This window comes from Silurus aristotelis (assembly GCF_946808225.1).
Source record: "Silurus aristotelis genome assembly, chromosome: 16".
NCBI lineage: Eukaryota > Metazoa > Chordata > Actinopteri > Siluriformes > Siluridae > Silurus > Silurus aristotelis.
Window position 1 is genome coordinate 11790978 of NC_139589.1, and position 72089 is coordinate 11863066.

General features: G+C 38.7%; 4 protein-coding genes across 8 annotated transcripts in view; 3 read left to right on the forward strand and 1 right to left on the reverse strand.

Moving 5' to 3' along the window:
• The window catches only part of helq (helicase, POLQ like), a 13386-nt gene extending 8460 nt beyond the window's left edge, over positions 1-4926 (forward strand). The window contains exons 13-18 of the mRNA XM_083565055.1: positions 80-237; positions 1219-1317; positions 1487-1660; positions 1831-1944; positions 2276-2410; positions 4667-4926. Of these exons, the coding sequence (XP_083421181.1) occupies positions 80-237; positions 1219-1317; positions 1487-1660; positions 1831-1944; positions 2276-2410; positions 4667-4765 (779 nt within the window). The 3' untranslated portion in view covers positions 4766-4926. The remainder of the gene's footprint in view (positions 1-79; positions 238-1218; positions 1318-1486; positions 1661-1830; positions 1945-2275; positions 2411-4666) is intronic.
• Positions 4927-6473: 1547 nt separating this feature from the next.
• On the forward strand, positions 6474-24204 carry hpse (heparanase). Of its 2 annotated transcripts, XM_083565174.1 has the most exons (12): positions 6474-6889; positions 8292-8437; positions 9533-9661; positions 10393-10566; positions 11413-11584; positions 12711-12758; positions 13524-13617; positions 17747-17853; positions 19269-19383; positions 21620-21744; positions 21952-22104; positions 23630-24204. In XM_083565174.1, exons 1-12 carry the CDS (start codon positions 6663-6665, stop codon positions 23784-23786), a joined length of 1647 nt encoding a protein of 548 aa, XP_083421300.1. In that variant the 5' UTR covers positions 6474-6662; the 3' UTR covers positions 23787-24204. The 2 variants fall into 2 exon arrangements, with proteins under 2 accessions (XP_083421300.1, XP_083421299.1); XM_083565173.1 differs by lacking the exon at positions 12711-12758 and having other exon boundaries at positions 6513-6889.
• A 1012-nt stretch (positions 24205-25216) lies between these two features.
• On the reverse strand, positions 25217-42130 carry LOC310739372 (myosin light chain 5-like). Of its 3 annotated transcripts, XM_083565295.1 has the most exons (7): positions 29847-29871; positions 29618-29725; positions 26900-26975; positions 26688-26792; positions 25956-26034; positions 25782-25830; positions 25217-25687 (listed from the first exon to the last, which is right to left on the reverse strand). In XM_083565295.1, the coding sequence occupies exons 1-7, from the start codon at positions 29847-29849 to the stop codon at positions 25586-25588; spliced, it is 522 nt and encodes a 173-aa protein (XP_083421421.1). In that variant the 5' UTR covers positions 29850-29871; the 3' UTR covers positions 25217-25585. The 3 variants fall into 3 exon arrangements, with proteins under 3 accessions (XP_083421421.1, XP_083421422.1, XP_083421420.1); XM_083565296.1 differs by lacking the exon at positions 29847-29871 and adding an exon at positions 42109-42130 and having other exon boundaries at positions 25217-25830; XM_083565294.1 differs by having other exon boundaries at positions 25217-25830.
• Positions 42131-42912: 782 nt separating this feature from the next.
• Positions 42913-55312, forward strand: btc (betacellulin, epidermal growth factor family member). 2 transcript variants are annotated; one of them, XM_083565297.1, is made up of 6 exons: positions 42913-43285; positions 45533-45634; positions 47399-47516; positions 47714-47860; positions 49959-50086; positions 54390-55312. In XM_083565297.1, exons 1-5 carry the CDS (start codon positions 43246-43248, stop codon positions 50083-50085), a joined length of 534 nt encoding a protein of 177 aa, XP_083421423.1. In that variant the 5' UTR covers positions 42913-43245; the 3' UTR covers position 50086; positions 54390-55312. The 2 variants fall into 2 exon arrangements, with proteins under 2 accessions (XP_083421423.1, XP_083421424.1); XM_083565298.1 differs by having other exon boundaries at positions 42914-43285; positions 49962-50086.
• Positions 55313-72089: the final 16777 nt, after the last annotated feature.

Consider the following 72089-nt stretch of genomic DNA (forward strand, 5'->3'; position numbering starts at 1 on the left):
CTATAATAGTTGGATTCTATGTGCATTAATTTGCATTGCTTCTGTCTCACTTGCATTTTCTGCTTTGACCTTTGCTCAGGCTCAGTAGACCTGAGATACTCTGATGTCCTCTACAAAGACCTGTCTAAGGGTCTGGAGGGTCTGCTGCTGAACAGTTTCCTGCATTTAGTGTATCTGGTCACTCCATATGACCTTTTGTCCCAAATCAAACCAGACTGGATGATCTACTTCAGCCAGGTAAAACTTTACAAATCCATTTGGAGAAGCATTTCATTGCAAAACATCATGGAAATCTGCCATAATTATACACCCTGAAACAAAGTAAGGACAAACAAATCTGTTATTTACTGTATCATGGTCATTTTTAGGCAGACAGTTTTGTAATTACAGATAACAGGAGTTTGACAAAATGTGTGTTTTTAATAAAAGCTCCAGCGCAAGTGGCACAAACAAAATTGTGTGACAAAGAAGTCGAAAAAGATACAGAAGGATATGTATGCATTAACAAAAGAGTTCATGAAGACTCGGCTAAAGGATTCTAGGAATTAGAATACCCAGAGATTAATTAGGTAATACACAAACCAGGCATATTCCATTACATTAAACGAAGAGTACGTCTCTTAAAAAAAAAAGAAGATTTTAAAGAAACAAAAATGCCAGGAATGTAAAATTGTCTAATCAGAACTGATAATTAGATGAATTGCCTAGACAGATTAAATTGAAGTGAGCTGTTCTCTTTCCAGTAGGAGTCAAGTGAAATGCTATGTTGCTAAATGCTAAGTATTTTTATATTGTTCTGTATTTAAAAGTTCATTGTTTCTTACTGTTTAGACCAGTTTTTGCCCTGTTTTGTGGTAGTTTAGCGCTGCATGGTTTTTTATTTATTTATTTATTTTGTTTTATTATTATTAATTAAATTTTTTTTCTGCTACCATCCTGTAGCATATAAATGAATGTGTATATGATTTCTTTGAATTGCCTATTTTAATTTTTTTTACTTACCCTAATGCCTGGAGATGGAAATTTCAGGCAATTTTTCAATGGAATCCTTATGATGCGAAGATATAAAATTACAAATCTAACTATTTAAGATTGCATCATTCATTTTATAAGGAGTTTATTGTTTTTTGTTTTTTTTTTTACTGTAGATTCCATAATGCTAATTAGCTTCTTGCAAATGTATTTTATGATTTATTTATTTCTACTTTTTTAAATTAGTTAACAAAGTTGTCTGTGGCTGAACAGAAGATGGCGGCCGCTATTGGAGTGCCCGAGAGCTTCCTAGTTCGGAAGGCAGCTGGGCAGAGTGTTCGGAAGGTGGGACTATTTTAAGATTTGGTGCAGCCGTTTTGTGGGGAATGAACATTCCAATTCACCTAGCTCAAAAAAAAAAAAAGATGTAGCAGCTAACATATATGGGAAGTACTTTTTGGTTTTATGGATTGACCTAATTTGTGTTAACAGTATTTATGTGTGGGTGCGTTAGAGTGTGGACTCTGCAGTGGTGAACAGACTGTACCTGGCTCTGGTGCTCTATTCTCTCCTGAATGAGACAAACATATGGAACGTTTCTGACAGATTCCAATTGGCCCGAGGCCTCATTCAGACCCTCGTCAGTTCCGCCTCAGCATTCTGCTCCTGCGTGCTGCATTTCACTGAGGTCAGTTTAAGGACAACCATTATAATGGTTGTTGGCCAGGCTTGATGTGTAATTTAAGGATTATGGCTATGGCTATGGAGTATAATTAGTGCTATTATTATTATCATTATTATTATTATTATTATATACACACATTCACATGCGTACATTTTGTTCCTGTGGTCTTCTAGGAGTTGGAGGAGTTTTGGGCCTATAAAGCTCTCCTCACTGAGCTGACCCGCAGACTGACCTACTGTGTACAGGCCGAGCTCATTCCGCTAATGGAGGTCGCTGGAGTCATGGAGGTGTGTGTTTTGTTTTTGTTTAATTTCAATAAGTGTCAATCATTTTGAAAATATTTTCTTGTTTGTGATTGCTGTTTTACCAGGGTAGAGATATGAAGTGACACACAAGCTAAATTCATTTGGGCATTTATCAAATTCACTAACATGAGCAGGATTAGAGTGATGGAAGCATCATTGTGTTGTTTTATAATGTATTTAAAATGAATAAGGAAATAAAGTACGGACCCATAGCAGGATATTGGGAGCACAAAGTAACTATTACTTAATACAATGACCATATCCAAGTTTGTTCATCTCAGTAGCATTCCTTTCTATTTCTTCTACTTCTCAGTTCCGAGCTAAACAGCTGTACAACGCTGGCTATAAAACGCTGGCTCATCTAGCCAATGCTGACTCGAGCATGCTGGTGAAAACTGTGGAGAATCTTAATAAAAGACAGGCTAATCTGATTGTGGCCTCAGCAAAAGTTAGTGCATTTTAAATTTCTTCTCTGCATGCTTGCTTTTTTTTTTGGTTTTGCTTCCCTTCAAAAGATTTTGGAGTATAGGTGTTAAAAATGGCTACTTATGCCTTCTTTGTTACAGAATAATAATTCCTGTGCTAAAGATTTTTTCTGTATATCATAGTACTTTGAACAGTTGGCTTGTCACAGCATTTTCTCCAAGGTTACACTATCTGTATACGTTTCAGTGCTTCGTAATTATTGTATTTTTTGTAGGTTTGATTAATATATCCACAATTTAGCTTTAGCTTGTGGTCTAATGAGTCACAGATTCTGTCAAATCACAGTGATTTTTTCATTTTTGTAACCAAGACATGCTACTTTGTTTACTCCTTATGCTGTTAATAAATTCCTTTTTTTTATTTATTTTTTTTTTTTTCTCTTCTCTCAATGTCATGAACTTAACCTTTGGTTAAGGAGCCTTTCCTGAGTTTAGGGGGAATGTCCTTTGTTTTCATGATCTATAACTTCCACAGTTTGGGTATAGTTGTAAGGACACCAAGGCAGTACATAATTGAGAAATAATGACTTTAGTAGTTCAAGTTTATTTCTATAGCACTTTTCACAATGGACATTGTCTTAAAGCAGCTTCATAGAACTTAAGAATTAAAGTGAATTATGTGTATTTATCCCTGATGAGCAGCCTGGGGCAACTGTGGCAAGGAAAAACTCCCTAGATGTTCTAAGGAAGACCTTAAGAGGAACCAGACTCAAAAGGGGAACCCGTCCTCATTTGGGTGATATCAAGAGTGTGTTTATGAAACTTAAAACAATACAAAACACTGGAGAGTGAGAACTACCATAAGTACCGGAGTGTAAGATTTTGAGTAATGTCCTTTTTACAGTCTTATACAGTCAGTTGACATTGTGGAACCAGGAGCTACTAGGTAAGTAGCAATAGTTTGTAGTCGATTTGAAACTTAACAGATAGCCAGTGTAGGGATGATAAAATTGGGGTTATATGGTCATATTTTCTCGACCTTGTGAGAACTCTAGCTGCTGCATTCTGGACTAACTGTAGCTTGTTTATTAATAAAGCAGGACAACCCACTAGTAATGCATTACAATGTTTCAGTCTGGAGGGCAGGAATGCATGGTGATTGGTGGAATGCTAACCAAATCATCTTGCTAGATGCAGTAGGTTCAGCTAGCATTAGCGCTATCTAGTAGCCTGTATTAGCTCCAGGGTACTGTGATGGTCACAGTTTCATTTTATCTATTTTGCTTTGTTTTTATCCTACATTCACATCATTAAACAGATACTTAAAAACAAAAAAGAAATTTACAAAAGTAGAAAAAGGAAGTGTCCATTAATAAATACATCCTGACACTTGTTCACAGACTAGGTATACCATCAGTTGGAAAACTTTGCTGGGAAAGTAATATAAGAATCTGAACGCAGATACCACTATGTCAGGTTTATCCAGAAGGAAATGTAAATAGCCAAAATTCCCCTGCAAGTGTGCCACTTGTTCCTCGGTTATACTGGGATTTTTTTTTTTCATCAAAAATAGCAAATGGGTCATGCTTAGTTTCGGTTCCACCAGAAGTTTTGTTTTCCTTTTAACTCCATCTTTTTTGTGGTTCCTACCATTCATTGTTGCTCTCAGGACATTATTTCAAAAATATTTTACATGACTATAATTTCTTAAGTGAAAAGGTGTATAAGGTGTATATGTATCAATAGAAAAGCTAGTTATTTTAACAAAATTATTTCTTGCAGTATAATATATGAATAATGATTGGTCATTGTATCCATATACACTGGTATGGATTTGATTACATTGTGTAAATATAGTTATATATAAGAGTGTTATTATTCACAGAATGCTTATTGACTGATTTGGTAGTTGGGCAAAAGAAAGAAAAGCCTGTGTTGAAAGTTTCTTTATTGAGTTCATTTTCATAAATATATATATATATATATATATATATATATAAAATTTACCCCAAATAATGCCTAGGGATATAAAAATAAATGTTGATTAAAGCACTATCTGGCTTTAATATAATTTTATCCCAATCTATATATATTAATATATCGTTGTAAGTTCTTTATTTGAAATTCTGTAAAGCCGTTTTTGATAATGCCCATTGTGAAAGTACTGTATAAATGAAATTGAATTGGGACAGTCCACACAGTTGTCTTGACAGAATCTTGACAGAGTGATTTGCCTGTTTATGAAAACTCTTACAACTTGTATGTTGATGCTGTTGTAGATGCTGTTACAGGAGAAAGCAGAAGCTCTGCAGGAGGAGGTTGATGAGCTGCTTATGTTCCCTGCTGACCTGCCTGAATCTGTATATAATGCAATTTAATTTAACATATACTGTTACATATGTATTTATATTTATTTGTAAATGTTATTGCATGTGTTTAAATGATAAGAAATATACACTGTGAATTTCTCAGTTTGTAAATGCTTTTTTCTGTCGATCATGAAAGCCATCTGTTCAATAAATGAATACCAAATATAATAAAACTATTTCTTGTTATCTCTGGTCATCTGTACAATCCTTTATAGCATGTAAAGCTTAAATCCCATTTAAAGGACAAATATTGGGCAGAGTGAACTATACAAGTCTTTATTATATAACCCCAGTTCCAAAAATGTTGAAGTAAATGTGCCATTTTAAGGAAAAGTAAATGAAAGTAACTTTTGGCAATATAGTGTATGTGTACAATAAGTACAGCATGGGACTCAGAACACAACCCTGAGGAGCTCCAGTGCTGAGGGTGAGGGGGGATGAGGTGTGTTTGCTCACCCATACAGCTTGTGGTCTGTCAAGAAGTTGGCGATCCAATGACACAGGGGCTGGCTGAGTCCCAGAACTTAGAGGTGACTGTAGAGGGAATTATGGTGTTGAATGTTGAGCTATAGTCCACAAACAGTATTTTCATTACCATTTCTTAAGTCCAGGTAGCTCATTTTTGTGTGGAGAAGATGTTTAACGGCATCCTCAGTAGACCGGTTTTGTCGGTAAGTGAACTGTACTGTGGATCCAGAGTGATCCAGTAGTGAAGCATTTGTCTTCAGCAAAAAGTTGTAATTATAAAAGACCAATAGAGCGGTCGGTCTGAGATAATTATTTCAAAACTAAGACCTACTAAGAAATAAGTATTAGTCAAGATTAAGGCTTATATAGTCAAGTTTATTTCCAAAGCGCTTTTCACAACAGACATTGTCTCAAAGCAGCTTTACAGAAATCAACAGTTAAGGTGAATGGTGTGTATTTATCCCTGATGAGCAGCCATGGCGACTGTGGCAAGGAAAAACTCCCTTAGATGTTATGAGGAAGAAACCTTGAGAGGAACCAGACTCAAAACGGGAACCCATCCTCATTTGGGTGACATCAAGAGTTTGAACATAAATCTTTCAACAATATAGGGTGTAATCTGAGTTCGATCAAGACAAATGTTTTAAGACTGTCAAAAGCAAAATGAGCTAGGTGGCAAGTTTAAGTCAAAATAAACTTAAGACAATATTAAACAGCGAGGCAAGTTTTAATCAAGAGAGAAATAGGAAGCTGGGTCAATATCAAGATAAAGTGTCAAAACTGTGTGTGTGCTCAGTCTATATCAAAAAGTAAGAACAAGTACACAAGAAGAGGAAGGTAGGTCTGTTAAGACCTACAGGAAATCAAGTATGAGTCAAAACCATTACCGACAGGAAATCTTGTCAGACCTAGGCAAAACAGAGATCAACAGGGGGTGACGTCAAGACCACCAGGGACGAATTGAAGTTGATGCAAAATCGTATCAAAGATGACAAGAATGGCAAAAAAAAAAGGGAAAAAACGCATCTCAAATTTACACCATCTCAGTAGAGCAGGAACGACTAAACATGTAGAACAATTTAAACATCAGTACTTCAATAAAAGCAGAGACATCACTCTATAGGAGACATCAGAAGGACTGCAGGAAAGGAAGGAAAGCCTCATGGAGTTCATCACTGCCCTCTGAAACACTGTGCTCATGGGCGTGGCTTTCACAAAGATTCTGTCCAATCGGTTGTTACTTGAATATGATTAGGCCACACCCACAGGACCCAATCACGCCTTGTTTGTTTGTAGTAGCCAGTCGTTCTGAGCAGGAAATAGTGTCCGAGTGCTTCCGAGCTGCTCAATAATTTCCTTCAAACTTGTTACGGTTGAATATATATTTTATTGTATGATCAGTGTTAAATATACATGATTATATAGGGTAGTTTAGATAATGATTATGGGACATCCAGGGTCCGGGAACCGATGCGCCTTAGTTGCGCGTTTCTTTACTTTTTCTCTTTTACTTTGTAAAACATTTCTCATCTCGGCGCTGAATTTCAATTCAGTTAATGTAGATGTGGATCTCTTTCGTGTGGCCCGAAAAGTGGACAAAAGGTTTTTGTCTGTGACTATAGATGCGAGTTTGATGGCGGAGGAGAAGTTCATGTATCTTCTGGGGTGAGTGTCAGTTAAAGCGCATGATTCAAAGCCATGCTGCTGTTAATGAGGAATAATTCTTACACATCTGTGTGTCCAGTCTCACCTAAAACACAGATTTTTAGGAGATCCATCAACCATTTTTTACCAGATCTTTCAGGATTCCTTGCTTTTCGTTGTCCAATTTGTTTACTATTGCTTCAGAATATGCCTTCTGTCTGGTTCAGATGCGAGATGTGATTATTTCTTTAATCCAGTTGAATAAAATTTGGTTGATGTGGAAGAATTGTCACAAAAACAACTGGATTTTATTTTGGGGTTCATCAGAATAGTTAAATTGAACACGAGATTTATGTGATTAGTTCATTCTGTGCACAGGCAATGATTACTGCAAAAAATACTTATTATTGCAATGTATACAATTCATTTTTTACATTATATATACATGATGTAAAGTTCTGACATTCTGGGTTTTAAAAAGCATTTAATATTTTACCATATGTTCAGTTCAGTCAGTGCATTATATGTGCTTTCACACTGCACAAGTTAAACATTGAACACACCTTTCCTTCCTTGTGTGGTTTTTACCTTTACTGCTGAAGGAATAAAGGAATAAAGGAAATACAGCAACACAAAGAAAGTAAACACATCTTAAATCTTTCAGTGTAAAAGTGAATATATTGTGTTTTGTGTGGAGATTTTCTTCAGCTTTTTAACCTGCTGCTTAACTCAGGTGAACATCGCACTTTTAATGGTGCAGGTTATACGGATTATGAAAATAGCTCAGAAAAGCAACAGAGTCTCTCAGCTCCTACACCTTTTCCATAAACGACAACTCAGCATACGTGATCTATATACACAAAAGTATTGGGACACTTGACCTTTTTTCTGGCTATGTGGTTCTAATCCAAACTGGTGCTACAAAATTGTAGGTCCACAGTTGTATAGGGTGTTTTTGGATGTAGTAACATTATATTAAACTAGGAGACCCAAACCCTTTCTACCATGACAATACTGCTGTGCACAAAGTGAGCTCCAGGAAGATATGGTTTACACGGGTTGGAGTGGAAGATCTTTAGTGGCCTGCTATAGATCTATGACTTCAATCTGGAATGAATTGGAACACTTATTGCATCCCAGACCTCCTCACCGTACATCAGTACCTGACTTCCCCCCAGCACACTCCAAAATCGAATCCTTCCGAAAAGAGTGCCGGTTATTACAATGGAAAATGGGGACTAAATGTGGAAAGTACATACGAATGTTATGGTCAGGTGTCCACAAACGTTTTTCCATATAGTGTATCTAACATTAAGGTTGTTGTTAATGTAATCTCTAGGCTTATGTGCTATAACATTCTCATTTTATTTTATTTATTTATTTGTGATCTTTAAACAACACACTAACATATCTGATGTTTCAGGTCTCCAAAACTGAGGACCCTTGCCAATGCTTTGACTCCTGCATTTTTACGCTTTGGAGGAACTCAACAAGATTTTATGAAGTTTATACCACCGAGTGAATTTTATATACCAAAAAGCTACAGTGGAGATTCTCGTTCTCATTCAGGTACTCATCACATTTTTGGCATAGTTTCAGATTGCTCGATAGTCATGTGATCTCTTCCGCATGACTCTAACTTTGTTTAGTTAGCAAACAAAAAGGGGAGATTTGAACAGTAACTCATGTACACTGAGTACAACTGAAGTAGACAGAGTACAACTCTCTTTTTTTTCTTTGTTTTGTCAATGCAATTCTGTGCATTGGCCATGTTTTTTACTGTGTGTGTGTGTGTGTGTGTGTGTGTGTGTGTGTGTGTGTGTGTGTGTGTGTGTGTGTGTGTGTGTGTGTGTGTGTGTGTGTAGGGATATTAAGCTGAGGTGCAATGTAATCAAGCCAGACTAGTTTCTTAGTGGATTTAAGTATATTTAGCATTGCTTTAATTTCATTACTCTTTTTCCAAACAGATCTGTCACACATAGTCACATACTTGCTTTTTTTTCCTTTTTTTTTCCAGGCATCTACAGATAGTTAAATACAATTCAAAATGTGACAAAAGAAATGTGTTCATTCTTTTAAGGTTTCTGCATTTTACTTTTGATTGGCTTTTTGTACACTAATTTGCATATGCAGTGTCTATTATCAATATTAGTTTAGAATGATTCATTTAATTTTGAATTAACAGACGGTGGTCTTGTGTGTGTGTGTGTGTGTGTGTGTGTATATAAACACATACATGAATTAAACAGAAGGGATGGATAGATATGTATGACATATATATTCCAGTCCAGAGTTAGATCGGCTCGGTCCAGGAAAAAATCACTAGTGCAAGTAATGCAAATAATAGTGAATAATTCAGAATGATTGTAAATAATAGTTGTGCAGTGAAGAAAGCGAAATAGATTATATATATATATATATATATATATATATATATATGTATATACAGTATATTGTAACTTTAGTTTGATGCAGTTGTAGATTTTTGGTTAAGACATTGAATTGCTGACCATAAATCCCATGGGGTCATTTCTTCTATTGCAATGCACTCACTTGCATAAAAGTGATAAATAAAACCATAAAATTATTAAACTGACAGTGAATAGGTTTAGTTGCTTCATTGCAGAAATCTTGGACATGCCTATTTTGGGATTCTTTTTGTAGGAACTGCTTGTAGAAAATTTGAGCTGCCACCAGTGCTGGAGGAAAAGCTGAAGCGAGACTGGGCGTTACAGGCATTATTCTTACGCCAGGAGGATGTGCAGAGAAAATACAAGCAAGTAAAGTTTTCTGGTAAGCAGGTCAACCCTCTGCATTCTGCCACCACATGAGTTTCTATAAAATTTTAAAGGTATAGCCACAATCTACAATGGCACTATGACTGCTGTATATACTAATAAAAATATAAATGTGAATGCTAAGAAAATGTCTTTCATAAAATATAAATAAAGATTGTGCATTCTGGGTTTAAGACATGGACCTGAAAAGGAACAGACAATTGTTAAATTTCCATACCTTTTTTTTTTTTTTTTTAACCATTTCTGTTATTTCTAACTTGTTAAAAAATATTTTGTAAAATTATTCGAAATGATCATCCAAGCACTGGAGCTCATTCTAATTCAGTGTTTGTTGCTCATATTTCAAAATTCAAACAGATATACAGCAGTATTGAGTTATGTTTTAGTCAGCTTTTTTCAGGAGAAAAGAAACTGCAGAAGCTTCATTTTAGCTGAAATAATAAAATATTTCTTACACATCACACACTTTAACAAGGACATGTGGGTGTCTGAAGCACAGCACTGTCATCATTTTTACCCACAAGTAGAGCCATGCAATTTTTGCAGTTGGTCAAAGAGACATCTTTTACACACTCTGGCAGGGGAGCGTTCTAAAGTTTGGCGTTTTTAATTTTGTTGATGTAAAAATGTTACGGTGATGAGAAGATTTAGCTGGATTTAGAATAAAGGAGAAGAGAACTGTGTATATTTCATTGTTGCGTGTTGACTTACTTTTCATTTTTACAGGACATGCAGTGGATCTGCTTTACTCGTTTGTAAATTGCTCGGGGTTGGAGTTGATCTTCGGATTAAATGCGCTACTACGAACTCCTGACAATGTCTGGGAGAGTCAGAATGCTGAGCTGCTGCTGAATTACTGCGAGCGACGACAGTATATCATGTCCTGGGAGCTGGGCAATGGTGAGACCAAGTATTTTTATTTTTGCTCAGAAAATTTACTTATTGCATTTTAAAGTGTTAGTAAAAGTTCTTAGCAGTACTACTTAAAGTATAAGTTCTTGTTGCCACACCAAAGTTAATTATTTTCCTCTAACAACTGCACTGAAATGTTGTATTCCTCTTATATAATAGTGTTTTTTTTTTTTTTCTACACGTTATAAGTTTATCTGTTTATAGGTGCATTTAATGTGGTTAGTCTTTGAGACAAATTCCTGTTATTATGTAGGTTACAGCATCTGTAAACTGTTTATTTTTTTTTTACTTTTTTAAAGTTAAAAAGAAAAGAAAAACACTTGAAAAGCTTGTAATGTTACAAGGATATTGCAAACCCCACTGTCAGGAAGATTTTCCCATGTTGGAAAACTTAAATTGACCTAAAATCCTACAGTTGAAAGGCACTGAAAGGAAAATGATAAGTTTTAGCATGTTTTTTAATCAGTTTGTTTGGTGCATCAACATATAAGTCCATATGAATGAGCTATTAGTATAGAAATAATAATATGTTAGTGTCAGACCTCAGCCTTTTAAGATTTCAGTTCCCAGCAGCCAACACAGCCTCTAAATATGGATGCCTTTGACTCAAACCCAACCACAGACACACTTACTCACCTTCAGTCTCCCTGCTATTGACAGACTACAGGAATCCACAATTACATGGTCAAACACACACACATAAAAAGGATACTCTCAAAAATGATGTGTGCACTCATTGTGAATTTTGTTCCTTGACTTTAACAAGCATAAAATGCTTCATTTTTATTTATAGGAACAAATTCAAACTTATTGTTCTGTTGGTTACACTTTTAGAACCCAACAGTTACGAGAAGAAAGCTGCGATCAGGCTAACCGGTTCCCAGTTGGGAGAGGATTTCCTCCATCTGCGTAACATCCTGCAGAAATCAGCACTGTACAATTCCTCGGGTCTGTACGGCCCAGATGTCAGTCAGCCACGAGACCATCGCAAAGACCTCCTTAATGGGTCAGACACCTGTGCTTTATTTAACTTGTTTATGGAGTGTAGCCTTATAATAAAATATGATTTAATATATGTAGAATAAAACAAACCTTCAAGACAAGAACAATTTTCCTAGAGCTGCCAACCATAGTTTGAACCTAAACCATTGGTTAGGAGCTCTTCTATTTTACATTTTATTATTTAAAGTTTTTAAAGTATTGAGTCTTTTTAATCTGAATGCAAATATGGAAAGTTTGACAGTTGTGTAGCTTTTCTTTTTAGGTTACTGATGTTACTGTTGCCAGCTGTGAAATGTATATAAATTAGAGTCTATCAATATGTCTGACCCAAAAAATGTCGGGTGTTGAGATATCATAATATACTGTTTTAGAGGGGCACAAAAAAAAGACTCTAAATATATGATGAAATAGGCCTATAAACTTTTCAAATAATTTCAATGAGATTTGGTAAGTGAATTAAAAAGCTATTTGCTATTCTGCGACAGTGACTGTAAACACATTTAACAGTCAAAGCATGTCAAAGCTAGAATCTGGAGTGTTCATGAATTCAAATGATAAAAAGACAGATGACGGTGCATTGTGATTACTGTAAAAGCCCATAAACTGTGCAGGATCTAAATTCCCATTTTCACAAGCAGAATTTAATTATTAAGTTCTGCAGTACAGAATTACCATATTTATTCAGAAAAGTCTGAGTGAAAGAATACCAGAACAAACTAGCAGGTGAGATTGAATCTAATAAAACAGCAAGTGAAAGATAGTATAATGTCTGAAAACTATTAAAGGGAAGCTAACCTAGTTATTGAAAGCTAGACTTACAAGCAAAATGTTTGCCGTGGCATCGGATTCAGGGTCTCAGAAAGAGTGCTGTCATTCAAGCAGGCTCAATAGAATATTCCACTTCACCCTTATGCTCATTGTGATCAGTAATTTTAGCTGCTCTTTGAAAATCTTAAGATTTTTAATACAACACTTAAATAATAAGTTTGATTGTGTACAATCAATGATGTAATATTTTTATGCATCATTTTAATCTTATGTAATACAATTTTACAATTATATAGTCTAAACATAAAGACTGATGTATGTTGCACACACCTTCCTTTAATGATTCTGTATATTTTTTGTAGATTTTTGGAGAGTGGAGCTAAGGCCATTGATGCATGTACCTGGCACCAGTACGTATCATGCACACTTAATCATGCATACGAGTTGGAATCAAAAGTACTTAATTTATCTACCTGTACACACCGTCACCTTCAAAATAGTCTTTTTGCACAACAATACAGCGTCTGGATCTAAGTGGTGGTGTCAAAACAGTAACCTTTTGAGCTGGACCTTCATCTTCAGTAGAAGGGTGAAGTCCTCAAGAGCCAAATCTGGCGAGTAGGGTGGGTGTGGAAGTGATATGATCTGGATTGCTCTCAGACGATCATCATGCACAAGTTGCTGAACGGTTTCAACATTTTTGTGGGTTGAGCTCGTTGAAGGTCTTTCTGTGTTCTGAGTGGCACATGCCCAGTTTCATGCAGAATTTCACGTGTGCTCTTTGTTCTAACTTACTGTCCGTGATTAAAATACAGATGTAGCAATGCACATGGTTAGAATAGTTAGCAGCGAAACCTTTTATACCACCTCGTACACACGCTCCTTTGTCTATACTTGTAAGGACATTCCGTTGATATAATTATTAATACCGATAATTACTGCTTTGCTACACCAAAATTAACCAGAATTTTTATTTTTGTTTATAAAAGCATTAGTTGTTTCCTCAAAAAATGTGGGGATCACATATATCCATATTTTTGGTTGTTTGTTTTTTATTCAAAGTATCAAAACATGCTTGCTTGTGCAGGTGTGCAAATGCAGGTTTGTACAGACCTGTTCTCCAATTTTGCTCCCATGCTAATTGTACTTGCATGTCTTTTTGTATTTGTTGTTAGCTATTATGTCAATGGCAGAGATGCATCTTTGGATGATTTTCTCGATCCCAAAGTGCTCGATATGCTGGCTGTTAAAACAGACAAGGTCCTCAAGGTAACACTGCTGACTTTATCCTGGTTATCCACATGATTGATGTGGTTAGTGATAACAGAGCTGCAAATCAAATATATTATGCTTGTAAATGTAGTTACGGAGCATCCACACCGCACTGATATTAGCAAAAAATATATTGTTGTGTTTCAAAAGCTTTTCTTGAAGTCTGCTGGGATTTCATTTAGCTGGCAGAATGACAATTGACTCTGTGTAAACAAATGAATTATGTAAGTCTGCAGTCTATAAGATTAGTCAGGACACTGTGGGGTTTCTGTGTTTAGAGTACTGTGACTCAGTTTAGCTGCCGGTGAACAGAACAATAGGAAAAGCAGGGGTTTGAGCCCCCTGCTATGAAATTCAACAACAATTTTAATCTTTTCACAAAAAAATTGGTACTGAGCTACTGCAACAAGCTTTTTTGATAGTAGTTTTAAAACAAACAAACAAAAACAAACTCTCAATAGATTTCTTCCATTTAAACATAGTAGGCTTAAAGAAATAAAATAATTTTATAAATGTTGTAATAATACTGTAATTTTAAAGCTTTGAATACTTTTTTGATATGAGAGAGCCATTAACCACTGCTTTGTAGTGTAACATCACAAATAACTAATTGTGGAAAACAGCATCCCAAAACAAGTAAAAATTCCATATTTTATTATTACATACAATACAATTTAATATCATACCTGTACATGGTTGTGCTAATCGGTTATCAATAATGGATTTAGTACTGGATTCATCTTTACTGGGAACTATGGCTTTGTCTTTCATTTAAAATGGCGTGGAGGCAAAAGAGCAAAATAGTTTACTGTCATAGAGAGGCATGTTATTGTAGCGAATTTAGGTCGCAAAAAGGAAAATATTTATAAGTAAGTATAACAGGTTATGTTTAACCATAAATATTTAAATGAAGTTTTAGAATTAACAATAATGGAATTAATTATACCAGTTATTTGGTCTGTTCATCCACCAAACAGACTGTATAATCTTTTATTAATTCTACAGAAGGGTTATCTCCCCGGCTATGAAAGACACGACCGCCCCTTTACTTTATACCGTACAAGTAATTTAGCATGAAGCAAGATCAAAATATTGCAGTGACTTTGAAATGTGAGCAGCACTAAGAGACAATCACTTAAAAATGCGGCGTTTAATGAATGAGACCACGCAACATAGAACTAAACTACACAAACATACATAAAAAGAAATGAAGAATATGTAGAGGGAGGAAGAGAAGGAAAAAGAAGAAAGAGAGAGAAAAGAAAGGAAGAAAAGGAATGGCAATTTTAATTTTTAATTGAACACAACCTAAATGAGAATCATCAAGAAATTCAAATTCACCTTATTAAAGGGGCTTGAGCTTAATCATGCACTTAAATAGTTGGTAAAACGGTTACTTTCATTGGCTTTGTTGCTAAAAACAGAGTCTGGATGTGGTAGACAAAAGGAGATTCTTGAAGAGTATGTTAGGATGGAGTTAGATGTTATGCCAAGTTCTCCTTAGGACAGAGTAGGAGAAGTTCTTGGAGGTAAAGCTTTCAAGAAGATCTGTCTCAAAGGGTTTGAGTCCCGTCTTGAGCGAGTTCTTGAGCAACTATTAGTGGGGGTTCGGGACATTTAAAGGTTCCCTAGCCACACCCATCTTTGGTGGAATGGCCAATGCCAGGTATGAACGTTTAGAGGGAGAAACTTTCTTTGTCTTCGTTTTGTGGCCTGTTTGCAGTTTTATGGTTGGTTTAGAGAACATATGAAGTTTTACTTAAAGTGTATTAAAAACAGTACGGTACACCTCATGGTCATATACAGTGGGTACGGAAAGTATTCAGACCCCCTTAAATTTTTCACTCTTTTTTATCTTGCAGCCATTTGCTAAAATCATTTAGGTTCATTTCTTTTCCTCATTAATGTACACATAGCACCCTATATTGACAGAAAAACACAGAATTGTTGACACTGTTGCAGATTTATTAAAAAAGAAAAACTAAAATATCACATGGTCCTAAGTATTCAGACCCTTTGCTCAGTATTTAGTAGAAGCCCCCTTTTGATCTAATACAGCCAGGAGTCTTTTTGGGAAGGATGCAACAAGTTTTTCACACCTGGATTCAGGGATCCTCTGCCATTCCTCCTTGCAGATCCTCTCCAGTTCTGTCAGGTTGGACGGTAAACGTTGGTGGACAGCTATTTTTAGGTCTCTCCAGAGATGCTCAATTGGGTTTAAGTCATTGCTCTGGCTGGGCCATTCAAGAACAGTCACAGAGTTGTTGTGAAGCCACTCCATCGTTATTTTAGCTGTGTGCTTAGGGTCATTGTCTTGTTGGAAGGTAAACCTTCAGCCCAGTCTGAGGTCCAAAGCACTGTGTAGAAGGTTTTCGTCCAGGATATCCCTGTGCTTGGCCGCATTCATCTTTCCCTTGATTGCAACCAGTCGTCCTGTCCCTGCAGGTGAAAAACACCCCCACAGCATGATGCTGCCACCACCATGCTTCATTGTTGAGACTGTACTGGACAGGTGATGAGCAGTGCCTGGTTTTCTCCACACATACCGCTTAGAATTAAGGCCAAAAAGTTCTATCTTGGTCTCATCAGACCAGAGAATCTTATTTCTCACCATCTTGGAGAACTCCATGCGGGTTTTCATGTGTCCTGCACTGAGGAGAGGCTTCCGTCGGGCCACTCTGCTATAAAGCCCCACTGGTGAAGGGCTGCAGTAATGGTTGACTTTCTACAACTTTCTCCCATCTCCTGACTGCATCTCTGGAGCTCAGCCACAGTGATCTTTGGGTTCTTCTTTACCTCTCTCACCAAGGCTCTTCTCCCCCGATAGCTCAGTTTGGCCGGTCGGCCAGCTCTAGGAATTGTTCTGGTCGTCCCAAACGTCTTCCATTTGAGGATTATGGAGGCCACTGTGCTCTTAGGAACCTTAAGTGCAGCAAAAAATTTTTTGGAACCTTGGCCAGATCTGTGCCTTGCCACAATTCTGTCTCTGAGCTCTTTAGGCAGTTCCTTTGACCTTAATGATTCTCATTTGCTCTGACATGCATTGTGATCTGTAAGGTCTTATATAAACAGGTGTGTGGCTTTCCTAATCAAGTCCAATCAGTATAATCAAAAATTTCTGGACTCAAATGAAGGTGTAGAACCATCTCAAGGATGATCAGAAGAAATGGAGAGCACCTGAGTTAAATATATGAGTGTCACAGCAAAGGGTCTGAATACTTAGGACCATGTGATATTTCAGTTTTTCTTTTTTAATAAATCTGCAAAAAGGTCAACAATTCTGTGTTTTTCTGTCAGTATGGGGAGCTGTGTGTACATTCATGAGGAAAAGAAATGAACATAAATGATTTTAGCAAATGGCTGCAATATAACAAAGAGTGAAAAATTTAAGGGGGTCTGAATACTTTCCGTACCCACTGTAACATGCACCATAATTTGAGGAATAGAGAGCAGATCATTTTGATATTAGGCATGAAAGAAAGAGACGGCATTAAAGCAGAGATACATTAATATATCAGGACATAAGCTTTTAAAGTGTAACTTGTGTTAATACAGAGTTATATTCTGGCATATAATATGCACCCTTGTTTGGAAAATAAAGAGCAGATCATTTTGCATGCAAAGATAAGACAGCATCACAGAAGAGATACATTAATAAACCTTTAAAGTGTAATTACTGTTGATACAGAGTTAAATGCAAGAATATAATAACCCCAATATAAGTGTAAACCGTGGGGCCCATTCTGTGATTGATATGCAGATGTAAAAGGCTAAAAGGAATGCCTGGGACAGGTAATCTAGCCGATACACAAAATTATCCTACCCAGATGTTACATTATACTCTCTGTTCCATTTTCTGATTTTGGTGTGTATAACTTGCGTAATATTTATGCAGTCAGAGTCAGGTCATGAATGCCTTGTGTTGAGTTTAATGTAAAGGTTATGTTGTTTAAACAGTGTGTGTCAGAGTAGCTGAAAAAAGCACACAATGGCCCACATTTAACGCAAAGCGGATGACAGTTATTTGGTGTAATCTGTTATTAGTGTGACAGGTTAAACCAAAGTTATATCACATAATATTATATAGTATAGAATTTTATATTGCTTTACATTTGTCTTTATGTAGATTGTTCATTCTCTGTCTCCTGGGAAAAAAGTGTGGCTTGGAGAAACAAGCTCAGCATATGGTGGAGGTGCAGCTGGTCTCTCTGACTCTTTTGTTGCTGGTTTTATGTGAGTATATGCATGTGTTTTGCTAAAATTTGTCTGTGTGGAAACTTTGTTAATACACTATATGGGACACCAGACAAATGTGTTTTTTCCCCTAAACTATCACCACAAACTTGAATTAGGAGACCCAAATTTGTTCCAGCATGGCAATGCTCCTGTGCACAAAGTAAGGTTTTAGGTTGGGAGATTTTAGCTTTCCTGCTTAAAGGCCTGTCCTCAACCCTATTGAAAACCTTCTCTTGAAAGCCTCCTCACCATAAATCACGATTTTGTGTCTAAATGAGCATACATCTCCACAAGCACACTAGTGGAACATCTTCACAGAAGTGTAGAGGTTATTATAACAGCAAATAGAGCTAAATGTTGAATGTTCAACAGGCACATACAAATCTTATAGTCAGCTGTCCATAAACTTTTGTCCATACAGTGTAGGTCAATAGTGAGGGAACAATTCGTTGTTTATTTTTTTCCCTCAAATATTTAATTAGGTTTTATGTATTACATTATAAACAAAGCTAAAAACAAGGATTTAGTGTAATGTGGTGTCTTTAAACAAGATCAGGCCATATCCAGGTCACATTTCAAGCTCATTTTACAGCTTACAAACACTTATTAAAAAATGAACACTGTTTACAGTTGAATTGACTGAGAAATCTATATTGGAAATACAAGGTTTGTGTTATGATTAATTTACAATAGTATATTTCTTTTAAAAAAAATTAAAATTCTTTTAAAGAAAATTAAGAATATACTAAGAAAATAAAAATGATAAAATTTAAAATAACTTTTTTTCTTTTTTTTTTTTTTTTTTTTTTTGTTTGTTTTTTTTTTTTTGTAAAGTTAGGTGAATAAAATATAAAATAGGATTATATAATTGGGAAGCTACTACCTAGTAGTAATTAAAGGCCTCCAACTGTTTTCTTTTCTTTGTTTTTTTTTTTTTATTATGTGGCCACAAAATCCCAGAGGCATTATGTACAAATAGTAAAAGTTTAAAGAAAGCATGTATGGTTTAGCAAAATTTGCAAACACTTGCACTCTACTGGATTTAGTAGATATATTCTACAAAGCATTTACAAAATAAAAATTTGTAATATATCTATATGCTGTTCAGTACTACTAAGTACTACTAACACTAAAAGTTGCATTGTGATTGGGGAGATTTGTGTTTATTAAGTCACAAGAGCAGTCAGTGATATCAGGCAACACATTTAGTGTTCCAGTTTTAAATGTGTTCAGTGGCATTGAGGTCGGAGATGGACAATTAAAAGTTTTCCCACACCAACCTTCAATTATATACAACTGTGTTCTTTTAATTTAATTGTAACAGTTCAGGGAAGATCTACATGTTGGTTGAATATGTTTATATTTGTTATAAATGTATACTTAATAAATCCTTGTGTGTTTGGTTCATAAAGGTGGTTGGATAAACTCGGTCTCTCAGCTAAGCTGGGGTTGGACGTGGTCATGAGACAGGTGTTAATTGGCTCTGGGACGTACCACCTTGTGGATAATAATCTTGATCCACTTCCGGTAGGTTACTTGCTGCTCAGGCCACATAAACATTAATTACCATATTGTTTGGATTATTAATTTATACGAATTTACACTGAAGCATGAGGTGATTTTTTTTATATGTAAAATGCAGCTTTATTATTTATAAAAAAAATTATTTATTTATTTATAATACTGTATAATACAATCTGCATGTAAATTAATGTCAGCATCCCCAAGTGGTGTGATTTATTTTAGTGTGTTCTGTTAGTGCTGGTAGTTCAGCGATATTTAACACTAAAGCATAATTAGCTTCTGTTTGGATACTGACATGCATTTTTTAAGATTTAGTATAACTGTTATATAAAGTTATTATAGTAACAGTATTGATGATAATAATAATAATAATAATAATAATAATAATAATAATAATAATAATAATAATAACACTAATTCCTGGTGTTATTATGCCATTCCAGAATTGATGACCCATGGAGAATTTTTAAAGATTGTATACCCTAAGGATAAAATGAAAATGAAGAGACCAACAATTATTTTTATAGATTTTTTTTATATTTAATTATATTATATATAATTATATATTAATTATATATAATTCTAAAATAATGTCATCTTTACTGCTCAACAGTTGAAGGAGTTTTTGCCCTGTCTATACCATGCTACCAGAACACCTTTTCCACAAAATAACTAAGGCATTTAAAAACAAAAAACATTATTTTGCAGAAAAAACACTGAGCAAAATTAGAGAACAACAATGACTGTAGCATGGAAAAAGATTACAACAAAATTTTCTGAAGGTTACAACAGTCAGCAATTAGTAGGAAGTGTACAGGCCTCTGCTCTGAATGACTTCAGCACATCTGCGGCCACAGGACAGCACTAGTCTCTCACACTGCTCTGGTGTGATTTTGGTCCACTCTTCTTCCAGTCTCCTCCACAGTTCGGTGACTGTAGTGTGTTTCTTGGCCATAACTTTGTCGCCAAGGATTTTCCAGAGGTTCTCTATTGGGTTGAGATCAGGACTCTGGGCAGGCCATGTCATTATTTCAGTGTTTTCAGTTTCAAGGAACTGCTTTACCCGTTTTGCTGTGTGACATGGAGCGTTGTCCTGCATGAACACTGCGGGCTGATTGGGTGATGAACGCAGGAAAGGAACAATATGCTGTTGAAGAAGGTTCTGATAAACATTTGCATTTACCATGTAGCTGTATAAGAGTCCCAACTCCTGCTGCAGAAAACATGCCTTAAACCATCACACTTCCTTCTCCACTTTTCACTGACTTCTTTACACACTTTGGGTTCAGTCTTTCTCCAGTTTGTCACCGAACATAATGTTTCTCATCGGACCCAAATAAATTAAACTTGCTTTCATCACTGAAGTGAACTTTGGACCAGTTCTTCTCTGTCCACACAACATGCTACTTAGCAAAGCTTAGTCTAGCCTTTTGATTCTTTCTGCTAATGAGAGGTTTGGTCACTGCAGAGTGGGTTTTCAGTCCAAATGCTCTTAAACGTCGGGACACTGTATGACGAGACAGATCCTTACCCTGTTCAGCGCTGAAATGGTGAGCAATTCCAGCTGCAGTGTGGAAACGATTGCCCATTGAGATTCTTCACAGTATCCTGTCCTCTCTTGTATTTGTCTTCCGTGGACGACCAGCCTTCTTGGCAGACTTGAATGAGTTTGTGATGTAAAGATTCAATATTCTTGAAATCACAAATTTGGAACGACCAACTTGTCTTGCTATGGCTGATAGGGTCATCCCTTTGGCCTTCATCTGGACAACCTGCTGCCGGAGGCTTTCAGTCACTTTAGAACGGCCCACCATCTTGCAAAGTCAGTGAAACTGAAAGTTAGGCTGCCAGTTAAATAGGGGTTGACAGATAATCAAGGAAATTAGCACCAGGTACCAGATTAACACCAATAACTGGGAGGTATCTGAAAGTGTTCTCTAATTTTGATCAGTGTGTTTTCTGCAAAATAATGGTTGTTTTTTTTATCCCTTAGTTAATTTGTGGAAAAGGTGTTCTGGTAGCATGGTATAGACAGGACAAAAACTCCTTCAACTGTTGAGCAGTGAAGATGACATTATTTCAGAATTGTTCAATTGTTTATAAATTGTTCTCTAATTTTGATCGCCAGTGTACATTATAATTTGCCACATCATAGACTCATTTACTATGAGTTTACAATGTCATGCAGTATGACGTCTGAATCAGGGCTTTTAACTGAATGACTGTGTGTTTGTGGCAGGATTATTGGCTTTCGCTTTTGTATAAAAGACTCGTAGGACCTGAAGTGCTGAAAATACAGGTTCTGCCAAGTTCAACAAATAAGCAACTCTTACGGGTGTATCTTCATTGCACCAACAAAGAAAGGTACAACATTCTGAGCCTCCACTATGAACTTTCTGTTGAGCTGTACACACACCAGGCTGTCCAAGAATTAAGGATTAAAAACATGACTGGGTGGTTTATACATTTTTTGTATTTATTTTACAAAAGGTTTACACCTTCTTACACCTTCTTACTTCTTCTAACCAATCCAAAATTAAAATAAAATAAGGAATGTTCTGTTCTCCTCAGTTCTAGTTACAGAAAAGGTGCGGTCACTTTGTTCGCCTTAAATCTGAGCAAAAAGCAAATGGTTATCCAGCTGCCGGCACTAATCTTCAACAGCACAGTGGAAGTATTTGTGCTTCAGTCAGCTGAGGCAGGCATAGATGGCCTCCGCTCCAGGTGATGTTCCAGACACTAGTGCATTTCTCATTTTGTGTGTGTTCATGATTGATCTCTGTTCTGTCATTTCAATTCCACAACCCAAAATGTGGGTGACCTAGCAACAAGGAAGAATAAAAAGACTTTCATTTGGTTTACAGACACAGTGATGGCATGCCAGTTGACTTTACATTTTAATCTTTTAATTTAATACTAAAATAAGTCAGGGAACAGACACTTTTTGTGTCAAATGAGCAAATATATAAAAATCACACTGTTTTTAATATGAACATTTGTTTGGCATTGTCAGCTACATCAGTATTGACTGGCTGCTCACCCAATTACCAAAATACACGGTAGTTATCTTTCTGTAGGTCTATTGCCTGTTCCAATATTCTGGCTTATATCTGCTAAATACTTTGTATTATTTTTATTTTAAATAGCATTAATTTGTCTTTTATTAATTTATTACTATGAGTAACCAGAAAAAAACTGAATTTACCTGATTTAAGTGTAAAAGTGTGGGATGTAATTAATCTTTTTGGAATTTATTGCTTACTTAATGCTTCTTCTTCTTCTTTCGGCTGCTCCCATTAGTGGTTGCCACATTGGATCATCCGTCTCCATACTACTCTGTCCTCTACATCCTTTTTCAAACAAACTACCTGCATGTCTTCCTTCACTACATCCTTAAACCTCCTTCTTGGTCTTCCTCTTTTCCTCCTTCCTGGTGTCTTCATCCTCATGGCTCCATCCTCATCCTCATGGGGTACTGATATAACCCATGTCCCTCCTCTGCACATGTCCAAACCATCTCAATTGCGCCTCGCACACCTTGTCTCCAAAACGTCCTACATGCACCGCCCCTGTAATAAACTAATTTCTAATGCTGTCCATCCTCGTCACTCCCAACGAAAACCTCAACATCTTCAGCTCTGCTACCTCCAGCTCCACCTCCTGTTTTTTAGTCAATGCCACTGTCTCTAAACCATACAACATCGCAGGTCTCACCACAGTCCTATAAACTTTCCCTTTCACTCTTGCAGATACCCTACTATCACAAATCACTCCTGCCACTCTTCTCCACCCACTCCACCCTGCCTGCACTCTTTTCTTCACTTCTCTAACACACTCTCCATTACTCTGCACTGTTGACCCCAGGTACCTAAACTCATCCACATTCACCACCTCCTTTCTCCCACTGACTTGCATTCTCCTTCTCTCCAGCACATACCTCCATTTCTTCAGGCTCCTTTTAACCTGCTCCCTTACTTAATGCATAAGTAAAAAATAAAAAATAAACAATATCAGTTAGTGTTCTAGTTCATTTCAAAGGTGTGCAGTGGGGTTGAGATCAGTGCTCTAATCAGGGCTTGACATTGACAAACCATGTCTTCATAGAGCTCACAAAGACGTTTTAGACACATAGTATGTTCATCTTCTGTGCATGCATGACTTACAGGTCAGGAGGTATGAACTTGGTTTTTATTTGCCTTTGGCACGTTTAGTAATTGTTCTTTTTGGATTAAACCATTTTAATCTGCAGGTCTGTCAGGATGAACGGTGATGTGCTGAAGATGGTAGATGAGAGAACTCTTCCACCACTGCAGGGAGTTGAACTTCCTCCTGTGGAACATCTCAACCTTCCAGCTCTATCCTTTGCATTTTACGTGCTGAAACAAGCTGCTTCTCCTGTGTGCTGAGGATTTTATTCTGAAAGTTTACTGAAAATTTTGACTTGAATCTAAAAATTGCACTGGGAATATTTATTTATTTTGATTTATATGTTACCTTGATATATATACAAACAAGGTAGCATCAGCAGAATACAGAACATCATGCAAGTTCTGCTAATACTCAAATATCAGATTGGAGGAAAACGTGACCTAAGTGACTGTTGACTGTGGCATTTTTTTCACGCACTGCTAATTCTTTGTTACACCTCAAATAATTATTTTTGATACAAGTGAAAGTGAAGCTGCTTTTTTGCTCTGTCTTGTGCAATATTAATAATTTTTTTTTAATTGTGTTGATGTCAAAACGAGACCAGATGGAATTCTATTTTACTTACCAAATTACAAGGATTTATTATACTATTAAATGAAATATTTTGCATCAAAATCAATTTGGTATTATTAATTGTAATTATGTATGTTTTCTTTGGCTACCTGTTCATTTAACTGTTTTTAGAAAGTAGCGTTTTAGCCTTTTTTTTTTTAGTATTTTTTTCTATCACGGAGGTCAAATAATGCTAGATTCTGAAAAGTGCCATACAGGATCTGGTTATTCTACAATATCTAATTTCAGCAACAATTTTAGTATATCTTCTCAAGGGACAATACTATATAAATGAAAGTTGGATATATTTTAGAGTTTATACAGCGGTACAGATTTACTGTTATCTGAAAAAATAACTAAACATAGTCATTATTGTTAAAATAACTGCCAACAAACGTGAATACACCCTGGGGAAACCTGTCAAAAATATGTCCGAAGTGTCGATATTTTGTGTGAGCACCAGTGTTATCCCACACTGCCTTAATCCTCCTGGGCATGGAATTAACCAGAGCTGCACAGGTTGTTGCTGGGTTCCTCTTCCACTCCTCCATAATGACATCATGGCGCTGCTGAATGTTAGACACATGGAACTTTTCCACCTTCTGCTTGAAGATCCCCACAGGTGCTCAATAGGGTTCAGGTCTGGAGACATACTTGGCCACTCAATCAGCTTCAGCTTCCTCAGCAAGGCAGTTGTCATCATGGCGGTGTGTTCAGTGTCGTTATTATTTTGGAAAACTGCCTTTTGGCCCAGTTCCTGAAGGGAGGGGCATCAGGTTCTGCTTCAGAATTTCACAGTACATGTTGGAATCCATGTTTCCCTCAATGAACCGCAGCTCCTCAGTATCAGCAGCACTCATGCAGCCCCAGACTACGATGCTACCACCACCATGCTTGACTGTAGACGAGACACAATTTTCTTGGTACTCCTCCCCAAGCCGTCTTCACACATGCTGAACACCATCTGAGCTAAACACATTTATCTCATCAGACCACAGAACATTGTCAACTGTTTGTGGGCTTTCTTGTGGGTCAACTTCAGAAGAGGCTTCCTTCTGGGATGACACAAACCAACTTTTTTTTTTTTTTACTTCAAAAGCTTGTGCAAATTAGGCTATAGGTGTTGTGGCAAGTTAGAGTTTCATTTAGAAAAACACAACATTCAATTTATTTTTAAAGAGATAAATAATAACAATTAAAGGGGTGAACAATACTCAGTAAATAGACTTTATGCACTTATTTTCTTTTATACATCATGAATTCCATTTTTTTTTGTATTGTTGTAATCTGAACTAGTAATTCAGTGATGTTCACAAAGAACAAGCATTTAGTTCAGTAAGAACTTTTTATTTTATAACTGATAAATGCAAAAGTGTTTTTTTTTTTATTAGCAGATGGTATACAAAGTAAACAGCAGCAGGAATAACACATGGATGTAGTTTCTTCACTCTTCCTGCTGCTCTCCGTGTGTAATGATGTAACAGAGCGATTTGTAATCCAGGTTTCCTGCTGTGTCGATGTTAGAAGACTGGAACATCTGACGGACCTTTCATTAAAGCACAGCATAATATGTGTGTGTAGAAATGTCCCCAAAGCAAGAGTTTTTTAAGATTTTGCAGATGATCAGTATGATGCCTTACCTCCTCTGCACTGAACTTGTCTGCTTGTGTCATAAGCATGTGTTGTAATCTGGAAATGTAGGGTAAAATTTTATAAAAAAAAAAAAAAAAGTAATACACTTGAATGCTTGATTCTCATTGATCATAAGATGTAGATTATTTCTCTATAATAGCAGTTGCATAATGCTAACTTACTCAGCTGTGTGTATGTATCCCTTTGATTCAGGATCAAACATCTTAAAAGCATTAAGTATGGTGTCCTCAGGGTCAGTACCTACATTCAGAGACATATAATTATTTGTTTTCTTGTTTTTGATACACAAAGAAATTATACATATGAAACAGCTGAGGCTTTCTGGTTGTCTGTAGTTTGTTACTGGCATATTTGTTTTTGTACTAGCAAGCAGGAAGTGATGAGGATGACAACGGTGTTTAACTTTGAATATTCAGACATGTGTAGAAATGTCAGCTATACAAAAATTACTTGTTTTAAAGTTGCATTAGTTATGTTGGATTCATATACACATTAAGTCAAATGAGTCGTGACCGAGTACGACAGGTGGCAAACGAGACCAATACCACAAATGGCCAAATCCATGGCAAGACCAAGACAGGATGCTGATGTGTTAATTTCCTGGTTGGATTTTGTTCCTAAACTGGCCTAAAATTTCTGTTTAAAGTAACTAAAATAAGTCAATAAATAAAATGAATAAAAACTAGCATTTGTTTTGGCTCAAACAACTGTGCATTACAGGAACTTTTGCTATGTTGTTTTGAACATAAGGAGATGAAACATTGTTGAACATCAAGTAGTACGTTGTCATTAAATTTGTTATGTCTCTGGTGGTGTCTAAAAGGAGATATATATATATATATATATATATATATAGTATATTTTGCTTAATTCTTGGCACATTAGTTACTTACCATGCAGTTTTTCTCCAAAAAGAGTAAGAAACATTGTGAAATTGATCGGACCACTGGCTTCTTTGAGCATGTCTTCCAGTTCATTGTCTTTGACATTCAATTTACCTGTGGATTGGAACAACCATGTAAATTAAACAGAAACCTTGGTTTAATGCATGTAAATTATTTGAACAATGTTCCATTTTATAAAAAAAAATACAAAACACACTAACCTAAAGATGCATATATGTCTTTAAGGTCCTCCTGGTCTATGAAACCGTCTCTATTTTGATCAATAAGCGTGAAAGCCTGCACCAAAGAGAAATCACCGAAAATGGTCATTGCTATTAGACAGCACGATTAAGTTTTTAAACTTCATATATTTAGTAACCATTGATTTCATACTGACACTCTGAATTAAGTTGATATCAATCCAATCAATACTCTTTTAAAGTGTCCCCATTATGATGCTTAACATTCAGCAGTGATCTTATTGTTGTGGAACATTTGGGAAATTTGACCCAAATTGGTTTTGACCCTTTAAGCTACAGGTTTACATTTAACACAAACATTTAAATCACCCCTGCAATTATTACAGTTAAGATGATTCTGAAACAGCACTATGAGGCATATGAAATTATTCAGTTATATGAATTATCGTCTTATTCTCCATCCTACTGAATTCTATAGAATGAGCTATAACATTTGTTCTCCATGTCAGATCATACAGGGAATATCCTCTAATGACAGATTCATGAAAGAAAATTACTATTCTCTGATTACATTATCAGTCAGTACAATCAGGGTTTGTGCAGTAAAAGGGTTCGCATATTCACAAAATAACTTCTTCTTTCCGCTTCTCTCATTAGGGGTCGCCACAGTGGATCATCCGTCTCCATACCTCAGCATCTCAACATCTTCAGCTCTCCTACCTTCAGCTCCACCTCCTGTCTTTTACTGAATGCCACTGTCTCTAAACCATACAACATCACAGTTCCCTATAAACTTTCCCTTTTACTCTTGCAAATACCCTTCTATCACAAATCACTCCTGCCACTCTTTTTCACCCACTCCACCCTGCCTGCACTCTTTTCTTCACTTCTCTAACACACTCTCCATTACTTTTCACTGTTGACCCCAGGTACTTAAACTCATCCACCTTCTCCACCTCTTCTCCCTGCAACCGCACCACTCCACTGCCCTCCCTCTCATTCACACACATGTAACAAAATGCCTTTGTATAATAGTAGCAATTTTATGCCTCAAGAAAAAACTACAAATTTGTTCTAATTTAAGTCTAACACATTACATTCACAATTTCTTATTGCCAGTACTATATCATATATAATACTATATTTCTAAAACATAAAAAAATATATATACAGTGAGGAAAATAAGTATTTGAACACCCTGCTTTTTTGCAAGTTCTCCCACTTAGAAAACATGGAGGGGTCTGAAATTGTCATCGTAGGTGCATGTCCACTGTGAGAGACATAATCTAAAAAAAAAAATCCAGAAATCACAATATATGATTTTTAAACTATTTATTTGTATGATACAGCTGTAAATAAGTATTTGAACACCTGTCTATCAGCTAGAATTCTGACCCTCAAAGACCTGTTAGTCTGCCTTTAAAATGTCCACCTCCACTACATTTATTATCCTAAATTAGATGCACCTGTTTGAGGTCGTTAGCTGCATAAAGACACCTGTCCACCCCATACAATCAGTAAGAATCCAAATACTAACATGGCCAAGAACAAAGAGCTGTCCAAAGACACTAGAGACAAAATTGTACACCTCCACAAGGCTGGAAAGGGCTACGGGGAAATTGCCAAGCAGCTTGGTGAAAAAAGGTCCACTGTTGGAGCAATCATTAGAAAATGGAAGAAGCTAAACATGACTGTCAATCTCCCTCAGACTGGGGCTCCATGCAAGATCTCACCTCGTGGGGTCTCAATGATCCTAAGGAAGGTGAGAAATTAGCCCAGAACTACAAGGGAGGAGCTGGTCAATGACCTGAAAAGAGCTGGGACCACCGTTTCCAAGGTTACTGTTGGTAATACACTAAGACGTCATGGTTTGAAATCATGCATGGCACAGAAGGTTCCCCTGCTTAAACCAGCACATGTCCAGGCACGTCTTAAGTTTGCCAATGATCATTTGGATGATCTAGAGGAGTCATGGGAGAAAGTCATGTGGTCAGATGAGACCAAAATAGAACTTTTGGGTCATAATTCCACTAAACGTGTTTGGAGGAAGAAGAATGATGAGTACCATCCCAAGAACACCATCCCTACTGTGAAGCGTGGGGGTGGTAGCATCATGCTTTGGGGGTGTTTTTCTGCACATGGGACAGGGCGACTGCACTGTATTAAGGAGAGGATGACCGGGGCCATGTATTGCGAGATTTTGGGGAACAACCTCCTTCCCTCAGTTAGAGCATTGAAGATGGGTCGAGGCTGGATCTTCCAACATGACAATGACCCGAAGCACATAGCCAGGATAACCAAGGATTGTCTCTCACAGTGGACAATTTTTTTGTCTCTCACAGTGGACATGCACCTACGATGACAATTTCAGACCCCTCCATGATTTCTAAGTGGGAGAACTTGCAAAATAGCAGGGTGTTCAAATACTTATTTTCCTCACTGTATATAGATTTTTAAAGAAATCAAGTCCTGTTTTGTTCTGGCACGAAGGGGGTGAAAAGACCTACTTCTTTCAGAGGATGTTACGTAAAAATGATTGCTAAACATTTTTTTTCCCAACAGTTTAAGATGAAAATTATTTTTAGAATGTAATTATTAAGGGGGTCTGTCAAAAGCAATAAATGTAAATTTAATGTAAATCTAACCCATTAGGATGAAGATTTAGTGTGAAATGTTAAAATATGGGCATGGGGAATCCCTTAATGTTTTCTGGGCTGCTGGTAAAAGCAAAATTCATACCTCTTTAAATTCCTGGATCTGAGTCTGCTCGAACATGGAGAACACATTGGAAGAAGCCCTTTGAGCACGTTTTGCACCTCCTTCCTTCTTTTTAGTCTTCCTGCTGGCCTGAAATGGAGTGATATTACTTAAACTTAAAAAAAAAAAAAAAAGTTCGAAAAAGAAATCATATTTTATGTATAGAAACATCTATTTAAAATATACAAAGTATTCACAAAAGCCATTTTACCATCTTCCTCTGGCACTGATGCTGCTCTCTGAAAGATTGTGTCAAATCATGGTGAAAAAGCTGAGCTTAAATATAGCAGCTGTCAGTGAGAGGGAGAGGCTCTAAATGTGTTATTGGGTACAAGAATGGTCCAGCAGGAACAGTACATAGGCCAAAGGTCCATACATGGACACATTGTTGGACAAGAACCGAGTTCTCCAGAGGATAAATTAGATAATGAAGAGAAAGTCTTTACCTTCTTAGTTAAAATCTGACTAGTGACATGTTTCATTATTTATATACAAAATACATACAATTTAATTCATACAAAATCATGTACTTATTTCAGAATATATAAAAAACTTTTTTTTATCACATTTCAAAATAAAGTAAAAGGGCTTTTTAGCCATTATGCTCTGAGGTTGTACTCGTAAAGCCTAAGTTCTGTTAACCTGGCATATGTCCTGTGAACAAAATGTCAATGAACGTTGTACACTAATGCTTGCAATGCGAAGATAAAGGAATCCTCAAAAAAATACATAAACAAATAGAGATAAAATTATATTAAATATAAACAAATATATATATATATATATATATATATATATATATATATATATATATATATATATATATATATATATATATATATATATATATATATATATTTTAGAATGGTTTAGGTCAGATTGTTATTGTTAACTGAGAAATTTCCAAAAAATGTAAGTGAATTTAGGTTTTATAACTTTGCTCTTTTAAATTTAACCTATAGGTTTATAATATTACTATTTAAAGAGTGTAGGTTTCATACCCTTTCTCGATCAATGAGAATAGGTTTTATACCTTTGCCCTGTAATGAGTATAGGATTAATACCCTTACCCTCTAATGAGTATAGTTTTTATACCCTTACCCTCTAATGAGTATATATTTTATACCCTTACCCTCTAATGAGTGTAGGTTTATACCCTTTCCCTCTAATGAGTATAGATTGTATACCCTTATCCTCTAATGAGTATAGTATGTATACCCTAACCCTCTAATGAGTGTAGGTTTTGTACCCTTACCCTTCATTGAGTATAGTTTTTATACCCTTACCCTATATCAAATATAGGTTTTATACCCTTACCCTCTAATGAGTATAGGATTTATACCCTTACCCTCTAATGAGTATAGATTGTATACCCTTATCCTCTAATGAGTATAGTATGTATACCCTAACCCTCTAATGAGTGTAGGATTTATACCCTTACCCTCTAATGAGTATAGGATTTATACCCTTACCCTCTAATGAGTATAGATTGTATACCCTTATCCTCTAATGAGTATAGTATGTATACCCTAACCCTCTAATGAGTGTAGGATTTATACCCTTACCCTCTAATGAGTATAGGATTTATACCCTTACCCTCTAATGAGTATAGATTGTATACCCTTATCCTCTAATGAGTATAGTATGTATACCCTAACCCTCTAATGAGTGTAGGTTTTGTACCCTTACCCTTCATTGAGTATAGTTTTTATACCCTTACCCTATATCAAATATAGGTTTTATACCCTTACCCTCTAATGAGTATATGAATTATACCCTTACTCTCTAATGAGTGTAGGTTTATACCCTTACCCATTAATGAGTATAGTTTTTATACCCTTACCCTCTAATGAGTATATGCATTATACCCTTACTCTCTAATGAGTGTAGGTTTATACCCTTACCCTTTATTGAGTATAGTTTTTATACTCTTACCCTCTAATACGTATAGGATTTATACCCTTAACCTTTAATGAGTGTAGATTTATACCCTTACCCTCTAATGAGTATAGTTTTTATACCCTGACCCTCTAATGAGTATAGGATTTAATCCCCCTACCCTCTAATGAGTATAGATTTTATACCCTTACCCTCTAATGAGTATAGGATTTATACCCTTACCCTCTAATGAGTATAGATTGTATACCCTTATCCTCTAATGAGTATAGTATGTATACCCTAACCCTCTAATGAGTGTAGGATTTATACCCTTACCCTCTAATGAGTATAGGATTTATACCCTTACCCTCTAATGAGTATAGATTGTATACCCTTATCCTCTAATGAGTATAGTATGTATACCCTAACCCTCTAATGAGTGTAGGTTTTGTACCCTTACCCTATATCAAATATAGGTTTTATACCCTTACCCTCTAATGAGTATATGAATTATACCCTTACTCTCTAATGAGTGTAGGTTTATACCCTTACCCATTAATGAGTATAGTTTTTATACCCTTACCCTCTAATGAGTATATGCATTATACCCTTACTCTCTAATGAGTGTAGGTTTATACCCTTACCCTTTATTGAGTATAGTTTTTATACTCTTACCCTCTAATACGTATAGGATTTATACCCTTAACCTTTAATGAGTGTAGATTTATACCCTTACCCTCTAATGAGTATAGTTTTTATACCCTGACCCTCTAATGAGTATAGGATTTAATCCCCCTACCCTCTAATGAGTATAGATTTTATACCCTTACCCTCTAATGAGTATATGAATTATACCCTTACCCTCTAATGAGTATAGTTTTTATACCCTAACCCTCTAATGAGTATAGGTTTTTACCCTTACCCTCTAATCATTAGAGGGTAAGGGTATAAACCTATACTCATCAAGTCAAGTCAAGTTGATTTCTGTAAAGCTGCTTTGAGACAATGTCCGTTGTGAGGGTAATTAGAGGGTAAGGGTATAAAAACTATACTCATTAGAGTCTAATGAGTATAGTTTTTATACCCTTACCCTCTAATGAGTATAGGTTTATACCCTTACCCTCTAATGAGTATCGTTTTTATACCCTTACCCTTTAATGAGTATAGGATTTATACCCTTACCCTCTAATGAGTGTAGGTTTATACTCTTACCCTTTAATTACCCTCACAACAGACATTGTCTCAAAGCAGCTTTACAGAAATCAACTTGACTTGACTTGACTTAATTAATGTAGGTTTTATACCCTTACCCTTCATTGTGTATAGGATTTATACCCTTACCCCTAATTAAATATACATACACATTTAAAAATACATTTATTATTAGACTTAACTTATATAAAGCAAATAAAAATATGTTTATTAAGTTTATTATAGGCCTTGAATTATGTGGTTTGTTTGCAATAGACATCTGAACTAATCAAAATGATCGTTAGAGCTGCTGATAAATAAAATTGTATTAATGCCTTCTATCAAGATGCTCTCACACAATCACACACATTATTGAACTATTCACTGCACATTGGAAAATAGTCTGACATTGTAAGTTTTCATTTTATAAATGTAAAATAAACATGCAGGGAAGTTGACAAATAAAATCGCTGTATAACTTTAAACATTTGTTCATAATGGCACCATCTGCTTTGTATATATCAAGAGAACATCAACACAGTCTATAATTAACCTCAAAATTGCGAATCTCACCCGAGAGGTATGATTTTTTTAGGCAACTAATTATAAAGCACCATCTGATGAAGGCAACTGGAAAGTCATTGTTGAGACCCAAGAGTATGAACAAAGTTATGATATCATAAACAGGGGTAGATGTGCCTTTAGTGATTATATTAAAATGATCACCTATCACCCTTTTTTAAATTCATAATATGTTTATGTTGAATTCACTGCTTTATTTGTAGGATTTTTTTTTTTTATTATTCGCATTACAGTCACATAAGATGTTTAATTTTATTCTTATCTATATCTATCTAACCATCCAATCATTTGTATACAATTCAGATGGATAGCAACTGTGTAATAGAGTTACTTGCTCTGTATAATAATTAAATTTAAAAAAATTTAATCTAAAAACCTGAGGTTTTTATCGTTCTAGGGGAACCTTAAATAGTTTGTAGAACCTCCCTTTTCTAATATTGCATTGTAGATTTAAGAAGGTGATAGCTTAGTGGTTGTTAGGGTTAAGATGGGCCTCTCACTGGTTCTCTAAACACATTCCTATGTTGTCTGTTTTGTGTCTATAGGATCTTTACAATGTGCGTATGCAAGGTATACAGAAAGTCTTTGTCTGGGTTCACACACCTCTGGTTACTATGTCTTCTAACCTAATTAAAACAGTTTTAGCTTAGGTTTTTTTTTCCAGTGTGTGCATATACTTGTCTGTTATCTGCAATAAACTGAAGAAGAACATTTCTGTGTGCTGTGTGATTCTTTCCTGATCAGAAAAGGCACAACGAGCATCGTAGATCGCATGGAAAACTTCTCCAAAGATTTTGTTTTGGCATGATAAAAATCTAACAGTGGTTAAGTATTCGACTTTGGCTCCGAAGGTTCAAATCCCAGCCACATCAAGTGGCCACTTCTGGGCCCCTGAGAAAGGCCCTTAACCCCATATTTGCTGAAGGTGATAATTGTAAGTCGCTCTGGATAAGGGCATCTGCCAAATGCTGTAAATGTAAATGTCAAAATAAGAATAAAATAATAAATGCATGTTGCACTGGTAAGGATTTCTATAAGTATGTGTATTTAATGTTGGTAATTTATAGAATTAATGAAAAAAAAATTACATATAGAAGATATAGTAGAAAATAAAATATACTGTGCAGTGGAAATATCGGTGTATCAGTGCACTCTTATAAAGTTGCATATTAGTTACCATCCTAAAGTATATTTCTTCCTATTATTTTCCCACAAACTGACACCAATGCACATTTTACAAGAATGTATTTGTATGATACATGTATATTTTTCAAGTACTAGATCTGAGAGGTCCAAACCTCTTTCAGTATTTCAGTGCCCATGGGTCAAAACTGAGGGCCATAAAGACATGGTTTGCCAAGATTGGCATGGAAGAACTTAAGTGGCCTGAACAGAGCCCTGATGTCATCCCCACTAAATACCTTTGAGATGAATTAAATGCTGACTGCTCTCCAATAAGAAAATGAACCACAAAAGTACTTAGGATCTAAAAAAGGCTCTATTCGAAATGATCATGATCTAAAACATACATACTTCCTAGTCAGGCATGTTAGAAGTAATGCATGGCTACTTATGGAACATGTTTACTAATTCTTATTGATAATGTAACATATGATGGTAGCAGCAGAATGATTTCAGTGTACAGAACACAATGCACAATCATTTCAGTGTACAGAAATCTGCTAATTTGCATCCAATCTAATTGGAAGGATTTTTATCCTTCTTCAAGACAATGAACATAATACAACAAAATAATTCATCAGTCAAAAGGTGGAAATGTTTAGTCTGGACAAGTCAATCACCAGCCCTTAGCCCCAATAAGCAGCATTTCACCTCCTAATTAGGGACTGAAGGGAGAAACTTCTGAAACCAAATAACAACTGAAAGAAGCTGAAACACAAGCCTGGATAAGCATAAAAATGGAATATGCAAAAGTCTAGTGATGTCAGTAGATCACAGACTTAATGCAGTTTTTGCAACCAAGAGATAAATATGAAGTGTTACTTACATTAATTTGCAATGTTTTCGTTGAAAAAAATCATCATAAATATAAATTGGGTTGTCTGCCACCAAAAGTGCTATGTTATAATGTTATAAAGAAACGTCAGACACTTAGATTTTTTTTCCCTCTGCATATATTTTAAGCCTCAACGCATTTCGATTAGACAAAAAACTCAAGAATCAACCTTGATTTTTTTTTTCAATACTTTTGAAGAGGACTGTATACTGTTTAACTTTGCAAATAGTTCGAAATCAAACAGTGATAAAATTTTCAGCGATTAGAAGTTAGAGGATAGTATTATTGTCCAGCAGGTGGCGGTGTTTCCAAATTGTATACGCTTACATAAAATGTGCCTATACAATTATTTGTATAAATTATTAATGATAATAAAGTCTGGCGTTAATTTAATACAATAGCTAAAAATAGTGCTGCAGCAAATTAACTTTTATGTGGATTTAGTTTTTTGTTTCTTATGACTACCTTGGTTTCAAATCAAATCAAATAAAATCAAATCAAATCAAATCAAATCAAATCAAATCAAATCAAATCAAATCAAATCAAATCAAATCAAATCAAATTTTATTCATCACATACACATACATACAGGGTACGACATGCAGTGAAATGCTTTATACAATGGTCCGGCATGAGGGAATAGGATGGGGAAAAAAAGGTTTACTCCAGAGATGGCAAAATTACACACACAAGTACAGATACTCATGTTTTAAAAGTCTTTGGTAAAAGTTGAATTACTGACTTAAAAGCAGACATTACTACTACCTGCTTTAGTCTCATACATATACTGTGTATCATACATTTATAGCATTCTGCATGCAGTTAATGCTTAGATTTTAATCTATCGTATAATGCCATGTGTAATTCTTAAAGTTTATTACAAGTTGTATTTAAAGTTTTATCAATCATAATCATATCTTGAATAAATGGGATAATTAAGGCTTATCTTTCTCTTCATATTCCTGTAAGATGCTTTATTAAATGTATGATTTATTAAATCTGACATCTAGAAATTTCAAACTGAGTCTAAGGGGCTCATTATGTGTTGTGCAGACAAGGTCTGGCTTGTTGGTGTTAAGGTCATGCCAGCTCCACATCTTCTCAGTCTCATGGGAAAGAGCTTGTGGCCTGCTGGTTAGCTACACAAACACACATTCTAAACGGGCAGCTCAGGGCAACATAGCTACCCTCCAGCTCTTAGCTTCAGTAACGGGCGCCATGTGGCTGCAAACTTTTCATACACTCATCCTCAATACCTCAGTGTCAAAGCTGTGTGGCGCACAATAGATTTTATCTTATACAAGAGATTACGAGATAAATTGCATTATTGGGAAGGCCTCTCCTTGAACTGCCACCCCTCTCCTTGAACTGCCACCTTAACGTGGTGGAGGGGTTTGAGTACTCGAATGACCCTAGGAGCTATGTTGTCCGGGGCTATATGCCCCTGGTAGGGTCTCCCAAGGCAAACAGGTCCTGGGCGACGGGTCAGACTAAGAGCGGTTCAAAACCCCTTATGAGAGATACTACATCAGGGACCGTGACGTCGCCCGGTATGGCGCAGCCGGGGCCCCACCCTGGAGCCAGGCCCGGGGTTGGGGCTCGTATGCGAGCGCCTGGTGGCCGGGCCTTCCCCCACAGGGTCCGGCCGGGCTCAGCCCGAAGGAGCGACGTGGGGCCGCCTTCCAGTGGGCTCACCACCTGCAGGAGGGACCGTAAGGGGCCGGTGCTAAGAGGATCGGGCAGCAGTCGAAGGTGGAGGCCTCGACAACCCGATCCCTGGACACGGAAGCTAGCTCTAGGGACGTGGAATGTCACCTCGCTGGCGGGGAAGGAGCCTGAGATTGTGCGTGAGGTTGAGAGGTTCCGACTAGAGATAGTCGGGATCACCTCTACGCACGGCCTGGGCTCTGGAACCACACTCCTCGAGAGAGGATGGACTCTTTACAACTCTGGAGCTGCCCATGGTGAAAGGCGTCGGGCTGGTGTGGGTTTGCTTATAGCCCCCCAGCTCAGCCGCCATGTGTTGGAGTTTACCCCGGTGAACGAGAGGGTCGTTTCCCTGCGCCTACGGGTCGGGGATAGGTCTCTCACTGTCGTGTGTGCCTACGGGCCAAACGGCAGTATAGAGTACCCGGCCTTCTTGGGGTCTCTGGGAGGGGTGCTGGACAGTGCTCCGACTGGGGACTCCGTCGTTCTACTAGGAGACTTCAATGCACACGTGGGCAGCGACAGTGACACCTGGAGGGGCGTGATTGGGAGGAACGGCCCCCCTGATCTGAACCCGAGCGGTGTTCAGTTATTGGACTTCTGTGCTAGTTACAGTTTGTCCATAACGAACACCATGTTCAAGCATAAGGGTGTCCATCAGTACACGTGGCACCAGGACACCCTAGGCCGCAGGTCGATGATCGACTTTGTGGTCGTTTCATCTGACCTGCGGCCGTATGTCTTGGACACTCGGGTAAAGAGAGGGGCGGAGCTGTCAACTGATCACCACCTGGTGGTGAGTTGGATCCGATGGCGGGGGAGGAAGCTGGACAGACTCGGCAGACCCAAGCGTACTGTGAGGGTCTGCTGGGAACGTTTGGCCGAGCCTCCTGTCAGCGAGATCTTCAACTCCCACCTCCGGCGGAGCTTTGACCAGATCCCGAGGGAGGCCGGAGATATTGAGTCCGAGTGGACCATGTTCTCCACCTCCATTGTCGAAGCGGCCGCTCGGAGCTGTGGCAGTAAGGTCTCCGGTGCCTGTCGAGGCGGCAATCCCCGAACCCGGTGGTGGAAACCGGAAGTAAGGGATGCCGTCAAGCTGAAGAAGGAGTCCTACCTGGCCTGGTTGGCTTGTGGGACTCCTGAGGCAGCTGACGGGTACCGGCAGGCCAAGCGAACTGCAGCCCGGGTGGTTATCGAGGCAAAAACTCGGGCCTGGGAGGAGCTCGGTGAGGCCATGGAGAAGGACTATCGGCTGGCCTCGAAGAGATTCTGGCAAACCGTCCGGCGCCTCAGGAGGGGAAAGCAGTGCCCCACCAATGCTGTTTACAGTAGAGGTGGGGAGCTGTTGACCTCAACTGGGGATGTCGTTGGACGGTGGAAGGAATACTTCGAGGATCTCCTCAATCCCGCCGTCACATCTTCCATTGAGGAAGCAGAGGCTGAGGGCTCAGAGGCGGACTCGTCCATCACCCAAGCTGAAGTCACCGAGGTAGTAAAGAAACTCCTCGGTGGCAGGGCACCGGGGGTGGATGAGATCCGCCCTGAGTACCTCAAGTCTCTGGATGTTGTGGGGCTGTCTTGGCTGACACGCCTCTGCAGCATCGCGTGGCGGTCGGGGACAGTGCCTCTGGAATGGCAGACCGGGGTGGTGGTCCCTCTTTTTAAGAAGGGGGACCGGAGGGTGTGTTCCAACTATAGGGGGATCACACTTCTCAGCCTACCTGGGAAAGTCTATGCCAGGGTACTGGAGAGGAGAATACGGCCGATAGTAGAACCTCGGATTCAGGAGGAACAATGTGGTTTTCGTCCAGGCCGTGGAACACTGGACCAGCTCTATACCCTCTACAGGGTGCTGGAGGGTTCATGGGAGTTTGCCCAACCAGTCCACATGTGCTTTGTGGATTTGGAAAAGGCATTCGACTGTGTCCCTCGCGGCGGCCTGTGGAGGGTGCTCCGGGAGTATGGGGTCGGGGGCCCTTTACTAAGGGCTGTCCGGTCCCTGTATGACCGAAGCAGGAGCTTGGTTCGCATTGCCGGCAGTAAGTCAGACTTGTTCCCGGTGCATGTTGGACTCCGGCAGGGCTGCCCTTTGTCACCGGTTCTGTTCATAATTTTTATGGACAGAATTTCTAGGCGCAGCCAGGGGTCGGAGGGTGTCCGGTTTGGTGACGACACGATTTCGTCTTTGCTCTTTGCAGATGATGTTGTCGTGTTGGCTTCATCAGACCAGGACCTTCAGCATGCACTGGGACGGTTTGCAGCCGAGTGTGAAGCGGCTGGGATGAGAATCAGCACCTCCAAATCCGAGGCCATGGTCCTCAGTCGGAAAAGGGTGGCTTGCCCACTTCAGGTTGGTGGGGAGTTCCTGCCGCAAGTGGAGGAGTTTAAGTATCTTGGGGTTTTGTTCACGAGTGAGGGAAGGGTGGAACGGGAGATTGACAGACGGATCGGTGCAGCTTCTGCAGTAATGCGGTCGATGTACCGGTCTGTCGTGGTGAAGAAGGAGCTGAGCCGCAAGGCGAAACTTTCGATTTACCGGTCAATCTACGTTCCTACTCTCACCTATGGTCATGAGCTCTGGGTCATGACCGAAAGGACAAGATCCCGGATACAGGCGGCCGAAATGTGCTTCCTCCGCAGGGTGGCTGGGCGATCCCTTAGAGATAGGGTGAGAAGCTTAGTCACTCGGGAGGAGCTCGGAGTAGATCCGCTGCTCCTCCACATCGAGAGGGGTCAGCTGAGGTGGCTCGGGCATCTGTTCCGGATGCCTCCTGGACGCCTTCCTGGGAAGGTGTTCCGGGCGCGTCCCACTGGGAGGAGACCCCAGGGAAGACCTAGGACACGCTGGAGAGACTATGTCTCCCGGCTGGCCTGGGAACGCCTTGGTGTCCCCCCGGAAGAGCTGGAAGAAGTGTCTAGGGAGAGGGAAGTCTGGGCATCTTTGCTTAGACTGCTGCCCCCGCGACCCGGCATCGGATAAGCGGGAGAAGATGGATGGATGGATGGATGGATGGGAAGGCGATGAAGAAAAATAAGAATTTTCTAATTACAGGAAAGTAATTAAACCTGGAGTTCATCTTCTTGAGAGTTGTCCTACAATGTTACATTGATACATACAGCACAGGACATATTGCAGCACTTAATTAAAGTAGCCTCGATGGTCAAGTCCATGTGAATGAGTTACATAAGAATTGACAACATTTTGTAATAAGTGTCTTGATATGTTATTGACAGAACACTTCTGTGCTATTGTAAGAGCTGCTGTTAACAGAATGATCAATACCTTTTGACCAATTAGAAGACTTCTATGAAGACTTCTACAGATGTTTTATAAAGATAAAGCATGTATATATTTTGCAGTACTGTGCAAAATTTTAACAAAATGAAACAGAAGAGAAATCCAAATCAAATAAATATTGTGTGTTACCATCCTTTGCCTGCAAAATAGCATCATTTTTTCTTTTTGAAGGAGGTAGGTAGGTTGTTTCATACATAGTACTAATTGCTGTATCTAAATTACTAACTAACAAAAGATCTTCTGAAGAATGTAGGCTTGCTCAAATCCTTCTGTCTCTTCATGTAATCCCAGACAGACTTGATAATGTTTAAATCAGGGCTCTGTGGTGACCAAACCATCATTTCCAGGACTACTTTTCTTCTCTATACTGAAGAGAGTTCTTAATGACATTCGCTGTATGTTTGGGGTCATTGATCTACTGCAGAATAATTTTGAGGCAAATCAAATGCTAACCTGATGGTATTGCATGATGATAAATATCAGCCTGTAATTCTTAGCCTTGAAAACACCATTAATCCTGAACAAATCTTCCACTTCATTTGCAAAAATTCTGCCCCAAATGTACAAGGAACCCCCACTATGGCTTATTGTACTGCTCTCCAGCTCTTTGGCAAACAACTTGTCTCCAGCTACAACCAAATATTTCAGATTTTAAAATCATTAATCCAGAGCAACTGCTACCATTTTTCTGCACCCCAGATAGTTTCCTGCATAGTTAAATCAGTCGGCATTGTGTTCACATTGGATTTCTCCAGATTGTAGATTGTAGACATCGGTCCCATCAGATTTCACTAGTTCTTTGCTGATTGCACTGCTGGACATCCTTTTAATATTTAAGGTAGGTACATTATATGTCTCTTTCTGCTTTAAGTTTTCTTGGCTGACCATTGTGTATCTTTGTGCTTTAAAAAAAAAAAAAAACCTTGAATAACACATCTTACAACTTGAAACATCCTGAAAATCTTTGAAATCTTTGCCTGAGAGAAGAGATGGCAAACGTACACACATAATTCACTTAAGTAAAAGTACAGATACTTATGTTTTAAAAGACTGGTAAAGGTGAAAGTACTGACTACATTTTTTCACTTAAGTTAAAGTAAAGAAGTTTGGGCTCTGACATGTACTTAAGTAAAAAGTAGCAATTACTACTTCTTTTTTTTATGTCAGGCCTGTAACTGGACCTCACATTATGTTAATATAGTGACACAAGGGAATTTCAAATGTTGTTATCTGATGCATGTATTCAGGCTGAACAACCACCAGAAAAGATGATGATGATCAGGTGATCAGGAATGTCTCTGTTCTTAGTCATGTTTACATTGCTGACTCCCTCGGTCTCATTTACGTTAGCCCCATACTTCTTGGTGCCTTCTGCTTTGCTCATTGTTAGTTTCATAGACTAGCCTTTAGCTGTGATGCCTGATAGCCAGGAAATGATACAACAGTGGAAAAGCCGTGCACTGACAAGAAATAGGTTGATGGGATAGAAAATGGCACTTAATGATAAGAATAAATGTTGATCATGGCACCAAATGGATTAAAACTAAAGTAAAGAGCCTGGTTTAAAAATGTAAGAAGAAGAAAGTACAGATATTTGTGTACAAATTTTATGAGTTAAAGGTTGTCTGAAAAATAAGTCCTAGTGAAGTATAGAACAGATACCAGAAAAATCTACTTAAATACATTAACAAAGATTTTTTTCTCTGCCTGGGAGAAAACTACCTCGAATCTTCTTGCGTTGTTTAGTCATGCCAATGTGTATGTCCCGTGACATGAAACTGACTTCCACAACCTCACCTTAGAAGCAGTCTGGCTGTTCCTTTCATTGTTTTAAAGCACTTACACAGCTGTTCCTGTTTCATTTATTCACTGTTTCAACCTTGATGATCATTAGCACCTGCTTGTTATAATTGGTTTATCATACACTTTTCATAGATCCTAAGAAATCCCTGACTTTGTGCAAGTGTGCAAGTGTAAGAATGTATACAGGTTGGAAGCCAAAGGGCATAAAACACCAAATATTAATCTGATTTAGATTTTAAATGTAAAAAGTATTCTTATTTTACAGCATTTCTTCACACCTGCCCAAAATCTTTGCACAGTATTGTATATACACCATTCAGCAAGCAGCAAGCAATAATAATAACAATAATAATAATAATAATAATAATAATAATAATAATGAAAATGATATTTAATAAAATCAAGTAATTATTGTTAATAGGTCTAATAAATAATACATTTCTTTCTTTCTTTCTTTCTTTCTTTCTTTCTTTCTTTCTTTCTTTCTTTCTTTCTTTCTTTCTTTCTTTCTTTCCCTTTTTTTGTTTGCGCGCGCAGTTTATGAATGAAGTCGAATGAATTAACCCTTATAAGAAAAACAGTATAATAACTTTGCATGTCAAACTAATTAGAAAATATTTTCTTATGTTACAATCAAAAAGTATTGCAAAATGTAATTATTGTTTATTTTAAAAATATATATGAACATTCCATACGTGTCGGTTCATGTTATAAATTTTTATTTATATTTAATAAAAGAAAGACGCTGTGGTTAATGTGCTCCATGTTTGGCCGTTTATTAATAGTTCAGTAGTGGGTGTGTCCAAACTCGTTCCACAGGCCACGCCCCCTTTCTGTGGGGAAACTCAACCTGTGTGCGCGTGCACGCTGCGCTCCGCACTAGGCCAGCTAACGCGGCTAAAACATTTACCTCAGGAAAGTCAGTGAAGTTCAGCGCGCTGAGCATGTAGACTCTAACTTCTATAACTCTAATTTCTTATGTACGCCGGTAGAGCAGCGCTGGGAGACCTGAATTAGAGAGGAAAGCGATTTATTAGTGTCCTGGTTAGAGAGAGATAGAGAGGGAGAGAGAGAGAGAGAGAGAGAGAAAGTGGTGACCTGACCTGAAAATGAACTGTTGATTTGGAACCGATGGAGAAGACACATAAACTGCTGCTGGGGATTTTTACAGGTGAGAAAATGTCCTTTCCCTACATTAACATAACTTAAATATTTATGCAGTAAATTGATTTATTATATAATCCTAGTCATAAATAAGTAAATAAATAAATATTTATGGTAGTTTCTGTGACCTATATTATCTATTACCTATATAATCTATTTCTAACCTTGGATATTTTATTAATATATACTCATATTGGAAGAAAGGATGTACTACTTGCATAAATAACCTTTGTGTTTTCTGTAAATTTAAGACAGGAAGCCCATTCGTACAGGTTAGGCCTAATAAGATGTAATACTGTGGATTATTCTGTGACATAATGAGAAATAGAACATACATGTTGTATAATGGTTTGAATTATACTGGTATGAATTGCAATTCATAGTAAGTTGTGCTGAGCGCTTTACTAACAAGGCATTTGTTCAGAATTTGGTTCTGAACAAAAGATTTACCACAGCAAAGGAGGAAATCAAGCAAGCAGCAGCTTCATACCTTCGGTGTATAACAATGTATGAGCATCAGCAATGTATAACAGCTTTTCTGGCAATGAATCATGGGTATTAACTCGCCTTTAATAGTTTGTAGCGGCAATCGGACGAATAAAACACATCTGAAATCAGAAAAAATCCACTTTTGCGGTGGAAAGATTAACTCTGCTTAAAACCTTAATTCCTTCCAAATTTCTTATTATTATATGCCTTGTACAAATGATCACACCAGCAAACAAGACAAGTTGAATTTTTAGATCGTAATACAAAATGTTGGTGAGATTCCTTTGGCCGATTGGACATATTTCATTGGTACACACCAGCAAGGTCCGTGTAACGTAGGGTAGTATTTAAAAGCTCAAAGAAATTCTCAAGCATGCAAAAAACACGTTCCTTTTGATTAGGAGGCCTGTGCTGTTTCCTGCACATGAATGAAAGCGGTAGGGAGTGGTGCAGTGTGGGTGTGTTAAAAAGTCTGTGTACCAAAATGCCTGCTGATAATCCAGGCCAGACTATTTTGTTTCCAAAAAAGTTTTAAGCGTGCTGTAACATTTACAACTTTTTCTTCCATATTTATTTGCCATTTGCTTAGTTTTGTTGCAGTGCTCCTGAGTTGCTTGTCTGATGCTCAATGGATGATTCCTTCAACTTTGGTGCACAATATTGTATAAAATTAAAGCTCGTTTCATGGAAATCCCAGTGGATGAGCAAATTCTAGTCAGTATAATGTATATGCATGTTTTGATTGACTGTGCTGCTGCCACAGTGGCTGATTTAGATAACTGTGTGAATGTGCAGGTGTTCTTAATAAAGAGGCCAGGAAATGTAGATTATGTAATCCTGTATTATTACATCTCACTAGGCATAATGTTCAGTAAAACAACTGTAATTCTAAATTACCTGTTTCTAAAGTGACACCCTGAGGCAACACTTTCTTTTTTTTATATCAACATCAACCGCACTTGAACAGACTGGATGTTTGACCGCACAAGTTTTCTTACAACTGCACACTGACTTACTCTCCGAGACAATGTACATAATTTCCTAAAATAAAAAAAAAAGCCTACTTTCAAAATGGTTATAGGTTTTCTTGACTGACAATCTTTAAACCGGCTTAGTATCCTTTTTCTGAAATGATAAACAACTTCATTTTGGCTGTTCTAAAGAAATTGAACTTCATTATAAAAATGGCAGAATAATAAATGAGAGGGAGCCGTTTATAGCAACTAAAGTGCAAGTAATAACAAGAAATAACTTGTTTTGTAGTTATTTCACAACATTATCTGTAACTAAAACTGTGTGACAGGCCCTTCTCTGATTTAACAAATATAAATAAATGTTGTCAATGGAAAGATGTTGTGTTGTTAGGGAAATAAAATACTATGAGAGACACTGTTATAGAAACCTATGAGCTCCAGGTGGGTAACAGTAACTGTACACAGTCACTGTATATTTGCCTATATCAGCACAGCACTGTGTTTTAATCCTACCTGCTGATTATTCAGTGGAGATGAAATATCAACTTTTTAAAACCTGTTTTCAGATTGCTGATTATATTCTGGATATTTATGGCATGCAATGTGGCCACTGCTAGCTTATTATCTGCTGCAGGAGAATGATGGCAAAAGTATTGCTAATTGGTGTTGCTCTTTATTCTGTCTCGCAGCCTCGAGTCCATTTCATTTAACTTGGACCTTTAGATATTGTGTTGAGGATTTATATGGATTATTGCTCAGACTGTGCCACCTTTTTTGTTTTTGCCTCGTAGTTGCCCTATGCAAATACTCGCAGGCTGAATGGAACACAACGAGGGACGCGGCGAATAAGACCGTGTCCTGTGGTCCCCATGACAACAGCAGCAACTGCACAGGTAAATATCCTGGTCTCGTACCTCCCTGTTCATTTGCAATTATCTGCTCCAGACTTGGCACTTTGAGCCAGTGCTTTCACTCTTTTGCTGATCGATTCCTATACAGTGGAAAGCAAAGTACATTTTGACATATTGTTCAAATAATGCCTAGTCATTTATTTTTATAATTTCTCTTTATTATAAAGGCTGTATCATACAATCTTCCCCCCAGAGTCCTAGCTCATGTTATAAGATGTGTGAAATGAGTATCCTAACTAGTGTTTATTTTGATAAGGATTCTTGTGTAGAGTTGTATAAATATTATGTGATGGTTGTAATAATAAAAAAAAAATGTATACCCTTAACTTAAAGTTTTATAAAGTTACTTGGAAATACACAAGAGAATGCTTTATTTCCTTCCTTTAATATTTTCGCAGCGGACAGTTTACACTTTTCCAGATAGCTGTAAGATTTTGTATTTCGTTCATTAATGGGTAACATGCATTCGGTTTACTCCAAGCAGTATTAACTGGTTTGTTTTTTGTGTGTACATTTACATAAACACACGCGAACAGACTCTTACCTGAGTGAAATACTGGTAATAATTTATGTGTGCTTCACTTGAATTGAATGCACTTTTAATACATTTATATTCTGCTGCCTGGTTTCGATTCCCGGTCAGGGAACCTTCCCCAGCTATTAGAGTTGCACAAGCCAGTGCACTCTTAGTGCCGGTCCCAAGCCCGGATAAATGGGGAGGGTTGCGTTAGGAAGGGCATCCAGCGTAAAAACATGCCAAATCAAACATGCGGATCATGAATACTATCCCTAATGGGAGAAGCCGAAAGAAAGTTAACCATATGCAGTCTTCATACCTGACCACTCGCCTACATTATAAATCCTTGTCAAAGTCTACAAGCAAAACAAAGGGTGAAGCAAAATGTTACAGGTGTGCATTAAATTAAAAAATTACCTGAATTATTATAGTCAGAGAGAATAAATGGAATAAGCAAGTGTTTAATATTAGTGCTGTGATTAAAAACGTACTTAAATTTAATCCCTAAATACTAAACAAATGTGGACTGAATGTGTGAAATGTATTAATGTACCAGGTTAGTCATAGCTGCAGGCGTCGTCTCGCTTAAAACCAGTAACCTATTATGCTTAGAGCACATTTATCAACACTGGTTTTCACCCAGAAGTGATTAATTATTTAATCAGTAGTTAATATTTTGACTTTGGAAGGACAAACTGAGCTTATATATGATTAAAACTTCATATTAAGTAGTGGTTATTAACGCACAGAAATTTGTCATTTGTCAATCATTCACAAATTGAACTCGGATGCCAAAATGTAAGAATAATAAATAAAAAAAAAAAGATTTGAACAATTTGCTAGTTATGCTAGTGAGCCATAGCTGATCTCGTAGCAAAAAAGTGTCACCTGGCAGGGATCACTGCATAATAATACCTGAAAGCATGCATATAATATAAGAGCTAGTCGTCCTACAATGAGCTAGCCTATCATATTGCAATCATTGATGCCACAGTAATCAGATCCTGCGACATTCATCCTTCAAGTCTTTAGTATTAAAAGCTTCAGGTTTCACAATGTTATATTTTTCAAATTAACATACAAACTACAAATCAGGCTTGAATTTAAAGGAAAACGGAAAAGCACTTATGTGAGCTTTACTTTTAGAGAACTGTGCCAAAAATGATTTTATTATACCGACAAATTTCCATTCACTTTGGCATCATCATGTAATTGTTTCTCCTGCACAGAAATAAAGTATGTCCCGCAGTGGAGCGGCCATTTCTCAAACTGTCCCGATCAGTACATGCATTACTGTGTCCATGGGATGTGCCGTTTTGTGGAGGAGCAGAACACGCCCACCTGCAGGTAATCCGTGATTCGACTCCTACCTTAGAACAGGTTTATACCTGAAACTCAAATACACATGCCTAGCGATTTTATAGTCTGCTTTTTCATTCTGCTTTTGTCATTGTTTAGTAACTCTTGCATTCTTCTGCATTTTTTCTTCTTCTTCTGCATTCTTTATACTGTGGGAACTGATCTCTTTCCTGCTTATTACACAGATGTGAAAGTGGATACATCGGTGCCAGGTGCGAATATTTGGATCTCGGCTGGTTGGTGGGTGAACGGAGGGAAATAGTCATCATTAGCATTATATCTGGACTGGTCATTCTCCTTCTCATCATTGTCTTTATATGCATCTGTGCACAGTGAGTCTGCATGCCACAAACATTTATCTTTATTAGTGTAGTAAACATATTTTTACAACGTGCCTCATGTTCTTGTCAGACATCAGATGCTGGGGTCATTGACAAAAAGGTTTACATAAAACTGCTGATCTGTAGCTTTGTTTACTGTTTATCACATAAATATAACCAATTTTTTTTTAGCAACAATCTAATCTGAATGGTGCATTCCTCTCGTCTCATATTTATATTTATGAAAAGACAGAGCAGTAAATCATTGTCTGTCAATAAATATTTTTATTTATTATTATTTCCTCCAAAACAGCCGTTTTTTTTGCTGATCACATTCGACAGTGTGGTGCTTCATGTAATCCGATTAAATGTGGCCAGTATTGATCTGTATATATATGCAGGCTGTTGGTATTCAGTAGATCCTAGTCAGTCCACATATTTGTGTTTAATTCCAGCTCCAATCACATTAGAGGCTGATACCGAGGGTTTAGAATGCTGATATTCCGGTTTATAGGGGTTGGAAACAGGAATATGTGGTGATTATTGGTCCTGGCTCAGGACTAGATTAATTACATCATTCATTTATTCAGATTCACAGAGTCTAATCAGTGAAACTTACCAAAAATAAGCATGAAACTATTGCATTAGTTGGTTTCTAACAAGCTTTTTAATTAGCATTGCAGTCAAATTAAACTAAGGTTTTTGTCTCTTATTTGCATATCATATACGCATGAATCTGAGAAGCCACTAATTTACAGAAGCAATCTTTAAAATATTGTATGAAATGAATATAAACATAAATTAACATACTATTTCAGTTAAACCCACTACTAGTTTCCTCTAATGTTTTAAACCAATACAATTCTTGATGGCCTTAAAATTTGTTTAAATAAATTTACTTATATTAGATATACAGTGATGAACTTGTCATGATTCTGTTTGATTTTTAATACTGCCTTAATGAGCCACAATTTAATTCGGTTTTCAAAAAAATATTTAGAAAAAAATCTAATGGAAAAAAAGAATCAAAATCAAGAGGGAAAAAATAGGACTCATTTTATTTCTATATAATAATCAAATGCATTTTGGTCTTTTATAAAGCTTAATAAATCATACAAAGGTTAAATAGTGTAAACACAATTTACTCATTTACAAATTATTTTTTTAAATACCTCAATACATCAAATTTATGAATTCTCGCCAAAGGCTAATTAAATAAACAAAGTCATCAAACTGGGGAAATGATGACTGAAATGTGTTGAGCTTCACAGCAGCATCTGGAAATAGAGCTCCATCGATGTCTAAATTGTCCGAGCTCTACAGCTTTCTTCTAGCGCAGCTTAGATCGCAGGAACAAGGAGCTGATATAAATAGATCATGTAGCAGTGTAACTAGCGCATGTTCTCTGTATTTAATATGTAGCACAGTTTGAGACATCTGGTGTTTAACCAGTGCAATTGCATTAGACGGACAATAATAAAATTGTATATACCCAATACGAATTGCGTATTCCCATGAAGCAGCTCAGCAAAGCAAAATTGCACCCAGAACTAATATGCATATTATTCACATAATCCACATACTAATTTTAAATGATGCGTATCATGGAGATTATTAATTTGTGTGAAATGTGTTACATATTATATTTACATGCATTTTAAAATCTATATGAATGTGATTTACATTATAGAATAAAATAATTGTCAACAGTTCAGTTCATCTGAATACAATCTAAACCAGGGGTCACCAACGTGGTGCCTGCGGGCACCAGGTAGCTCGCAAGGACAACATGAGTAGCCCGCCGGCATTTTCCAAAAATAGCTTTCATACTAGTTTCCTACTTTGTTAAATCATTATATATATATTATAATTATTATGATCAGTGTCTTTACATAGATGAATATCATTAATTATTAATAATAACATATAATAAAAGGTAAATTGAGCAAATTTGTTATTTCAGATCAAACTGAAAACTGTGTGTATTAAACTGGTAGCCCTTCACATTAATCGGTATCCAAGAAGTAGCTCTTAGTTTCAAAAAGGTTGGTGACCCCTGATGTAGACTGTGCACTACACTGAGCAAAAATCCAATGCTTACTTTTCTCAGCAGAAGGCTTTATCGGAAAAAGAGAAGAAAACAAAAGGAAAGGGGTGAAATGGAGCGGTTGAACACACTAAATACAAACGAAGGTTTACCTGATATTAGAGACGTTGCTGACACAAACACAGTATGAGGTGAGTATTTCTACCTCAAATACATATTGCCCATTCAATAATGTTCACCAGGTTCGGGTCAAATAACCACAAACAAAAATATATTCAGAAACCTGATGTTTATTATATATAATATATATGCTGCCCGTGCAAAAAATGTCACACACTTTAATATTTTGTTGGACTGCCTTTAGCTTTGATTCGCCATGGTATCGTTTCGATAAGCTTCTGCAATGTCACAACATTGGTTACCGTCCAGAGTTGCAGTAATTTTTCACCAACATCTTGTATTGATGATCAGACCGCTGCACATCCCAAACATTTGCAATTGGGTTAAGGTCTGGACTCTGTGGTGGAAAAACCATGTGTGAAATTGATCTCTCATGCTTCCTGAACCACTCTTTCACAATTTGAGCCCGGTGATTCCTGGCATTGTCCTCTTGGAATATGCCCATGCCATCAGGGAGAAAAAAAAATCCATTGATGGAATAACCTGGTCATTCAGTATATTCATGTAGTCAGCTGACCTCATTCTTTGGACACACAACGTTGCTGAACCGAGACCTGAACAACTGCAGCATCCCCAGATCATAGCACTTCCCCCACAGGCTTGTACGGTAGATACTAGGCATGAGTGCTGCCTCTCTTCTTACCCCGATGCACCCATCACACTGGAAAAGGGGTAAGTCTGGACTCATCAGACCACATGATCTTCTTCCTTTGCTCCAGATCTTTATGCTCCCTAGCAAATTGAAGCTTAGTCCCAAACCTTTGAGTTCTCTTCGCATTGTGCGTGTGGAAATGCTCTTACTTTCACTATTAAACATAGCCGTAAGTTCCACTGTTGGTTTTTTAAGATTTGATTACACCAAACATTTAAGTGATCAACAATCACAATCATTCAAGATTATTTTCAAGCCACATTTCTTTCTTGCTTTATTGTTGTGCAGCAATTCTGGGACTTTTAAAGCCCTGCCATGTCCACACGACATGAATCTCCTACCTCGTAAGCTCAGTTGAAATCCATCTATTAGATGAATGAATGGCAGCAGTAACCATGTTTCCATTCCGTAAATGGACAATGAATGTGATCCCCACTGAGCCACGTTAACAGCAGGAGGGCACCGTTTCAGGCTCTAAAAGGAAACCATCTGCATAATGTCAACAACTCTAGAGCATGTCTACTGCGGTGGGCATTATGTTCATACCCCATCACATCTGGCCACAATAATACGGACTATTTGCTTTTTCTCTCTCCGGATTGTACGTGGGTGTTTATTTACGTGGGTCTTTATCTAGCTGTCTGTTTATCTGTTAATCTAACTATTTATTCAGCTTTATATATTTACTTATTTTTTTGCCCAGCAGGAATACTAATTGCATTTTAACCTGACATTTCTATACCTTTACAGATCCACATCTGCTGATCGATAAAACAAATACAAACTCGGGTCAGAATAAGAAAATAATATTTAATGCACCAGTTCCTGGTCTTTATTTGAATACCTCAATCAGATTTTATGGTTTATCAATTGTCAGAATATTTGGGAAATCCTAGTAGTAGGAGCTTTTTTATCATGCTGTTAATGTCGACATGCTTTGATGAATCCTATAACCTCTGAAAAATCTTGCAGGAATTGCACATTTCCCCAGTGTGTTTGTTGTCAGGGTGACAAGTCAATTTTGGTCATTTTTGATAATTAGAGAGGTTATCGGTCACTGCTGGCAGGTCACTGTAGAGGATGTCCACTCTGTCAGGCATTGCTGCTTTAAAAAAAAAAATGACTTGTGTATCGTTTTTTTTTTTTTTTTCCCAATCTTTTAAATATTTGGAATGAGTTCTTTTTTTAAAAGGCTATTCAGAAGTCCTGTTATAATGTACTGGAGTCTGGAAGCAGATAGATTCAAGCCACCACATTGGTGGTGTACAAAAAACACATATACCTTTTTATATAAAGCAGAAGTTCTCTTGTTCTCTTAACATTAAAGTCTGAGATGTTATTCTACTTATAGCACAATGATTTGAGAATGATTACACCTTTATAGTTACATTTGTTATAGAACAGCCACAAGCTATTTAGTTTTTATGATAATTGATATTGCTTATATTATAGCAGCTACTACAAAAATTAGACCAAAAGGGAAAAGATAAAATGCAGCTGGTCAGAAATCATAAATTCCTCTGTCCTAAAGAGCTAGGATGCAAAACTGAAACTGCATTAATCTTACTGTCCTGTCTGTCTGCTGCTCACAGTATGCACACATCAGAATTAACATGAACATTGAATGAGGAAAAACAAGTAGAACTCTGCAGCAGTGGTTTCGATGGGAGAAGTCATGCCATGTTTCTTACTAATTTGTATAACCTAAATACCACTGAACATGATTGGAACAATGCCTAAATGTAATCGTTTCATCACTGCAGTAGGAAGGATAAATCCATACAAATCCTACATTTAATCTTTAACTTTTGAGATATTGAACAAGCAAGAACTTCCAACAAGCAACTCGTTGCCTAGTAGCAAAACTGAACAGAAAGAGGGAGAACTGAGTGGTTAAACTTTTGTAGATATAAACAGCAGATGACCTGAATAGATTTTGGAAATAATCCAAACAATGTCACAGCAAGGTAAAATGTCAAATTTTTCTTCACTGGTCTCTTTTTTATAAGGTACATAATATAAGACACACAAAATATTAATAGAAGGACTGCTTTTGTTTTCCCCCCTTCATTTACAGAATTAATCCGTGTGAAATATGCTTGTGTTTGTTTGTTCTATGATTTAAAACTTGCATTGGCAGAGTAGCAAAGCAAACACCTTCCTTCCAAGGAATTTTTCTCTTTGCAATGTCTTCATATCCACATAAGAGGTTGCAGCTTTACACTAACTGCTCGTAACAACGGAGCATTTCCTGAGAAACGTCGGACCATGCCTATTATAGGATTGAACCATTTGTTTGAAATTGTGGTGGTATCATGGAAAATCATGGCTGTATTTGTGTGGATGGTGTACATGCATCAAGTTGTCCTTGATTTTTTATTTTTCAATTTTTTTCAATTTTTTTTTTTTAGATTTTTACACTTGAGTTTTTAGTATACTTGCCTTTAAAGCATTTGGTTGTTCTGTAGCCATATGGCTATGCAATAATAATCTTACTGTCCAAATATGTTGCTCCCTAATTTATATTATATTGAGAGTAAATGGTAATTGTTATTTTTTAATAATAAAGTAATTATAAAGTAGGTCTGAAATATAAATGGGGATAATACAAAAAATACATGCAATAACAGACACAAAAAAAAGTAAATATTTTGGGTGCAAACTCTTTGCTTAAAAATTGTTTCGGGTACACTGAATTTTATAAGGTAATTGACTAGTAAATTTTAATGAGCATGTTGAAAAATGCTGACTGCTCTTCTAGATTTTTGTCAAACTTGCTTTTTTTTTTTTTTTTTTGTTCCCAGAAAGCAAACTCCAAAAGCATCTATACACCTCTATAACTTCTAAAGCCATTATAACTGCCTTAGAGTTTCCATATTCTCATGTGAAATATGCAACTGCATGATCTGATTTTTTTACACCACTTTTTGATTAAATGTCACACACCACATACTACATATCTGGTCTGGTCATCAAAATCACCTTTTTGTTTTCCCTGCCAGATAAGCCTTTTAGGAATTAAGCAATCTTCTCAAGATGTGTGCTTTTGTGGTTGGTTATTTTCAGCATGTCCTGAAGTATTTTATTCTTCCTATCTAAGTTGACAACTATTGCTATTTCTGTGCCCTCAAGAATGACCACCTGTTATCCTTTTATAGTTTATTATTTATATTATTACAGCAATAAAGAAGAATGTCCTCACTGAAACATTCGTTTCTCTTTATTGGAATAAGACATAAAAAGGAAAGCACACAGCCTGCCAGTGGTTAACTCTGCCCTGTAGAATTTTCTGTGTCGAAAAAGGTTAAATTTACAGCTTAAAATCTTGACTGATGCGAAGTTCTGACACAGTTTATTAATAGCTTTAAATTATCTGGAACATTTGGCATGGTGTTTGTGAATAAGCTGTTACTATAAAACAAGAATGCATTATACAAGCGTATTCTTTATAAACCTGTAATTTACATTTGTACTGTCAAAACTGCTTAAACCTTTGACCAATCAGAGTTCAAAATTTTTCAAGTGCTTCTCTCCAACAGCATGAACCATTGTATGTTCTTCCATACTTAATGATGAAAAAGCGCATTTACATTTTTAACTGAAAAGGGCAACTCTGTTTTTCCATTTGTAATAATGCAAACCCACTGTGTATTCTTTTGTAGAGCTGTAAAGCCAGTCTACAGAGAGTTCTCCTGCTGGACAGGAAGACACCTGCCTGAATAATGAACCCGAAGGCCTTTAAATGGACCCAAAGGATTCAACGTGTGATCCACCGCCAGACTTTATTATAAGTCAGCTGCAATTGGGAATGATTGCAAAGGCAGGAAGGTAACCAGGAAAAGACAGTGTGTTGTGTACTTTTTGTCCAGGCTTTAACACCAGCAGCAGTGAATTTCAAATGTTATAGGCACAGGAGCAAGAATCTCTGTTCCTCGTTTAACAAGACAGATTTACAGCTTAAATGAACAGTCAACTGTAGCATGGATTTTTAAAAGGCGGTAATAGTATACAAGCAGATTCTATTGTATAAGGACGATTACTTGTTTGCAGTTAAAAAAAAAAAAAAAGAAAAAAAGTCTATTAAAAAGTATATAATATAGTGAATTGACCTGACATGTCTCATTGTGATTATGATAAAACAAATGCAACATAATCGAGCCAACAACAACATATTTGTTTAACTCCATGAACTCATGTAACGCTTGATACTGTCTTCTACTGGCAGATCATTGGACTTTATTTAAGAACTGCTGAGCAAAATGTTGTATAGCGGCCTGATCGTCCTGCATTTCTTTTAATATCACAATAATACATATGACCCAAAACAGTGTGCAATGAGAATAAAATACATATTGCATCATTCAAAGGCAGTTACCTCAGAATTAAGATAAGTTGCTGCACTTTTTGATTTCAAAGAATTTCTATATTTCTATATTCTACTTTGTTATAACACAATACACTGGTCTATTTATTGCCTAAAATATGTAAAATATTAAATAATTATATTCTGTTAATGTAGTGTTGTGTTGTTTTCCTTGCTATGTAGATAAAAAGTTCCAGTAAAGTTTAATCAATCATGAATTAAGCATTTATTGCCATGTGTTTACTTGTTTGCATGGATGTTATTGAATCCTTTCATACACGGAGTATCAATTCCACTGCTGATAAAGTTGTTTAAAACCCGGCTATTGTTACAAAGAGAAAAAAGAGATTGCGGATGCCACACCCGATTACAAACTAACTTTGGTATGCAGTTTCCATTTTCATAAGGTATACAGTGCCTTGCAAAAGTATTGCCCCCCCTTGGCATTTTTCCTATTTTGTTGCCTTACAACTTGGAATTAAAATTGCTTTTTATTTGGAGTTCATGTAATGGACATACACAAAATAGTCCAAATTGGCGAAGTGAAATAAAAAAAATAACTTGTTTCAAAAAATTCAAAAAAATAAATAACGGAAAAGTGGTGCGTGCATATGTATTCACTCCCTTTGCTATTAAGCCTAAGATCTAAATGAGATCTGGTGCAACCAATTACCTTCAGAAGTCATGTAATTACTTAGATTGCACACAGGTGGACTTTATTTAAGTGTCACATGATCTCAGTATATATATATATATATATACATACACACACACACACACACACCTGTTCTGAAAGGCCCCAGAGTCTGCAACACCACTAAGCAAGGAGCACCACCAAGCAAGCGGCACCATGAAGACCAAGGAGCTCGCCAAACAGGTCAGGGCAAGAGAGGGCCGCCCACCAAAACTCACGGACCAGGCAAGGAGGGAATTAATCAGAGAGGCAACAAAGAGACCAAAGATAACCCTGAAGGAGCTGCAAAGCTCCACAGTGGAGATTGGAGTATCTGTCCATAGGACCATTTTAAGCCATACACTCCACAGAGCTGGGCTTTACGGAAGAGTGGCCAGAAAAAAGCCATTGCTTAAAGAAAAAAATAAGCAAAAACGTTTGGTGTTCGCCAAAAGGCATGTGTGAGACTCCCCAAACATATGGAAGAAGGTACTCTGGTCAGATGAGACTAAAATTTAGCTTTTTGCCCATCAAGGAAACCGCTATGTCTGGCGCAAACCCAACACCTCTCATCACCCCGAGAACACCATCCCCTCAGTGAAGCATGGTGGTGGCAGCATCATGCTGTGGGGATGTTTTTCATCAGCAGGGACTGGGAAACTGGTCAGAATTAAAGGAATGATAACTGGTGCTAAATACAGGGAAATTCTTTAGGGAAACCTGTTTGTCTTCCAGAGATTTGAGACTGGGATGGGGGTTCACCTTCAAGCAGGACAATGACCCTAAGCATACTGCTAAAGCAACACTCGAGTGGTTTAAGGGGAAACATTTAAATGTCTTAGAATGGCCTAGTCAAAGCCCAGACCTCAATCCAATTCAGAATCTGTGGTATATAAAGATTGCTGTACACCAGCGGAACCCATCCAACTTGAAGGAGCTGGAGCAGTTTTGCCTTGAAGAATGGGCAAAAATCCCAGTGGCTAGATGTGCCAAGCTTATAGATACATACCCCAAGAGACTTGCAGCTGTAATTGCTGCAAAAGGTGGCTCTACAAAGTATTGACTTTGGGGGGGGGGGGGGTGAATAGTTATGCACGCTCAAGTTTTCTGTTTTTTTGTCTTATTTCTTGTTTGTTTCACAATAAAACATATTTTGCATCTTCAAAGTGGTAGGCATGTTGTGTAAATCAAATGATACAAACCCCCCAAAAAATCAATTTTAATTCCAGGTTTTAAGACAACAAAATAGGAAAAACGCCAAGGGGGGTCAATACTTTTGCAAGGCACTGTATTAACCTGTGTTCCACCTGCTTTGTCCGATGTCTTGGCTGTAATAATGTTTGCGTGTTTGTGAGTGGAAACATTTTAACATTTTGTCACATATAAGCAGCTAAATAGTGTCTGCTGCAATTTTTTGTTTGAACAGAGTAATGCAGAGCACTTAATTTATTGTCAAAACATAAATTCACCTTATCAGGACGTTTGGTCCTGAAGTGAAAATTACGAACGTTGGGGTGATGTGATGAAGCACCCTAGTAACTTTCCAATAGTCACATTTTATTATTTATTAATAAACATCAACCAAAATAAATCTATTTAGGAAACTCTCTAGTTACAGCTGTACCTCTGACTGTTACAAAGTGCTTACACTCGAGACTCCTTGCATAAATGTTAAATAAACATCACTTTATCCACAATTACATGCTTTAATCTGTATATGTGGAGCTTCCAGCACACAAGTTTAAGTAGATATGTTGTTTTAGAGATGATAAAGCATTAAAATGAGCATTAGTATAAACTGTTAATGTTTATTAGCTAAACTTCTAAACAGAAGAAAAAAAACAAACAAAAAACACCATTACTTTTGAGATCATTTGCTAGTTGGTCATTGATCTATTTAGCATAACGCAGAGTATTGGGACACCTGACTTTTCCCCTGCCATTTGTAGTTCTTACCCAAAATCTTATCACAAAGTTGCAGGCACTCAATTGTTGTATATTTGGATGTAGTAGCAATAAATCATCCCTTTACTTGAACTAAAAAAACCTGTTCCAGCTGTTCCTGTTCCAGTGCCCCTGTACACAAATCAAGCGCCATAAAGATATGATTCACAAGGGCAGGAGTGTAAGAGCTCTGACCTCAAACCCATTGAACACCTTTGGGATGAATTGAAATGCTGACCGAACCTTAGGCCTCCTCACCCTACACGAACACCCTTTTGGCTAAATAAACACAAATCTCCACAACCACACTCCAAAATCTGGTGAAACATCTTCCCAAATAAGTGGCGATCATTAAAATGGCAAACGGGGACGAAATGTGGAATAAGATGTTCAAGAAGCATATACACATTTTTATGGTCAGGTGTTCACAAACTTTTGTCCATGTACTTTTGTTTTCTCCCACAATACAGACAATTTGAAAATGGCAATTATCCTACAACACATGTCTTTGGACTAGTGGAGGAAACCGGAGTACCCGGAGCAAACCCCTGAATAGCTAGTCTTATTTGTGTTTATTTGCGGATTTATTTCAGATTGCATTCTTTTAGGTCATTAATATGGAATGACAAAGGTTTATCCCCACAAAATGTTCTCTAAATTGGCAAGTGGAATTAACATAAATAACCTATTTATACATCACAGCTTTTTAATTTTATCAGCAGTCATAGCATTTAAAGCCGATCTGTCGAGACGGTCAACTTCCATGTAAATTTACACAAACTCAGTCAAATGTTTTTCTATTATAAGTTCTGGATTTTTATTTTCACCAAAAAACATGATTTTCATCAACACAGCATATTTAAAGATATTTTACATATTTGACTCCGCACAGGAGTACAAGGAGATGCGGCAGCAGGTGAAGAGGGATGTGGCGAAAGCCAAGGAAAAGGCATATGAGGAGCTGTATGAGAAGTTGGACACTAAGGAAGGAGAAAAGGATTTGAGGAAAAGACAGAAGGTGGAGCTGAGGGCAGCAGAACTAAAGATGAGGTTTTCATTGGGAGTGACGAGGATGGACAGGATTAGAAATGAGTTAATTAGAGGGACAGCGCATGTAGGACGTTTTGGAGACAAGGTGAGGGAGGTGAGATTGATATGGTTTGGACATGTACAGAGGAGCATGGAGAGGAACATGGGGTATATTGGTAAGAGAATGCTGAGGATGGAGCCACTAAGAACGAGAATAAGAGGAAGACCAAGGAGGAGGTTTATGGATGTGGTGAGGGAAGACATGCAGGTGGTTGGTTTGAAAGAGGCAGAGAGAGGACAGGGGGTACGGAGACGGATGATTTGCTGTTGTGACCTCTAATGGGAGCAGCCAAAAGACGAAGATTAATGTGACCGACTAAAATATATTTCCAGCAAACTGTACTAATAGAAAACATTGGGTTGGTAACTGTAATGAAGCATGTACACTTCTATAAATATACCACAAAAATCATGCTTGAGAAAAGCAGCAAAGGTTTCCATGACCTGCATCAGGACCTGGAAGATTGCTTCAGATTCTTAAAATCTGATGTATGAGAGCTCTTTAGCGTTTTTGTTACGATGCTGATGGCCTCTGAGTAATGAACCAAAACCTTACAAGCTAAATCAGCCAATATATGTATTCTAAACATACCACAATTATTTCAACTATAGTTTGTGGACACCTGACCATGTATGTGCTTTTTAAACACCCTTTTCAACATCAGGTCCCCATTTGCTGTTATAATAACCTCCACTCTTCTGGAAAAAGGTTCCAATAAGTTTGAGTGTGCATGTGAAGATTTGTGCTCATTTAACCACCAGGGCATCATAATGATGTAAGGTGAGGAGGCATGGGTTAATAGGGTAGAAGTCAGCGCTCTATATCAGGCCAATAATGACTATACACTTCAACCAACGTAAACCTATATGATCATGGAACTGGCTCTGTGTGCAGACTGGAAAAGGTTTGGGTTTAAGTGAAGGGAAATTGAATGACACTGAACCTTAAGACACATCCTGTTTAATTGTGTGCCTCCAAATTTGTGGTAACAAATAGGGCAGTGGTTCTCAAAGTGTGGGGCATGCTCCTCTAGTGGTGAATAAAGACATGACAGTTGGGGTGCAATGAACCCTAGGACTGATATAATTTGTTTGTGTTCTTTATTCATCATTTATGATTTTCTCAATTAAAATAGTGTATACACTCAAAGCAACCACAAACAATTAGGTCATTAATACCTACCTAACACGACTACACTTTTATTTTCTCAAATTCTTGAACTTAATACTATTTGATGTTATTGATTTAGAACTTGATACTGTATTTCAATGAATTTGACATTTTTAAATGTGAACTATTTAGTTACTATTTTATGGGGAGATTATAGGAAGGTAGATTTTCAAGCCCCACCTGTCCTCAAAGAGGGGAATGGCAAGGGGGAATTACGGAAAGATCCACATATGGCTGGAAAGTTCAGGTGTCCCAATACTTTTGTCCATATAGTGTATATCTGACATTACTCTCCTCTGTTAGTCTTACCAGTCAAAGATAGAGAGCTGCGTATCTTGGACAGCAGTAACAGCTGTTCACACATACCCCCTTGTCAGTTGCACTAGTGAAACTTAGCTGTTTAATTTTTTTGGGTTTTTGTGAATCATTTATTAGGTTTCTTGTGTCTCTAATGATGATTTTTTTCAATTAGAAAACAGATAACTAGGCAACTATTCCTCCAACACGAAAACACCATATGGTGTCAATGAATTTTGCATATGCTGACACTACCTAATGCAGTAAGAAAGCCTTTGTGTGTTTGCAGTGTCCTGAAGTTGACGTGCACCCGAGTTTGGATTACATTTCTGTGCCTCGGGTCATGTTGCTAAGTGAGACGACGCAGCAAGATGACACTCCCTCCAGTTTACTGCTTTGCTTTTTGTCCTTTGTGTCTATAGTGCTATTAAACCCAAAGCTAGCTGATAAAACACTTTGAAGTGCAGTGGATTTGCGAGCTGCTCTTATTGCTCCGGAGTCTTTCAAGTGAGCGATTTTTCACACCAAACCTGGCTGTAAATAGCTCCCACTGTAAAGATTCCTCTTTCAACATGAATCTGGTACACACAGGAGTGCTTTACAACTGCTGCACCTTGTTTGTGCGTGTCCTAGCAAATGGTTCAAACAGCACTAGAGCATGAGCATCCACGTGAAGTCCAGGTGCTGCTCTGTGAAAATAATAATTAAGGGGGTCTCTAGTGTAAGCAAATTTGTATCAGAAGTACTTTCTGATATGGGAACGCTTTCAGGACGAATGCCTGTATGCTTTGCAGTTTCTTGGTAACGTGGTACATTGCATTTTTTCACCTTGCATTCAAAGAAGCAAAAAAACAATCAAACAAAAACAAAAATCGAGCTGAGGAACAACTGTTTATAGATGTCATAAGATGACTTATAACAGGAACTGACTTGATATGCTGACATTCCACAACAACTATAAATTGATAAAAGGTATGATAATCTGTGGCACTCTTACAGGTTGGCTCAGGAATGAGAAAATCGGAGTCAGGCATGGGACTAAAAAAAAGAAAGCTCTGTTTTTTTTGTTTTATATTTTCTTTTGAAACCTATATTTTGAAACATACCCACACACAAACTTGATGCTGTGCTGCTTAGTTCTCTCTCCCTGTCTTGGCTTTCGTTTCGTCCACTTTTATATCTATACAGCTCACTGAAACACAACACGTTAGAACAATCCCAGATGGGTGATTCTTATCACTCACTTCTAAGCAGCACCCCCTGCCTGCCCCTCAAAAAAAAAAAAAACAGTGTTTCAACATTCCCCTGAATGACTCTTTGCCAGGAATGAATTTTAATAATTTATTAAAGTAATGTAATAGAAAGATATAATGAAAATTAAACTTGGTAATGTGATTTTTTTTAGGGAAAAAATCAGCTCCAGGATCAGTAAAGCTGCCTTGAATTTACATCAGATGTGCGAAATTAGAGCGCAACTTTAAATAATTACTTAAATTTGCCCTATTAATGTTGCATTGGAGTTACAAGGCTACAGAATAGTTAACCAGCAATGGAAGTTTATAGTCTGCAGTGCAGCATTGTGGAAATTCCATGTTTAAATAAACTTAAAAGTTGCTTTAAACACATTTTAGTATATCACTGAAATGCCATATGATTTCGGTAGATGTTCTAAAGCGTGTTTCAGCCAGCCATTTTTTATGTGGACATATAAATTCCACTGTCCCTGACTGGCTCCCTTCAGGAACTTTAGTGTTCATGCTCTAAAATAATAAGTGTAATCAATCAATAATTGGACGCTGGCCGTCACCGACAGGGTGACGTCACGACCAGGAAGTATAAAACGCATATGGAGTGAGTCAGCGCCAGCTTCTGTATTGTTTGTCAAAAATAAATAAAAAAAATAGTACATTTTTTAGTACAGAAAGCAAGCAAGAAAGTGAAGCACCAAGCTCGATATAATTTTGCCAGCTCATGAGCAAAAAGTGTTTTCATCCAGCCGTCTGACACCTCCTCGACGAGGTCTTTCATTCTTTCCCGATCCTGAGGTATCCAGGTCATGGGTTAAGCCTTTTTCAGCCCGCCCCTTTACCCCCAGTTCCACTGTGTATTCCCTCATTATGGAGCGGAAAGAACATTTGTATGAGGATATGCCGCGGGTTAAAGAGAGGCTTGCCAGCTATCTCTCTTCCGGGATCGCCTCCCCTAAGACCCTGACACCACCCATGAAGCCCCTACGCAATACATCGGCGCTCGTGGGTCAAGCCGCTGCATCCCTGCACACCATGGTCGGCTGACCTGATGGGCAGCTATTTTGATGAGCTTCGCTGCATGGCGAATCTGGCTCTCCGAGCCATTAGAGAGACCGTTAGGGCCATTGGCTGGTCTATGGCTGCCTTGGTGTCCACAGAAAGGCACCTGTGGCTCACTCTGTCAGAGATGTGTAATAGAGACAGGGCCGTACTGCTGGACGCCCTGCTAACCTCTTCTGGCGTTCCAGCAGTACCTCGGTGGGCGCAGCCCCCAACCGCAACCCTCCTCCTCCCACCGGGAGGTATAGAGATGCAGCGGCGCGACTTGCTCTCCCGCTGTGAGTGATCCTTGTGAGGTGACCGATCTAAGGACTGTCATCTTCAACAGGAAGGTTTGACGAAAAAGTCCTGACACAGGGCCTTCTGGGGATTCGGACAAGAAGGGGCGTACCGCACCGCTGTATCCTGTGCCCGCCCTGTCCAGGCCCCCTCAGGGACCTGGTCTGTTAACCCTGCCACCCTCGGTGCTTTAGGGCACGGCCAGCTCCAGCGAGCTATCTCTTTGGTCTCCACCCGGCATCGTAGTCAAGTCAAGTCAAGAGGCTTTTATTGTCATTTTTACTATACACAGTGGTACACAGTACACATTAAAAACTAAACAACGTTCCTCCAGAACCCTGGTGCTATACTAAACAACAAAACAACAACAGCATAGAGCTACAACACAAACATAAAGTGCATCGAGTGCAAACAGTGCAAACAAAAAAAACAGTACAGACAGACAGTGCAGACAGACAACACAAGACAAGACAAAAGACAAAAAACCAAGTATAGCTCCGACTAGTAAACCTACTGTATACTTGAATATACAGTACTGTGTAAGGAGAAATGTAAAAACTATACCCAGGAGAGAATACAAACAGAACAGAACAATGTAGTGCAAAAAAACAGCAGCAAGGAGGTGCAACGACAGCATGTAAACATTATACTGAATACAAAGGTGCAAAGACAGCATGTAAACATTATACTGAATACAAAGGTGCAAAGACAGCATGTAAACATTATACTGTAATACAAGGTGCGAGTATAAATAATAATAAATAGATAAATGGTGGTGGAGTGGATCGAGATGAGTGATGATTGTGTTTAATCCAGGTTGTACAGTTCGGTAACACACATTTGAGTGAGTGTGTGTGTGAGTGAGTGTGTGTGAGTTCTGTTTCAGTTCTGTGTGTTGAGAAGCCTGATGGCTTGTCGAAAGAAACTGTTGCACAGTCTTGTTGTGGCAGCCCGAATGCTTTGAAACCGTTTCTCTGATGGTAGGAGTGTGAAAAGTGTGTGTGACGGGTGTGTGTGATCGTCCATAATGCTGTGTGCTTTGGGGATGCAGCGTGTAGTGTAACTGTCCATGATAGAGGGGAGAGAGACTCCGATGATCTTCTCAGCTGTCCTTACTATCCTCTGTAGGGTCTTGTGATCCGAGACGGTGCAATTCCCAAACCAGGCAGTGATGCAGCTGCTCAGGATGCTCTCAATGGTCCCTCTGTAGAACATGGTCAGGATTGGGGGAGGGAGGTGGGCTTTCCTCAGCCTTCTCAGGAAGTAGAGACGCTGCTGGGCTTTCTTGGTGATGAAGCTGGTGTTAAGTGACCAGGTGAGGTTGTCTGCCAGATTCGTCGTTCTTGCTGATTAGACCCACCACGATCGTGTCATCAGCAAACTTGATGATATGATTTGAGCTGTGGGATGGTGCACAGTCCTGAGTCAGCAGAGTGAACAGCAGTGGACTGAGCACACAGGATCCAGTTGCAGAGAGAGGTGTTCAGGCCCAGAAGGTTACATTTCTCGATCAGGTGCTGAGGAATGATTGTGGTGAATGCTGAGCTGAAATCAATGAACAGCATTCGTACATACGAGTCCTTTTTATCCAGGTAGGTGGGGGCCAGATGGAGGGTTGTGGAGAAGGCATTGTCCGTGGAACGGTCCTGGGTGGGTGGAAGCTGTGTCTTGATGTGCCTCATGACGAGCCTCTCGAAGCACTTCATCACGATGGGAGTGAGCGCGACGGGACGATAGTCATTGAGGTAGGAGACAGTCGATTTCTTTGGCACAGGAACAATGGTCGTTGTCTTGAGACACGTGGGAACAACGTTGCTGCTCAGGGAGATGTTGAAGATGTCAGGGAAGACATCTGCTAGTTCTGCACATTCCCTGAGCACTCTGCCAGGAATGTTGTCGGGTCCAGCAGACTTCCGTGGGTTAACTCTGCATAAAGTTTTCCTCACTTCAGCTGTGGTTAGACAGAGCACCTGGTCAGTGGGAGCAGGGATGGTCTTCCTCGCCACCACATTGTTCTGTACCTCAAACCGGGCGTAGAAGTCGTTCATCGCATCTGGGAGGGAGGCGTCACGGTCACAAGCAGCGGTCATGTAATTCGTGATCGCCTGGATGCCCTGCCACATGCGCCGAATGTGTCTCCACTGTCCTGGAAGTGGTCGTGGATTTTCTTTGCGTGTGCGCGCTTCGCCTCTCTGATGGCACGAGACAGTTTGGCCCTTCGTGTTTTTAAGGCCGTCTTGTCCCTGTTTTGAAGGCAGAGTCTCTTTGTTTCAACAGCGCACGCACATTTGCAGTCATCCACGGCTTCTGGTTTGAGCGTGTGGTGATGGACTTGGAGATGGTCACATCATCAATGCACTTGCTGATGTAGCAGGTCACTGATGATGTGTACTCCTCCAAGTTGATGGAATCGCCGTTGGTTGCAGCCTCTCTAAACATGTCCCAGTCAGTGCACTCAAAACAGTCCTGAAGAGCAGAAGTAGCTCCTTCTGGCCAGGTTTTCACCTGTTTCAGAACCGGTTTAGAGCGTCTGACCAGCGGTCTGTATGCTGGAATTAACATAACAGAGCAGTGGTCTGAGTATTCGAGATGGGGAGGGGCTCCGCACGATACGCGCCGGGGATGTTTGTGTAAACAAGATCCAGGATGTTCGCTCCTCTCGTTGCAAAGTCCACATGCTGATGGAGTTTAGGAAGCACAGTCTTGAGATTCGCACGGTTGAAATCCCCGGCGATAATAAACAATCCGTCGGGGTGAACATTCTGCAGGTCGCTAATAGCGCCGTAGAGTTTGCACAGAGTTCTTACACCATTCCGTGTTGATATAAACACACACACCACCACCGCGAGTCTTACCGCACAGAGCTGCGCTTTTGTCGACTTGAAACACGTTTAGCCTGTCTAGCTGGATGGCGGCTTCCGGAACTCTGTCACTGACCCATGTCCCCGTGAAAATAAAGACGCAACAGTCTCTGAACTCTCGCCGTGTGGTTCGCTGGAGTCGGATGTAGTCCAGTTTATTATCCAGGGAGCAGACGTTGGAAAGAAGAATGGAGCTGGCCGGCTAGGGTTAGCATATAGCCTAGCACGGACACCCGCCCGCTTGCCGTGCTTCCGCTTCCTCAAACAGCGCTTTTGACGTCTCCTCTCCCGGCCACCGGCATCAGGTAACACCGAGGGCTGGGGGCCTGGTCTTTGTGGCCGAGGTCGCAGCAAGTCGAGGTCGCGAAGGTTGTTGATAGTATCATCATGCAGATTATTGGTTGCATGATGCCTGTACTGTAGCAGTGTCTGGTGGTCGTACGCATGAACACAGCTGACTCTGGTGTCCATGTATTGTGGAAGGTCGGGCTAAATATGGTGAAAGCACCATTTTTGGATCCGGAGAGGCCGCTGCGAGCTACTGCCGTGCCGCCATCCTGGATATACCCCGTAGTGGTCCAGGAGATCTTGCAGCCTCCATTGAGTCATTTCAGGACACAGCAGAGGTCAGTCTTGAGAGACTAATACCCTGAAGGCACCTTCTGGCAGTTTGAAAAGCTCTTCCGGATGTGTTTCAGTGGGTCCTGCACACTGTAGAGCGAGGCTACTTGATTCAGTTCGAGTCTCCTATGCCCCGTTTTCACGGGAACCTTTTCATCCTGGTGGAAAGCCAGCAGGCTCTGGTCATGAAACAGTTAGTAAACACTACCAGGAGGTACAGAGATGCAGTGTTGTGACTTGCTCTCCCCCTGTGAGTGATCCTGCAAGTCGCTCGGCATCGAAGCCTTGTGAGGTGACAGATCTAAGGACTGTCATCTTCAACAGGAAGGTTCGACGAAAAAGTCCTGACACAAGACCTTCTGGGGATCCGGCCGTGTAGGGGCACGCCGCACTGCTGTATCCTTTGCTCGCCCTGTCCCGGCCCCACCGGGGACCTGGTCTGTTAACCCTGCCACCTTCAGTGCTTCAGGGCATGGGCAGCTCCAGCAAGCTCTCTCTTTGGTCTCCACCTGGCATCATAAGTGGTTCAGGAGATCTCGCAGCCTCCCTTGAGGCCCCTAGGCACTTTCTGGCAGCTTGGAAAGCTCTTCCAGATGTGTCTTAGTTGGTCCAAGTTCAATATGCTGACCCTCAAGCAGGTCGTGCTTCAAATCAGATCTGAGGACTGGTTTGTCATGGTAGATCTAAAGGATGCATACTTTCATGTATCCATCCTACCTTCTCACAGGAACTGCCTGAGGTTTTTTCCGGGCCGAAGCTTACCAAAATCGGGTTCTTCAGTTTAGCCTTGCCCTCTCGCACCATACCTTTTACAAAATCTTTGGTTCCCCTGAGGTCTCAGGGCATCCGCATCCTCAACTTCATCGACAATTGGTTGATCTTAGCTCAATCAGAGCGGTTGGCAGTCCGGCATCGAGATGTCGTTGTCGCCCACATTAAGGTGTTGGGGTTTTGGCTGAATGCCGAGAAGAGTGTGCTTTCTCCATTACAGAGAACCACCTATCTGGGTTTCATATGGGATTCGATTACTTTGCACGTGCAGCTTTCCGCTGCTTATATTGTGGCCATCCTTACGGCCGTAAGGAAGGTTAGAGAAGGGCAGCCTCTCAGTCAAGCATTTCCAGAAACTACTAGGGCTTTTGGCAGCTGTGTCCAGTGTTATTCTACTTAGCTTGTTATTCTACATGAGACCCCTTCAGTGGTGGCTCAGGACCTGTGGGTTCTCACGGAGGGTGCTGGGAGTCCCTGGTCATCGCTTAACGCTAACAACGGATGCGTACCTCATGGAGTGGGGAGCGATCATGTGTGGACGCTCCGCCCAAGGTTTGTGGGAAGACCCCCATCTATGTTGGCACATCAACTGCCTAGAGATGCTGGCCGTGCTTATAGCACTGAGCATTTCCACTCAGACCTCAGGTGTCACCACGTGTTGGTCCTTACGGTAACACTGCGGTGGTCTCCTACATCAACTATAAAGGAGGTCTGCGTTTACGCCCCCTGTGCAGGCTGGTGCACCATATCCTGCTTTGGTATGACCTAGAGTGCATGGGTGGGACCTGGCCGTTGTTTTGGGGGCTCTGTCTGAGCCCGCTTCGAGCCTCTACCCGAGATCTTGGAGGCACCATTACATCAAGACCTTTTTCTTGTTGGCCATCTTCTCTATCAAGAGAGTAGGGGAATTGCAGGCCCTTCCTGTGACTCCCCCTCCTTCCTGGAGTTTACCCCTCGGGTGCCCTCAGTCGTCCCACGAGCCATAAGATTACAGTCATTCTATCTTCCTCCGTTCCAGGCCCCAGACCAGGAAAGCATGCACTGGACACCTATGTCCACAGAACAATTCTTGGAGGAAGACCAATCATCTGCTCGTCTGCTACTGCCCTCCCAAGAGAAGCCTCCTTGCTTATAAGAAGACTCTGAGCAGGTGGATTGTTAATGTTATTGCATCATCTAATGAGTCATCTGGTCTCCCTGCTCCTTTCGGGGTCACAGCTTACTCCACCCGGAGTGTGGCTGCCTCAAAAGCTTGGTCCTCTGGAGTTCCCCTCCAAGACAAATGTAATGCAAATGTAATGATTGGTCCACCCCGCTGACCTTTGTGCGGTTTTATAACCTGGACCGCATGTGCCACTCCTGGACCCTCTGTCGTCCTCTAGCCTTGTTTGACAGATACACACTTGGCAGAGACTGATCAGTCTGGCGTGATTGGACACTCCTTTCAATGCAGCTCGAGTTCCTTAAAGGGGAATGTCTCTAGGTTACATAACCCTAGTTCCCTGAGGGAACAAGACATTGCGTCTCTATGCCACACTTTTGGGCGTCCCTGCAGCCCTTTCTTCACCCTTAACAGAAGCTGGTGCTACCTCACTCCATATGCATTTTATACTTCCTGGTCGTGACTTTACCCCGCCGGGGATGGACAGCGTCCAAGTTAATACTTTGTAGCGCCACCTTTTGCTGCGATTACAGCTGTAAGTCGCTTGGGGTATGTCTCTATCAGTTTTGCACATCGAGAGACTGAAATCTTTGCCCATTCCTCCTTGCAAAACAGCTCGAGCTCAGTGAGGTTGGATGGAGAGCATTTGTGAACAGCAGTTTTCAGGTCTTTCCACAGATTCTCGATTGGATTCAGGTCTGGACTTTGACTTGGCCCTTCTAACACCCGGATATGTTTATTTGTGAACCATTCCATTGTAGATTTTGCTTTATGTTTTGGATCATTGTCTTGTTGGAAGACAAATCTCCGTCCCAGTCTCAGGTCTTTTGCAGACTCCATCAGGTTTTCTTCCAGAATGGTCCTGTATTTGGCTCCATCCATCTTCCCATCAATTTTAACCATCTTCCCTGTCCCTGCTGAAGAAAAGCAGGCCCAAACCATGATGCTGCCACCACCATGTTTCACAGTGGGGATGGTGTGTTCAGGGTGATGAGCTGTGTTGCTTTTATGCCAAACATAATGTTTTGCATTGTTGCCAAAAAGTTCGATTTTGGTTTCATCTGACCAGAGCACCTTCTTCCACATGTTTGGTGTGTCTCCCAGGTGGCTTGTGGCAAACTTTAAACGACACTTTTTATGGATATCTTTAAGTAATGGCTTTTTTCTTGCCACTCTTCCATAAAGGCCAGATTTGTGCAGTATACGACTGATTGTTGTCCTATGGACAGAGTCTCCCACCTCAGCTGTAGATCTCTGCAGTTCATCCAGAGTGATCATGGGCCTCTTGGCTGCATCTCTGATCAGTCTTCTCCTTGTATGAGCTGAAAGTTTAGAGGGATGGCCAGGTCTTGGTAGATTTGCAGTGGTCTGATACTCCTTCCATTTCAATATTATCGCTTGCACAGTGCTCCTTGGGATGTTTAAAGCTTGGGAAATCTTTTTGTATCCAAATCTCGGACCTGCCTGGTGTGTTCCTTGTTCTTCATGATGCTCTCTGCGCTTTAAACGGACCTCTGAGACTATCACAGTTCAGGTGCATTTATACGGAGACTTGATTACACACAGGTGGATTCTATTTATCATCAATAGTCATTTAGGTCAACATTGGATCATTCAGAGATCCTCACTGAACTTCTGAAGAGAGTTTGCTGCACTGAAAGTAAAGGGGCTAAATAATTTTGCACGCCCAATTTTTCAGTTTTTAATTTGTTAAAAAAGTTTGAAATATCCAATAAATTTCGTTCCACTTCATGATTGTGTCCCACTTGTTGTTGATTTTTCACAAAAAATTACAGTTTCATATCTTTATGTTTGAAGCCTGAAATGTGGCAAAAGGTCGCAAAGTTCAAGGGGGCCGAATACTTTCGCAAGGCACTGTACGTAACCTAGAGATGTTTACTTTGTAGAATTTATGTTGTCCCTGTGTTCATGTGGCTTTCCACTCTGTCATCCGGTTTCATCCTAAATCACAAAAACATGCTGGTGGGGGGGGCTGGCCTTTAATTGTGCCTAGGTGTGTGTGGCATGAAGATGGACTTGCACTACAAATTCTCCCCTGAATTTGGTGGACTGAGTTTAAAAACTTGAGTTTCATTTGCATTTTGGATTTATTTTAGGCAGCCCGGCAAACAGGCTAATAACGCTAAGTACTTAATATAAATATAATACATTGGACAAAATTAGCTTATAATAATAAAATCAATAATTGAGTACATGGATGGAGAGCAATATGCGGAATCAAGTTATTGCTGGGAAACACTGCCCTCTAGCATAAAATTTCAGTTATTGGCTTCAGTGGAAGAGGAACCTCAGAAAAGTTGAAGTTGAAACTGGTGAGATTTATTTATTTTTTTAAATTTCTATAGAAATAACTGAGGAAATGTCTTTTAGAAAAATGGTGTTACATTGCAGTAGTACAGTCCAACACACACATACACACACACACAAACGCAATATACAACACAAACGCTGCCTACGAAGGTTGAGAAACATTATCAAAGACACCTCTCACCCCAGCCATGGACTGTTTACTTTTCTCCCATCTGGGAGACAGTATAGGACCAGGTACTGTCGTAGCAAACACTTGCTTTGACCGCAGCAGGGCCTTTTGGTACCAGTGATGTCTTAAAAATTCCTGCCAATGCTATTGCCCAATGGCAGTGGGCTCTTTCAGGGCATCCAATTTTCTAGATTTTATTAGAATTATGCAAGGAACAAGTCTGAGCCATGGTGGCCCCACCCCACAACAAGTGCAGGACTTAAAGTACCATTAAAGTGCTATACCATCTTAGTGCCAAATTCCACAGGGTTCATTGTCTTACAGTCAGTACCTCAGCATGGAGTAGCTGTTTGTGTGCTTAAATTATGCACATGGCCGTAATGATTTAGTTTCAAGCATTTCACACACAATATGAAAGCATTATTTATAAATGCTTTATATTATAGAAAAGTCACTTAGTTTATAATAACATTACATCACAGAGTTTAATTCTCACATATTGCACGGTTCTCTATAAAACCAAAGGGTAAAGTTCTTTTTTTTGTCTAAGAACATGCAGATTGGCACCTTTATTAAAAGCCGTCTAGCACGTGTTCGAGATTGTGAAAGATTTCTGCCACTCAGTCTACTTGCTTTACTGCAGCTTTTTAAAAATTTAAAGAAATATGAGCTTTGTGTTTTATCACATGAAATCAATCATATATAATACATTATGAACATGAATGAGTGACAGGGTGGTGTGATTAAATAAAGCTGATTAGTTTTTTCAGCTTATTTCTCTTATATAGTAGCAATTTGTGTTTGTCCTTTCAGCACCCGTCTGACAGTCATCAGCTTTTGGGGGTGTGTCCCATCTTCACAGTACGAAGTGTTAATGTGGCCGTAAGGCTATGTCTATGAGACATTGGAAGGTTTGCTGGTGCCCCGTGGAGGCCAAACGGGCAAACCTGATATTGGCAGTGTCTGCTGGCAGTGCTGCATGCTGTTTTGGGCTTTGAATCCAGGGAAAGGGCTACCTGCCAATTTCCTTCTGTCAAGTGTAGCATCGAGATAAACCCTTCCCAGACGCTCTACCAGGTCATCCACTCTGGGGTGCGGGCACATCTATCTAACTCTGAGACCTCGTTGAGTTTACAGAAGTCATTGCATAATCTCAAGCTCCCATCCAGTTTCGGTACCACGACTATGGGGCTGGAACAGGGGCTGGCTGAGTGTTCGATTACTCTGTCCTCTAACAGCTTGTTAATTTTTTCCACAATAGCGTGACGATAGGCTTTTGGGACCCTATATGGTCATTGACCCCCGGCGGAGTTTTTATCTCA

Excerpts from the sequence above, each read along its gene's own strand:
- LOC310739372 (XM_083565294.1), bottom strand. Across the intron at positions 26,976-29,617 it reads AGATCCAGGAATTTAAAGAG|GCTTTCACGCTTATTGATCA; the intron begins GTATGAATTTTG and ends TCTTTGGTGCAG. Across the intron at positions 25,831-25,955 it reads GGATACATACACACAGCTGA|ATTACAACACATGCTTATGA; the intron begins GTAAGTTAGCAT and ends CTACATTTCCAG.
- hpse (XM_083565174.1), top strand. The coding sequence starts at position 6,663 with ATGATTATGGGACATCCAGGGTCCGGGAACCGATGCGCCTTAGTTGCG. Across the intron at positions 8,438-9,532 it reads AGATTCTCGTTCTCATTCAG|GAACTGCTTGTAGAAAATTT; the intron begins GTACTCATCACA and ends TTCTTTTTGTAG. Across the intron at positions 21,745-21,951 it reads CATTGCACCAACAAAGAAAG|TTCTAGTTACAGAAAAGGTG; the intron begins GTACAACATTCT and ends TGTTCTCCTCAG.
- btc (XM_083565297.1), top strand. The coding sequence starts at position 43,246 with ATGGAGAAGACACATAAACTGCTGCTGGGGATTTTTACAG. Across the intron at positions 43,286-45,532 it reads GCTGCTGGGGATTTTTACAG|TTGCCCTATGCAAATACTCG; the intron begins GTGAGAAAATGT and ends TTTGCCTCGTAG. Across the intron at positions 47,861-49,958 it reads TTTATATGCATCTGTGCACA|CAGAAGGCTTTATCGGAAAA; the intron begins GTGAGTCTGCAT and ends TACTTTTCTCAG.